Genomic DNA, 72,089 nt, shown 5'->3' on the forward strand with positions numbered 1-72,089 from the left:
TGCTGCTATAAACCGCAGCTGCCATAAAATCGTTTCGCACCACAACGAAATCGAAATTTCTTGCTTTGCTCATTGCCCGTTGCTCAGTGCTAAATGTTGGATTTGATTTTATTTTCGATTTGTTTTTAATTCATCTTCGTATTCGAAGTGGAAATAAACGAAGCTAGAATAAGTCAGCGGTAATAGTAATAGCAGTAAATATGTAAATAGTAGTTTTATATTTTTATCATATAGTTATACTTTAACTTCTTTTTCGATTTATTCACTTCTTACTTCTTACTTCTTACTTCTTACTTCTTACTTCTTACTTCTTACTTCTTACTTCTTACTTCTTACTTCTTACTTCTTACTTCTTACTTCTTACTTCTTACTTCTTACTTCTTACTTCTTACTTCTTACTTCTTACTTCTTACTTCTTACTTCTTACTTCGTACTTCTTACTTCTTACTTCTTACTTCTTACTTCTTACTTCTTACTTCTTACTTCTTACTTCTTAATTCTTACTTCTTACTTCTTACTTCTTACTTCTTACTTCTTACTTCTACTTCTACTAAATCGCTAATCCTGGGAAAAGGATAAACAAATAAATATGAAAAACTCAAATTGACAGTTTGCATCGAGCTCTCAAGTGTGTGTGTGTGTGCACATGTGTGTTCTTCTGTGTGTGTGTGTGTGTTTTTAATTGAAAAATTCTGAAATGGCATAATTGTGAGACAGCGCCCTCTGCCGACTAGCAAGAGCAACAGCAACAACAGCAAGGCAAGCGGCGCAATTAAGCGAGATTTGCAGGCGAAAACTGAAGAGAAATGGGAAAATGGGAAATGCAAATGAAAATGAAATATATATATATATTGAAAAGAAAGACTTGAGATACATTTTCTTTGACTTTTGCATTTGTCTAAGCCCCTCCAGTTGCCTCGTGCCTGGTCAACAAAACGCCGCGTAAACAGAAAGTGAAAAGCTTTCAGACCTAAGCCCCGGACCCCAGCACCCTACGTACCTACCACCCCATCTCCCTCCCTACCCCCTTCCTCCTTTCGTAGACGCTTTTGAAGTGCTGCAGCTGCTCATTTAGGCGCAATGGCTGCCTGGCCACAAAGAAGACAACCCCATAATTCTATGTAGCACCCCTCTCCACCCCCTACCCCTACCCCTACCCCTACCAGCCGATGCCCCAAACTCTTGGAGCGCCTTTCATGTAGCAATTCATTTGGTTTTCGAGATTAATTTTGAATTAAGCGCGTTTTGAATTCCATTTAAATGTTGCTTTTGCATATTTCAATGCGAAATAATTGGAAAAAAGAGCGCTTAATGCGACTAATGCTTAATGAGCTAAGGGCTGCACTGGATGCTTAGCCATCTATCTCGTGTGTGTGTGTGTGTGTGTGTGTGTGTGTGTGTGTGTGTGTGTGTTGGCCACTGTCTAAGATTGTAAAATATGCTTTTTATCTCGATGAATGTGAAGGTGATTATGATGAGCGGGGAGAGTTTTCTGCATTTAAATGGCCCCGGGCCAAGGCTGAGCCTGGCGAGGATTACGAGCGATACGAAGATTGCCTTGATAATTATGAAAGTAAACAGAGCCGAGCGTTAGCCAAGGCAAATATCTGCAAGCCTAGCAGCTGTAAGCCGGCCGGCTACGACTTTTGATTAGACTGTACTCGAATTGCCTATAAAGCGATAGAGCTATACGAGCTGACAATGCTTGACATCATGTTAAAGTGCTTGTCAACTGACGTGCTTGTGGAAGTAGCTGAACAGCCAAGCGCCTGTCAAAGTGCCTGATAACTATGTCCAATTAACAGGTGCTTAGATACCTGGGGGAACTACGAGTATGTCTAACATCATGTTAAGGTGCTTGTCACAAGGAAACCACTGAAAGTTCAATTGATTATACTGAACAGTTAGTTAAATTTCAAACTGCATATATACCATGTACTTTAACATGAGGCTAAAGCACAGCTAATAGAGAAGAGAAATGTGAAGAGAAGTGTGAGAGCTGAAAATGTAGTCCAAGAATGGATTGAGAACTGATCTGAAATGGTATATATACATATATGATATGGTATATATTGTATGATATGTACAGACCAGTTGTATAGTATATATCAGAGATTATAAGGTTCAACTAAATTATTAAATTATACCAAGAAATTCTGAGGGAAAATGAATCACCTATAAGAACAATTTGAGTCTTATTTATAGCTCCTCCCTTCTCAAACTGCTAATTTCTATGTATATAGCTTCTTCGGCATACTATATAAACATCTGCTCTTATATATATATACATAATATTTGAAGATATTTAAAAATATGTTTTGCTTTTTGTTTGACTTTTTTTTTGGAGCTTAAGGAAACTTGAAAAGTTTTGTTGATGAATGTGAGCAACCCCTTTGATGCAATCAGTAAGTGCTACCCCTAAGCAGTAAGAAATCACAGAATAACAACCGAATTACAATCAATGGGGGGTGCCAGAGGGGCAGCGGCTAGAGCGGGGACAGGGGAGCGGGGGTAGCACAAAAAGAAAACGAAACACAAGTGGAAGAGAAGCAGGAGCTGAAAGTAAAGCAGCAGAAGCAACAGCAGAAGTTGACCAATTATATAAACCACTTAAGTTACAGCGAAGCGGTCCAAGTCAAGCGAAGCACCACCAGCGAGACACACGCACACACACACACACACGCACACAGAAAGGCCAGCAGCAGCGAAACAAAACTGAAAACGAAAACACGTCAATGCGATAATTATTAATAATTATCCACTCGTCCTTCTTCTGGCTGAGTCGTTTTGTGGCCTGTGTGGCTCCACTCCCAAAACCCTAAACCCCACAACCTCAACGCACACCCTTACTTCCTCAACTCCCTCTCTGCCCTTGCCATCCCCTGTGCCGAGTCGAGGCCACTTGGCGCTGGCTGCGGCTGTGGCTGGTGCTGATTTCTCACTGAGTGGCGTGTTGCAACAAAAGGCCGTCGTCTACAATGTTGTTGTTGTTGTTGTTGTTGCTGTTGTTGTTGCTGTTGTTGTTGCTGTTGTTGTTGCTGTTGTGGACTGTGCTTGCTAATGGACGAGCAAAAACTAAATTATGGCCAAAATGGTGTTGGCTTTTCTGGCTGCCTGCCACTTATATGCCACTCACACACACTCACACACACACACACACACACACTCAGCACACATACACACTCGCTTGTCGCCCATTTTTTGGGAGGCTCGGAACGTGTGCATGAAACATGTAATTATGAAATTAACGATTGCCAAGTGGCTCAAAGCAAATGTTGCCGCGTTCTCTCTGCAGCAGGGGGCGTGGCAAGTGGCAAGTGGCAAGTAAGGCACGAAGTGAGACACAAAGTGCAACGTAACTAAATAGTTGGCAGAGTTCTTTGTTATGCAACGCAAGCGAGGCTTCACTGTGGCTGCACACTTTGTGTCAGAGCTGAAGACTGTAGATGGAATGATTGACAAACTGAATGAGTGATTGACTAATGTATTGACTGACTCACTGACTGATGGACTGGTGATTGAACAGCACATTGATTGACTCTGCGGCAATGAGACTTTGAGAGTTGCAAGACTACACTGCTTACATTATGATTGACTGAGTGCCTGATGATTGACTGATGGACGGCTGACTGGTCATCTAACTATTGAAGAATCAACAGAATGGCTAGCCAGTAGACTGAATGATTGACTGCCCGACTGAAAGACTACTGCTTGATTGACTATTTGATTGATTGGCTGTTTAGTATCTGACTGAAGCTATAGCTGATAGATAGATTGGCAAATGATTCACTAATTGATTGACAGACTGAATACTGATTGTCAAGTGCATGATTGACAGCTTGATTTACGATTGATTACATGTTTAATTGAATGATTTAATGAATGAAGATTATCAGATTGAATGAATATTCAGTTGATTGATTATTATTGACTAACTTATTGACTGACTGCTTGACAGATTGAAACACTGACCACTAATTGACAGTAGAATAACTGACTGATTGAAGTATGATTGATAAGCACTCAGAGGTATGATTGACTAAGCTGAATGTGGAACTAACTTATCTGGCTTGATTGATTGAATCAATGTTCAACTGATTGACAATCTAACTGCTTGACTGACTATATATGCTGATTGACTGACTGATCATAGCCACAACTAGTCATAACTGATAATTAGCCAGACAAATGATTGAACCCATGAACTGACATGACATACGATGATTCACTGAGTCTGTGCCCAACAGACTGAATAATGATTGATGATCTGATTGACTGCTGCTTAGCTAATATAAGCCAACAAACCAGCTGACTGACCTTCCCTTCGGCCAGGACTGAATGCATTTGGATAACGAAAGCTGAAACGTATTCCACTCAGGCAGATGTTAATTAACACCTTGTGGCATCTGTCTGAGTGCCTTCAGCCACATGTCGAGTGCCAGCCCCAATTGTGGATTGCGCCTTTTGTCCATTAGCCGAATGACAAAACGCCTTTCGGACAAGATTGCGCCCATTAGGCGAGCGGAGCAAACCAGACGAGAAATGCAAAACAAAAACCGAAACCAAAACCAAAATCAAAATCAAAATCAAAATATAAAAAAACTTGCAAACAAAGGCGAATTGTGCTGAACGCCTTTTATGGCTTGGCAACAACAAAAGCTGGCATCGCATTGTCGCATCGTCGCATTGCCAATAAAAGTAATCGAAATGCGGCCAAGTTGAAAATAGACCTACATGTGGCTGGCTAATATGTGAGCGAAGCCAAAAACCAAAACCGAAACCGAAACTGAAGCGGGTCTCCAAATGCGATTGCGATTGCGATTGCCGTTGCCGTTGCCGTTGCACTCGGTGTCCCCGGGGAGCCAAAGGCGCACGATGTGAGCAAAAACAATTGCAAAATGGATCCGAAATTGTGCAGATGTGAAGCGAGCGCAGCGAGTGGAGTTAATTAGTTGGCCAATGCTGTACGAATGGGCTTTTAGACTAATGAGCGCACCGAGGGACAGGGCAGTGGCAATCGATCGAAAAGGAGAGAGAGAGAGAGAGCAGTCTGAGTGGAAGGCAAAAGAGAGAGAGAGAGAGTAGAAGGAGTGAATGCATATGGTCGAATGGATCAAGATGCAAAGAAAACTATCAACTCATAGAGAAATCTCATTGAGTTCCGAGCGGAGAAAGGTAAGAGAACTGCAAGCTGAGAATGACGAACAATAGGAAGCAGAAAAAGGAGTATGGGATGGAATGGAGAGAAAGAGAAGTGAAAGAATACAAAAATAGATAGATAAATAGAATATATGGGCAGACAAAGCAATCGATAAAGCCACAAAGATGTAGTAAAAGAGAGAGAGGGAGACAAAGAGAAAGATGAAGAGAGAGATAGAGAAAGAAAAAGAGAAGAAAGAAAAAGAGTGATAAAGGGAGATAAATAGAGGATGGGAGAGAGATATAGAGAGAGAAAGAGTGTGAGGAAGAGTGCGAGAAAAAGACAAAGAGCTGTTCTCCATCTGAAAGAGAGACAGAGAAGAAAAGACAAAATCAATAAAAGGGACAGAAGGAAATTGAGAGAAAAAGCTGAGTGAAAGGACTGTGACAGATAGTAAAATAGATGCAAAGAAAGTGAGGTAGAAAGAAAGAGGCAGAGAGTAGAAAATAAGATAAAAATAGAAAAAGAGAGAAGCGCAAAAAAGAAAGATATACAGAAAGTAATGGTGAGCAAAATAAGAAGATATTGATATTATCAATATAAATATTATAATAATATACAAATATTATAATATAAACAAAAATGAAGACAGACAGAGAGAGAGAGAGAGAGAGAGAGGTTGAAACAGACTCAAATACGTGCTCAAGACATTCATTAAAAAAGTTGGAATTTGTTGAAAGTTTTATTCTTAGTTTCTAGTCGAATGCGCATTGGACCAAAGTCGGGCAATTAGTGAAAGACTCGAGTGGCGAGAATTTCAGCCAGTCAGAGAGTCAATTAGCGTAAAGTTGAGAGTCAAGAGCTGAGAGAGTTTGTGTGCGTGCGGATTGGATGTGGGCGAGTGCAACGCCCAAAAGGCGGATCAAAGGATCAATCGAATGTGAATGTGAGTGTGAATGTGAATATTATGAGAAGCAATGAAAATTTCAATACCAATTTCAAATTCAATTCCAATTGGAATTCCATTTCCAATTTGCATTGGCGCAAACAACACATACGCGAGCATTTATCCGTAGCCCATTCCTAAGCAGGCGGCTCAAGTGTGCCAAATGCGATAAAACTTTTTAAATGCATTTCAAGTGGATGCCGAACATCAAACAAAACAACAGAGCAACACGAACAACAACAACAACAATAACAGCAAAGAACAGCAAACAACAACAACAACAACAAAAAGGCAGCGAGTAGCGAAAAGGACGAGGCAAAAGGCTTTTAGACCACAGTCCTATGAAGTGGGCCCAACTCTCTGAATCTGCATACACACATATATATATATACATATATATATATGTATGTATTATAAATAGTCACATACACAAGAGAGAGAGAGAGAGGGAGAGAGAGAGAGAGAGAGTGGGATGGAGAGGTCCGCGCAAGTGGCATTTGTGATTTATGCGACGTCTCTTTGAGGCTGAAGTGCAGATTACATTATAAATATGAAATAATACGAGTCGGCGCACAGGTCCTTGAGGACATGCCAAACGGAAATTGAAATTCGTAATACAACAACAACAACAACAACAACAATAAACGAAGGAATATCGCCAAGAGATTAGGAAAAAGCGTTAGGCAAAGCACAACAATTGCAGTTGATTGCCTAAATCAAAGCAGAAGAACAAAAAGTTGCAAACTTTTTGATTAGAAAGCACTTGAAGATGAATATCGAAAGAATGATAGAAAGACAGATATGAACTAAAAACGATATTGAACTGTAGAGAACAAGACATAAAAGATATTCAAATTGAGATAGAATCGAAAATTAATAGAAACAGAAATGTAACTTAAGATACGAAGAAGAATATGCAAATAAGAAGAAGCAGTATAAGCAATTATTACCTAAACAGAACTTTTGAAAATCGCAGAGAAGAGTAAGTACATAAAAGTTAATGGAAATATAAGTATATATACATATATATAAAAATTGTATTGATTGTATATTTATATCTGCATATAGAAATTAAAGAAATATATAACAAATATATATATATGATACAGATATGGTTAACCTCTCTTTAATTTTCATATATTCAAATGAGATTGTGATTTCATATACTTAATTAGCAAAAAAAAAAAAGAGACAACAAATAAGGGAAATTAATTTAAGCAGAACAACGCAGCGTATGATTAATGCAATTAATGCAATTGCTAAATGCAAACGCTTGAAACTTTGCACAAGCTCAAATAGCGCACAACGAGCGAAAGCGAGAGAGAGTGAGAGAGAGTGAGAGAGACGTGTCAAAGTGCGCTAATTAAACGCTGCTACTGGCTACATAAACGCCAGTTGCTGAGCGTGAGTGTGAGTGTGAGAGAGAGCGGGGTAGTGTGAGTGGCAGGAGGTGGGGGCGGAGCGTAGCTAGACGTAACTCTAGCCTAATTGCAAGCCAAGCAGTTAATGGCAATTGCATATTGATTATGCAATTGTTATGCAATGCGACTAATTAATCACAACGAAATGGCTGTGAAGAGACATAGAGGAGAGGAGAATGAGGGAGAGGGAGCGTAACAGCTAATCGATATGGCTAGGCGAAAGCTGCCAAGCGCTTAATTAACATGGCCAACTTTCGGCAAGTGTGAAAGAGAAGGCGCGAGGCGACGAGGAGTAGGAGTGACACAGTGGCGCATTGGGAGAGTGGGAGCGAGACAACGGGAAAGGCAAGCATTGGATGCCAAGCAGGAGTGGGAAAACAACTGGAAAGGCAATTTAGAAGCAAGGCGAAAGCAAACTTTTTGGAACAAAAAAGAAAAGAACAAAACAAAAGGCAACGGAATACACAGAGCGAAAAAATTAGATGTAATAATTGAGTATGAAATCAAATGGTAATCTAATCAAAGTTTATATCATTACGTAGGAATTATGAAATATGATATGTTTCATATACATACGTATATGAATGCTTATATATGTATGTAAATATATTTATTATAGATCGCTGTGTCAACTTTCTGTTCACAAACAAAGCGATCCTAAATAAAAATCATTGCTTCCTCCTTTCATAAATAAATAAAATATTTGCTTTCCGACTGTATATTTAGATCTACCAGGTACTCCACATAATTTTTAATTAAGGGTCTACTTCCAAGTTTTCTGTGGAATTTCAGAAATTCAATCGAAACTATTTTACTGCCTGTTGCTGTTCAGTAGTGACCCAATAACCTGGTTAAAGATCGTTTGATCACTCAAGCAGTCACATTTCGCCGTTAGATAAACAGATAAACAGAAATGCCAGCAATTCGATGGGGCGGCATTTATCGTGCATCGAATTGCATAAACAATCGGCCGGCCAAATCGCCGACTGCGAATTGTTTAAATAATTTTGTGAACAGTGACTGCTAAGCAATGGCGCACAAGTGACCGTCCGTACTGCAAGTCGGCCAATATTATAAACAGAAACAAAAATTCCAAAAAAAAGTAAATAAAATCACGTAAAAAGACAGGCACACGCAGGCACGCATTGTCACACACACACACAGACAGACACACACGCATGGAGGCCGGTGCAGTGCGGCCCGCCAAATTGGCGGCGCAAAACAAACTAAAATTTCATTTAGCAAAGGCCGCGCAATCGTCGCATAATTAACACACACACACACACACACACGCACACGCTCGGCTCACACGTATAGTATGAACAGTGTACGTGTGCACGCTTCCAGGCTAGAGCGCGATAGCAAGCGGCGACATGAGTGAGTGTGTGCGAGATAGCAAGCGTTTGTGCTGCTCGCATTACCCCTACAATTGGAACGGCTGCATGCCTCGGTGCAGGCGTGAGTGAAACAGCTATCGCAGTAACTATGCTGCCATCTCGTTTTCGCGCAAAGATGGCGTAGCAAACGACAGCAGAGGCAGCAGCACTCGCAGCATTCAGCCAGCGACACCCTCAGTCGACACTTGGCAAGCAGCGACGAAGCAATTGAAGCTACCCTGAGCGACGGCAAAACAAGAAGTACGCAAAGGCGTGTGTGTTGTTCAACGTGCGTTGGCGTTGACGTCGCAGCTGGCGCTGGCAGCGGCAGCGACAGCGCCGTTGACGTTGACGTGACGCTTTTGCTCGCGTGCAGCGCGCGCTTTGGTTTCAGTTCGTTTTCGTACGTTGTGCACGCCGAACGCAAACGGTCAGCGCCCACACACAACCAGAACAACAAGACACAGGCGACAGACAACGACGACGTCCACGTCCAGTTAAACGCACACATTCACATTCACATTCGCATTCGCGTACCACAGCCATCTAAGCAAAGCTCTCTGCTGCTCTGGCGTTGTTGTTCTTGTGTGTGTTGTCGCGACTTGTGTTATCCCAAAGAAAAGAACAGTTAAGTTTCCCATACACACGCACGCACGAGCTAACTACTTTTCGAGCTCGAATCGAATTGGATTGTATTGGATTGGAAACATTTTGAACATCTTCGCGCATTCAGTGTGTGCTTATTATATTTTTTTGTCGTTTTTTTGTCGCCGCACATGTCGTGTGTGTGAAAGTGTGTGTGCTTGCGCGCGTGCATGTGTGTATGCTGTCATATTTTTTTTGGTGTTTGTCGATGCGAGTGAGTTATGTTAACCGTTAACCGTAAGCCGTTAGCTGAACAAGTGCAATAAACCGTAAACAGAGCAAAACTTTTTACCGACGGCAAAATGCAAGCGACCAAATTGCGAACCCCCTTTGCCATACAGGAGATCCTCGGCCTGGGCGTCGGTGTCGGTGTCGGCGTCGGTGCCTACCAGCAGCAACAGCAGCAACAACAACAGCAGCAGCAACAACAGCAGCAACAGCAACAACAGCAGCAGCACCAACCACAACAATCATCGCAGGCAGCTGCCGCTGCCACGCCCAGCGCCATTGAGGCGCCCCTCTCGCCAGCCGCCACGCCCCCACCGCGGAACGCCAACACGCCGCAACAGTCAGCCGTGAGCAGCGGCCAACCGCTGGAGCAGCCCTCGCGAGATTCGCGATCCATTTCGCCAGATGTGACGCGTTTATCAGCGGCCGCTGCAGCTGCCGCCGCCGCCGCTGCCGCCCACTGCCAACTGCCCGTATTCAATCCGGCGAATTTCTATGCAGCCGCCGGCTATGCCGCTGCCGCCGATCCGGCTAATGCAGCTGCCGCCCATCACCATCACATGACGACGTTGGCAGCGGCCGCCTATCTGCGCGGCTTCCTGCCGCCCGGCTTCAGCACGCATCACGAATTTCGCGGACACTTTCAGCAGCATTTCGGCGCCCAGTTTGCAGGTAAGTGACTGAACGAGTGAGCGAGAGGGCAACAGTGGCAGTTGCAGTTAGTTATAAGTGACAGAGAGTCAGTCCTACACTCGAGCTAATTGAAATGAAAGCACCACAAGAAGAAGAACGAAGAACAAAAAGCTTTGTTTTAGGCAAGTGCGAGAGGGAGAGGGAACGGTTGAGGGAGCGTGAACGAACACAACGAAAGCAACCAACTGAACGGGACACTCTCTTTTTGTCTTTAGGCGCAACTAATAAGCTTGAATTCGCCACAGCGAAAAAAAGGGGTTGCCAGACCGCGTTTGTTCGCCTCGCTGGGCAGGCAAAATTAAAACAATAAAACGACAAATTAAACACGGCACGGTGCAGGGCGGGTGCGGGGAAAGGGGGCTGTTGGTTCAGGTGCTATGCGGTAGGCAGTTAGGGTTAAGGCAGAAGCTTATTAATAACACACCGACAAACAGTCACACACACACACACACACACACACACACACGTGTTGAGTGGCTCATCAGGAGAAGTGTGAAATCTTGCACTTCAATCGATAAACGCGCTGCCAATGTATGCGTGTGTGTGTATTTGTGTGTGTGCAGAGCTAATTAAGTGCATAATTATGCAAGCTCAATTACATTCCAATTGGAATCAAATGCAACTATCCAATTGTTTACCAATAAAGCTTCCAGTACGCATTTTTTCCAAAGAAAAAGGCATGCAAAAATGTTATTTGATAAATGTGTAAAAAAAAGTAATTGAAGCGCTTATTAAATATTTAGCATGCATTTTTTATTGCGTGTCACAGAGTTTTTGCTAGGTTTATTGCTATTTACATTTATTTATTTCTTTGTATGCAAATTTATAATCACATTATGTCTATTTTGATAGACTGATATTATTATAGGAATAATGTTATTATTGTTTGATATTAGAAAGAAATATGGATAGATAGATCAATAGATATATAATTCAAATAATGAATTTCATTATTTTCGTCAGTAGAGAGCTAACGGTTTTTCTTAGAATATAATTTTCTAAAACCCTTGGAGACTTACATATTTTTGAGTCAAAGACACTTTAGGATCATTATTCATTTGTATTTATTTTTTCCACCGTCTTAAGGTATAGCAGATTTATAATATATATTCATTTATATGTTATATAAAATGATATATTTTTTAGTTTTCTTATTTCATTTATTTCTTGCTTGGGGAAATATATTTTATATATAATAATGCAAATGGAGGATAGCCAAAAATTTTTTACTCTGCCTTAACTTAAAACAGAAATGTTTTTTTATCTATTGAAATTTTATTAAAAGCAAATAATTGTAATACAGTTAATCTTTTAATAATAAACGGCTTTAAGTATTTTATTTTTCTTAAAAACTATTTTGATATATCTTTAAAATACTAGATAATTGCTAGATGACAGATTGTTGACTAAAGCTTCAAATAATATGCATTTACTTGGTAATTAAAAGTTGCGAATATATTATATATTAAAATAATAAATTTGTTTGTCAATTACAAGAAAATTATCTTCTTATGCAGTCAATTTCTTCTGTATAGTGAATAGTATAAATTTTATAACAAATACATTTATTTTATAGATGCAAGTAAAAATATGCATAAAAATGAATTGAAAATTTTGAATTGAAAATTGAAATCTATTAAGGTAACCTCATTATTGCAAATGCAATGCATTAGCCTCATATTGAATCCTGAAAATAATAGCCCATTTTGTTAGCCAAGAAATGAAATTATGCTCGCTCTATAACAAAATAAAATAAATATAAGAAATTTTAATTTAAATCATTAAACCTATAACACTGTATTATTAATATATTTTATAGTTATTATTGTTATGAATTATTTTTATTCATAATCATTATAATTAATACCAGAATAGCTCAGACTAAGGCAAGCTTAACATTCTCCCTGCGCGATTCGTAGCCCTTTTCACTTATAGCTATCTCTCTCTCTCTTTCTCCCTCGCTACCTCTACAATTACGTGTTTAGTATCTCTATTATAAACAGTTAGTCTCTTCCTCTCTCCCCCTCTCCCTCAAATTCTCACACCCGTTCTCATGGGTTGTTAACTTTAATTTTGGGCTATCTTTGCCGTCATTCTCTATTTCTATCTAATTTGCTATTCAATTTTATAAAGTTCACCTTTTTTTTTGGGCCATATCATTTGTTAGTTTATTTGCTCACGCCCACACACACACTCACACTCACGCACACTTCTATATACTTGCACACTCATTTATTTGAATTGCCTTTGACCGCAGCTACCTCACACACACACAAACACACACACACACACACATCGAGGCACATTTAATTTGTTAAGTTTTCACACTTTACAACTGTTTTGCTGCTTCCCTCGATGCTGTTGTTGTTGTTGACCTTTCCGCAGTTGGCTTGCAGCGCCTGCTGCTACAGCTATTTGCTCTCGGGTCACATTTTCAGTGTTTGCACAACACAGTTTCGCTCAGTGTAGTTGTGTTGCCAACGCTGCGAGCCAAGCTGAGCTGCAAGAAGCAGAAGATGCAGGAGACGGAGTAAGCAAAAAAAAAAGGCAAAAGTCTTGTCCTATTTCTATGGCTGGCACAATGGGCAGCAGCAGGAGTAGGAGCAGCAGCAGGAGCAGGAGCAGGAGCAGCCGCTAGTTGTGTACAAAATAAATCGAGTCGAGTGGCAAGCCGCAGCAGCGGCAGCAGCAGCAGCAGCAGCAGGCCGCATCTAAAGGCAGCCAAAGGAGCTGTGGCTTTGGCATATCCTTTAACTGTAAAATTGCCACTTTCCACTTTCTACTTTCCACTTTCAACTGACTGCTGGCTGCTCGCTGCTGTCTGTCACGTTGTTATCCTTAATTTGAGTGGCCATTGAGCAGGACGCAGCTCGATGCCAGCGGCACAATATGGAGCATACTTTGCAGCAGCAGCAGCAGCAGGAGTAGCAGCAGCAGCAGCAGTAGCAGCAGCAGCAGCAGCAGTAGCAGCAGCAGCAGGAGTAGCAGCAGCAGCAGCTGTTGTCGTTTTTCTTCTGCTTCTGCTTATTTTAATAAATATTTACTTGAAAGTCATGCCAGTGCGAGACCCCTACAACAACTATATCTATATCTATATATATATCCTGTAGCTGTCTCTCTCTCTCTCACTCTCTCTCTCTGTGTGTGTAGCCTGCGTGTGTCCTTTGCTGCGTCAATGTTGTTCTTTTCTGCTTTCCTTCACACTTGTGCCTGGGCACCTTGGCCTCTTCACCTGAGGATCGCTGTCAGCAGCTGCCGCTGCCACTGCTGCTGTTTATGTAATGGCCGCAACTATTTTTCACACATTTGTGCTTGGCCAAGACGACAAACAGCTTGAGAAAAAGTATACAAAAAAAAAAAAAAAAGAAGAAAACGAACGAAAAAAAAAGGGCAATAGGCAATGGCTAACTGGCTAACACACTCGACTCGTTGTCGTTGTCATTGTTGTTGTTGCTGTTGTTGCTGCTGTTGTTGGTCTTTGTTTTGCCTGAGTCAGTTTCTTTTTTCTTTTTCAGGCTTAAATTGTAAGTGGATTTGGCTTAATGGCCCATAATTGCGCCCTAATTGGTTCTGTAATTGGGCTTTTTTCCCGATCGCAAATGTAGTGTATATAAATGTAGATATATATATATTTATGCATATGTGTATGACTGTATATATGTATATATAGTATACAATTAGAAGCGCCTAAACATGTGCTCTGGCCTTTCTAATCGTTTGTTCAATTAAACGAATAAATGACTTATACATCTATTTATCGGCCTAACTATAGAAATCTCTACAAATAGATCTATAATTCCCTAATTCATGCAATGCATATTCTAATTGAGATCAAATAATCTGTTTACTTATCAATCTGTATATTTATAAGTCCATAAATCATCAATCATCTACCTATCTATCCATTTATCTAGCTACCTTTCGCCTATCTATTTGTCGAGCTTTTCATCCACTCATACATTCCCTCCATCTATCCATATCTATCTATCGTTCTTTCTCTCTATCTATAAATCCAACTATTTACCATCCATTTATATATTATATATATATTCTTACTACTTTTACTATATCTCCTATCTCTCTATCCATACACCTATCGATCCTATCTGTCTATTTACCATCTATTTATATATTTTATATATATCCTTTCTACTCCTTAGCACTTTTCTATCCACCTATATATCTCTTATCTCTCTATCCATATATCTGCCCATCTTTCAATATATATATCAATCATATATTCAACTCTCTATTATAGCTATTCATTTTTTATTTATTTTTTTCGACTACATATAAACTCTTTTTTTCATAGCACTCACCCACTTTTGGCAAAATCTCCATTAGCTTAATTAATAAAATTATTAAATTAAGAAAATCTTGTTGTACTTATGAAATATCTTGTTCTCAATCTCTCTATCTTTGCCTTTTGCTACACTCTTCAGATTTCTTACCTTTTGCTTCTCCTCTTTTTGTCCTTTTGCAATTATGTTTTAGCATCTGCCACGCGTGTTCACAACATAAAAAAAAAAAAAAAAACAACACAAAAGCGAACCGCACAAAAAATCAATCGCACCAATTTTGCAAAAAGAAAAAAAGAAAAGAAAATTGGGAAAATACTGAAAGGAAAACCTCAAAAATCTTAAATGAAAATGTTGCGATAAGCATCGGGTGGTAAAAGGGCGGAGATATTTGTGATATTATCGTCCAGCCGCACTTCCGAAACACACAGTGAGAGAGAGAGAGCGGGAGAGAGAGAGAGAGAGAGGGAGAGAGTAGAGTATATTAGAAACTAGTGCGCATTTCCTGCCAGCTTGGAGAAAGGTAATTCGATAGTTTTTCGCACATTTGTTGGGAAAATTGGTATAGAAAATTGCTATATCAAGTGTTAATTATGTGACAATGAGTTGCCCAAACTAGAGACAGAGAGAGAGAGAGAGAGAGTAATACAGAAAGAAAGAGAGAGAACGAGAGACCGAGGTTAAGAGGCAACATTTGGTATTTTGATAATAATTTGTTTTTAATTGGAAAACTGCAAGTTCAGTTTTCATGAAAAACCGGACCAAAGCAAACAACCGAAACGTAAACAAACTCGGGAAAAATGAGAATGAGGCACACAAAAAAAAAAAAAAAAAATGAAGCGAAGAGAATTTCCCCGAAACCGGGGAACTCAACTGCTGCATAAACAGTTGCAGTTGCCTCGGCTGTGGCAATTGGAATTGAAATTGGAATTGGGCATCGGGAGGAGCAGTGGCCGAGGCAGAGGCAGAGGCCAGAGAGCGAAAGAAAGAGCCCGAAACAAATTGATGACAACAAGTGGCAAGCGTCCTCGAGTGCGACTACGTTTCAGACTTTTACCCAACAATTGCCTGCCTCGCTGCCGGCAGCGCTGCATGATCAGCCAAAGGTTGCAGCCACTTCAGCTGCAGATTCGTCGTCGTCATTTTTTTCTAGGAAGCACTCAGTGCTCAGTGCCCAGTGCTGCTCGTTGCGGAGCGTGTAAACAGCTCGCGCTGGCAACTCGTTGGCCTAGGCCAGGCTAGGCTCGACTCGACTCGACTCAACTCGGCTTGGCTCGGCTCGGCTCTCTCTAAGTGGCTTTGTTCCCAAGCCTAAGCCTAAGCCTCGACGGCCCAGACTCGATGAAAGCCTCGAGATGATTTCTGCATGATTTGCATTTAAAAGCCTTGTAGCAAACAGTCTTAGAGCCCTGATCCCAGAGCTGCAGCTCCACGAGTGCCGGGCTTTTTGGGAAAGTGCCCAAACTTGAGTCCAAGCTGCGCTTTGGCATTGCCTCGCATCGCCAATGGGCGCCACTTGATGCAACAGGCTAACTGCAACAGCGAAGACGGCGAAAGAAGGCGAAAGACCTGGCCGAAACGAGTTTTCGCCACTTTTTGCATCCCAGCGAAAAATGAGGGCAATTAATGCAGTCGAAGCGGAGGAGACGAAGCGCAAATAGAAGAAGGCACTGAACAAGTTACACTTGCTTCAAGAGCTGAATCAATATGAAGGCAAAGGAAAAACTAAGCTGAAAAGCAACACATATGAATCATTCGAGTGAATTGAATGAATATGAATATCGACTCATAGGCAAGGGGAGACATGAATATGTTAGAAATGAAGCGTATGAGTGAATATATTCAAATGAATCGAGAGCAGTTAGCTGACAAACAACAAATATGAATCATTGAAGTGAATCGAATGTGAGTAAGAGCAGAGCACTGAAATGAATAGAGAAGAGCTCTAGGCACGGCATAGGCAAGGGGAGAGATGTCAACAAATATGAATCATTAAAGTGAATCAGATGTGAATATTAAACTGAAATGAATATAGACTCATAGGCAAGGGGATTGATGAAACTTTTTGAAATGATGCGAATGAGTGAATATATTCAAATGAATCGAAAGCAGCTACAGACTCGACATGTAAAGTGGGAAGAAATTTGAGAGCTTCGATAGATGAGAATGTTCAATGAATTGAAAGTATTCAGATCAGAAAGCAAAAAAAGTGCTGGACAATTTTATAGAAAAGATTCTTAAAAACAATTAAATGCGTTTGTCAATGCTTTGAAATGAAATGTACTCAAATGTATTCAGATAATTCACTCCCTATATTCACAGCAATGCTAAAAGTGTTAGATGATAGATAATATGCGAACAGTATTGAATACTTCTCTAGGGAATGCCCACGAAGAGCAAACACCTATATATTTAACTATATATATATATTAGTATTACATATGTACATATATACATCAGCTATTTACATATGTAGTAGATACATAGTAGTATGTAGTGGATAAAAATGTGAGTAGTATGTAATCTAGTAACATAGATCAAATTTCGTACAAGCAGCACTACGATTTCAATAAACGTGAGAGAGAATGGCTCAAAAATGGTAAAAAACAAATAAATTTCCATCGAAAGTAAACTGATATGTCCGCAATTTTCATCTTTACCTTAAATGTTATTTCATGCTAAGTTTCCCTCTTCCTTTCCTTTTACTACTATTTCCATGAGCTTAACTCCATATATTAAATATGAAGTAAAAGTCGTAAGGAAAATGACTTTTGAGTCTTAATCACGCATTAATCACGCATTAACCACGCATCTACCGCAAGTTCTTATTTTCGCAATTACCACGACTAATTTGGCGTATGATAATCGAGTCACCAAAATCTTGTGCTTCGAGTGGCTGGCCCGAGTCCGGGTGAGGACGAGGCAGGGACTCGCCGGGACTTGCAGCGTGTTGCGTGCGCAAATTGAATATTAAACAAGTTAATCTATTTTTGGGAACATTATTTTATTTGTGCGGCCGAGTAACTGGCGAGAGCAGCGTGCTGCAGAGCAACGAGTCGAGTGGAGTCGAGTCGAGTCGAAGAGGCAGCGAGTCGAGCTCGAGTCCTGGGCAAAGGCGAGGCGTTGCCTTTTAAAAAGCGTTTGACTTTTTATTAATTTCCCTGTTGACAGCAATTTGCAACGCTACACGAATTTGTTACCACCAAGCACACACATGCAGTGTGCAAAAAAGGGGCGGGGGGCGTAACTGGGTCTGAGCATGTAACTGTTAACTGGTAACTGGGCCTTGGCTCTGAATGTTATGCGAAACGAAACGGCCGAAAAACTTCCGCATGTGTTGATGGGTTAATAAATATTTGAGCACACACACACACACACACACACACATACAGTCACAGCTGACACATTAAACTGTGTGTGTGTGTTTGTGTATTTTTATATTTACCGCTATTTCCGTGCCACCATTTGCAGTGTTGTAAAACGTTGCGCGCCCCCAAAGTGGACAAAGACCACAAAAGGGTTGTTGCTTGCTTAACTCACTCCACTCCATTCAGCCTCGCCCTCTTTCCTCTCTCTCTCTCTCTCTCTCTCTCTATCTCTCTATTGCTATGTTGCAAGTTAGTTGCCCCGTTTGAATGGGGATCACGTTTGTTGTTTTTTCAACGAATTGCCAAAGGGGATGGGCAAGCAGTTTTATGGCCAAATGAATTTTACACAAGCAACAAATACAGAGAATTTTTGGCCTGGTTTGTGATTCCTGGCTCTGAATGCTAAAAGCCGAAGAAAATGGCCCGTACGTTGTACGTTTAATAGCCGAACATTTATTGATACAAATAGATTACGTGGCAGCTCATTTGCTATTCATTTCAATGCTGGCTAAAGTAATGCTATCGTTAATCGTTTTATCGACCCATAACTTTTGTTCCATATCATTGTGCTAATGATATCGTTAAGACAGTAATCGAAACGTAGATCAAATTCAATGCTGATACAGAAAATAAAACTAATTAATCGATCAAAGTATCGATAAATGATTATTTTGTCAATTTGTAAGCAATTTTCATGCCAAACAGTAAGAACATCTTATATATTGATTAATCGACTACTATTTTTCATTAAATAACTAAACCTATCGATTTCCTGCAATATAATAATATAATCGATAAACGATAACTTACAAATCTACAGTTTTCTGCTGTTGTATCGATAAGTGCGGCTCACATTGTTTGCACCAGCTTCACGGCGCCTTTTCAGCTCTGCCACGCCCACTTCACACTCAGCCCCGCAACAACAACAACAACAACAACGACAACGAGACAACTGAAAGCGAAATAAAGTCTAATTATAATAAAGAAAAAATGAAAATAAAAGGGAAATTGGAAAATGAGAAAATTGTTTTTCCTTTTTCGCGCTCGCTAAGCACCTGCCGCGACAACAGCCATCTCGCTCTGACGCACCGTCTCTCCCTCTCCCTCCCTCTCTCTCTCTCTCTCCCTCTCGTTGTCTCTGTCTCTTTCTCTCCCACTTCCTCAAGCGCCCGAGTGCAAATAAATAATTGAATAGGCAAAAGAATGCAAAAGTAAAGAAAAATGTGCAGCAACAACAACGAGCAAAGGCAGCCGCAGATTAGGCTGCACGAGCAGAGCCCAGAGGGACGGCTGCGGCGCGGACGGGGGGTGGGACGCATTGAGAGGCAGAAAAGCTCACTAACTACCCAATTATTTCATTTAAGCTTCACTGCCTCGCAGTCGACGTCGCTGTCGACGTCGCCGTCGCTGAGCGGCGCAAAGCAAATCGCAAAATGGTTGAAGAAATGCGAGCAAAACGAAAGCGCATAAAAACTCGAATACAATACAAAAAGCAATAGCAACAACAACAACAACAACTAGCTGCCAAGCCTGGTCAAGTGGTTGAGCGAGCAGGGCTCGAGGGGTGGCCTGGGGTGGGCTAGGGGCTGTTTGTTAGCTGTAAGCAAATTTAAGCACAGCAGAAAATCAATGGCAAGCAAAAATCTTTGTGCAGGCAACAACCAAACAACAACAACAACGAAGGCAACAACAACGACAATGGCAAAAAGTGAAATTGGAAAATAAGCGTAACACAAAACCCCAGGAAAAGTGTAGCTCGCGGCCCCATAAAGACGAACCAGCAGCAGCAGCAACAACAGCAACAGCAAACAGTTGTCTGATTGTTGCCATTTATATTGTTGTTGTTGTTGTTGTTGTTGTTGTTAGCTGAGTGGCAGCAACAATGGGGATTGGCAAATGCCATGCGAATGATATTTTATACCGAACTGTCTGTTTTGTATCGCTGCAAAAAGGATGCTCCAGCGGCAGTCTGGCAACGCCGCGACAGACTTTGAACAGCATCTGCCTATTCATACGTAGCTAAACAATACATATTTGCTTCTTAGGGACTATGATTAACTAGATTCACATTGTGTTCTGTTTTCTTTCTCCATTCGAGTGTCGAGTGTTTGAGTGAAGGTGTGTTTTAATGAGGCTGTGTGGCAACCCTACTTTGCATCAATTGTCTTGTCTCCCTAAGGGGAAATGCAAACAATTGTTTCCTAGGCGAATTAGTGATTGGATAAGATGAAGGACAAATGGGAGAGAGAGGGGGATAGGGAAATAGAGAGAGAGAGAGAGAGAGAAATGGACATAAATATTATGCAAATATGGCAACTCAGGCAAATCAAACTGTTAATATTTACTATGGACTTGCTCATCGTCTTTCGTCTGGAAGTTACTTATATCATTCAGCACTTCAAACTGGTGCAGCCTAAAGAGTGTGCGACAACCCTAAACATTTCTCTGAAAGTTAATAGAGAGTAGACAAATGATGTATGTACCTTAAAGCATATCAAATACTCTCTTGTACTCTTTCCTGCCAATGAGTGAAAGTTCAGCTAGTTTGGCAACTCTGGAACTTCTTACGGAAGCATATTTCTTACTTACAATGCAACATTTTGCAATATATGGCAACTCTATCTAATCGAAAGCATAAGAGACAACTGAAAAACAACCTGGAAATGGAAATGAACTTTTCTTTGACTAGAAGAAAATCCGCTCCAAGGGAAAATATCAACCCAGTAAATAGGAAAAGCCTTAACTTTTCTTTTACTAGAAGGAAAGCTTCAACTTTTCTTCAACTAGAAGAGAATCAGCCCCAAGCAACAATATCATTTCAGTCTAAACTTACTTCCTGAAAAGTGTTGAAAATGTCAAATTAAACAAGTATGGCAACCCTGTCAGGGCGCTGCCAAAAATAAAACAAAAACCGTCTAGCTGCCAACTATCTTAAAATAATCCCCCATTTAAATTTAGCCCTTACAAATGGCCAGCAGCAAAAAGTTCTCTCTGTATTACTTTTTTTTCTTTCTTCTGCTTCTTCTTCCTGTCAGCTTCCCCAAAAAGTTGCCAAAAAAGCAAATTTCATTTCACCCAACGCTGTCTCTTGCCCCCTTTCCTCTCTCTCTCTCTCTGTCTCTCTCTCTCTTGCTGGCCGAGTCTTACGGTGTTCGCCCGCCATCTTGGAAAAAACAACGGGAATATCAGCCCAACGCCCACCTCCAACCGCCCGCCGCTTTTTCGTATTTATTACAAGCGCAAAAAAAAAAAAAAACAAGAAAAAGCACACACACACACACAGACAGAGAGCGCGCAAATTGAGTTAACGAGCTAACAGCAGGGGGGCGGCCATGCCCCTGCCCCAGCTCGAAGACCCGAAAATTGTCTCCGGCCAACCCCAAAAGCAGAGAACCACCCAACCACACAGCCAGCCACCCACTCGCACGCACACGCAAGCAACCCCCAAGCAGTAACAACTAAAAAACTTAACCACCCGCCAGACGCACAGACTGACTACATATATAGAAACCCCATCCCCCATCTCAAGCCAAGCTAACAACCCCCCAACCCCCCAACCCCCAGCCACTCCACAATTCGTTGCCGTTGCCGTTGCCTTTGCCCACTTTGTCGTTGTTGCCACTTTGCTTCTTCAACTTATTTACGTCTCCATTACAAATAATTGCGCGTCATATTGGCTCAGCTATGCTTGTGAAAGCACAGCCCCTGCCACTGCCCCTACCCCCGCAGCCCACGCCTAGCTAAGAAATACGCCAAGCCAAGAACTGGTGCTGGAGCTGCTACAAATGTGGCCCCATTTTTCGCCTAGATAGCAGCTTGGCAACGCCCACGCACACACACACACACACACCTCTTCCCGTCAACCCCTAGCACTACCCCTACTAAATGTAAGTAGTAAATACGCTCGAGTATTATTAACGTAAATGCAAAATTGCCAATTTCGAGTGTATTTCCTGTCAACAGAAATTTCCTTCTACCACTTTGCAGCACCGTTCGCCGTCATTCTCCCTCCCGCCTCCCTAAGCCAGCCCTAGCCACCCCCTCAAGGTATTCAGCGATATAAAATTAAAAGCAAAAATATCCTCGCTGAGCATTGCCAAGTGAAATTCGCGCTTTTATTTTATTTTCTTGCTTTGGCTCTGACTCTACCTCCCGTCGAGTTTGGTCTAGTTTACGTTTTTCTTTTCTTTTTTTCGTTTCTTTTTCTTTTATTTGGGGGGGTTTGTGGCACCCGCGCGGCCCATTTGTTAAATCGCGTTGTCTACGCAACACTCCTCCCCAGCCACGCCCACCCGCGAGCGCCAAGCAGCGCCTTTCTGGTCGTGGCTTTTATTAATATGTCTGGCAATTTCAATTTGACTTTATTGGTAATTTTACATTTCGTCGTCGTCGTCGTCGTCGTCATCTCTAAACGAGTCGCAACTAGGCGCAACTTTGTGGCACATTGCCAGCTTAGCTAAGCTGCCGTCTGAAGTGGCTGTACAATGGGGTGTACAGACGGTGTGCTGGGGGTGTGGGCCTCGCTTTCCGCCTGACTGACAAATGCGAGTAGCAAGGCCAATAACAAAATAACAAGCGAATGTGCTGGCTTAGCTAGCTACTCTTAAGTGTAATTGAGTAGTGAGCGACAGATTCTATACATTGAGTGCTAAGCATACAAAATTGCCAATATCGATAATTATCGATAGGCAATTGGACTGAATGGTAAGAATCTTTGAATGTGAAATATGAACAAATGAGCAATAGATTGTATATATATATTTATATATATAACATAATCAATTTATCGATATGTATCGATATACGGATAAGAAATGAGGCTGAGCATAGCATTGTGTGTATTGCGTAGGTATCGATGAGGGTATGTAAATTGTTATCGGTATGCATCCAAAATGCAAAGTTTGATTGATCGATAAATATCGATAGCAAGCATTTATTACAATGAGTAACACAATTAAAGCAGTAAAGAAAAGACTTTGCATCAATCTTGTTCACTTTATGAATTATTAATCGAAATCGATAATATGCTAGATTTAGATAGTTATAGATAGCAATAGGAAATTTACTTGGATATAACGTTTAGTAATCATAGAAATTTTTGAGCTTCCATATAAACATTTAAATTAATGCGATGTCAAGGATTCGCTCGTAAAACAGATCTATCAACTCTATGCTTGACACTTAAGGAAGCAATTATCGATACAATTTAAGAGTAAATAGTTTCCTAAGAATGCCACACATACAGCCCCAACCCCAACACTCCATCCTGCCGCTCCCCCCTCCCCCAAAACAAATTGGCAAATTATCCCATTATAGACGCCCATGGGTCAGGCAGTTAATGTAAATTCATAAAGTAGGGAGAAAGATATCGATAACCGAGTAGAACAAAGCCAGCTACGGCAGCAGGAAAATTGCTTAATTGAACATTTAATTAACGCACAAAGGAGCCACTGAAGTGGCCAAAACTGGACAGGACGAACTGGCAGGAATGCACAGAGAGAGAGAGAGAGAGAGTGAGAGAGAGGGAGGCAGGAGACGGACTGTCTGCAGCTAGGTATAGATTACAATCGTTGAGCGAAAAAGATGCGAACTTCAATATCAAATTAATTTAGGCGGAAAATGAAAATGGAAATGAAAATGAAGTGAAAGGAAAGCCAACAAAGCAGTAAATGCACAGGAAGAGAAAGAGAGAGAGGTATAGATTGTGAGTGGGAGAGGGGCAAAAGCCGCAAGGGGATACCGCAAAAAAATATCGCATGACAGAAAATCAAGCAACTCATGGCGCCGATTCATTGAGCAAACGGCAGACCGAACAACAGCAGCAGCAACAGCAGCAAATTGAATTAGTCGCCCAGAGGGAGAGAGAGAGAGAGAGAGACAGCTGCAGAATGCGAGAGAACGAGCGGGAGGGAGCGAGCGGACGGGACAGGTCGCGAACAAGACTCAACAAGGCGAACAGCAGCCGACATCGATAGCTGACCAAAGTGGCTAACCGTGCAAAGCAGACCCTCCTCAACTAGGCTGGTCTCGCGTCTGTGCTGGTCACACACACACACACACACACACATAGACATGGACACACATGCACACCCTCCATGCCATGCTCAACAAGTGGGCGGAGGCATTATTATTGCTCAGCTATTTATAAGTATGTGTGTGTGTGTGTGTGTGTGTGTGTGTGTGCGTGTGTGCGGGGCCAACAACAACTGGACATTGGGCAGCTGTCGTTTAGCTAATTGTTAATTGATGTGTGTCTAATTGTGCCCGCCAAAGTAGCCAGGCAATAAAAAACAATCACAGCCGCCTGACAACAGCAACAACAGCAGCTACAATAGCAACAAGCAACAACAACAGCAACAACAACATTGACTACAACTGAGCAAAGTTCTCGCAGCCTCGAGGCCCCCCTTGAGCGCTAGACAAACTATTTTATTTAATTTTTTTTATTTTTTTTGCCTCATTTTTTTTAAAGCCTTGTGTAGCTTATTATAATATTTTTAGTAAAGTTGTGCTTTAATGGAGAATATATATATATATATATTTGCATATATGATCTTCTGAGCTGAACTACTTGAACCTAATGAAATTTCGCTTACAATTTGGCTATCTATATATTTACTGAAACTGTTTCGGAATGCTATAATATATAGCAGCTATTGAGTCGATATAGTTGTTTTTAAGTGAAATGAGCTACTGATACGAGCTAAAAACTCCAATATGTATATCTAGTATAATATATAGAATTTATAAAACGTAGACTTTGCCAGGATTTAGCTCTATATCTCAGATACATCAGCTGGAAGAAAAATCTGTATAATCCTTTAAAGCCAAACTACATAGCTAACAGTTTAGTGAGATTATGAATCTATACAAGCTAGAGAATATTGCCAACAGCTGAGATGAGTGATCATCTAGACTGATCTAGACTGTTCTAGGTCCTAGTCTCAAGTCTCAAGTCTGAAGCTTAAATTCTCTAGTCTTTAGCCTCTAATCTCTAGTCTCTAGTCTCTAGACTCTAGTGTCTAGTGTCTAGAGTCTAGTCTCTAGTCTCTAGTCTCTAGTCTCTAGTCTCTAGTCTCTAGTCTCTAGTCTCTAGTCTCTAGTCTCTAGTCTCTAGTCTCTAGTCTCTAGTCTCTAGTCTCTAGTCTCTAGTCTTTAGTCTCTAGTCTCTAGTCTCTAGTCTCTAGTCTCTAGTCTCTAGTCTCTAGTCTCTAGTCTCTAGTCTCTAGTCTCTAGTCTCTAGTCTCTAGTCTCTAGTCTCTAGTCTCTAGTCTCTAGTCTCTAGTCTCTAGTCTCTAGTCTCTAGTCTCTAGTCTCTAGTCTCTAGTCTCTAGTCTCTAGTCTCTAGTCTCTAGTCTCTAGTCTCTAGTCTCTAGTCTCTAGTCTCTAGTCTCTAGTCTCTAGTCTCTAGTCTCTAGTCTCTAGTCTCTAGTCTCTAGTCTCTAGTCTCTAGTCTCTAGTCTCTAGTCTCTAGTCTCTAGTCTCTAGTCTCTAGTCTCTAGTCTCTAGTCTCTAGTCTCTAGTCTCTAGTCTCTAGTCTCTAGTCTCTAGTCTCTAGTCTCTAGTCTCTAGACCCATAGCTAATAATCAATAGATATCTCTTCTACATCTATATCTATATAAGGCTTAGTAATTTAAGAACTTTAAGATATTATTAGAATCATTTCAATTGTTGGCCAAAGTTTAGTTGAGATAAGTCGCCAGCAATTGAGTCGAGTGGCCCGGAAACTAATTTCGCTGATGGTGAAAAGTGAGACCAACATTGCCAGAGAGCATGTGTATGTGTGTGTGTGTCGATGTATGTATATATGTTATCACAATAGAACGCCCCGTGCGACACGCCTAAGCCGATTCCCGTTTAATTTGAGACCTAAAACGAAAGAAAGACGAAAAAAGGGCTAAACCACTTAACACCCTAACACCCTAATTGTCAAAACAAAGCGCACACGAAACACAACACACATTGAGAGCGATAGAGCGATAGAGAGAGAGAGAGAGAGAGAGAGGGAGGGAGTGAGAGTGGAGCGAAAGAGAAAACATGAAACCATCTTGATGATTCGCTAGACCCGATTGCAGTTGCGCCCTTAGCGTTTCCCTTGAGCAGCATGAAAAGCCAAAAACAAAACTGGCTAAAGAAAATATTTTGTGGCAACATTTTCTAAGAAGCCCAACAAGAGAGCTAGAGCAGGGGGGAGCGGGAGAGGGAGAGGCAAAAGGACACGAGGACGTGCGCTTAACCCTTCGCTGACATTTGAATAAATCCTGGCAACTTGTCAAAATCTGCGCGCCTTTGAATGAGAGGCAAGCGAGCATGGAACAATTTTCCAGCTGTCGCATATCGTGTGCAAAAAATCTAGCTGCCAAGGAATAGTCTCCAGATACACACACACACACACACACGCACACACACACACATAGTTTCTCTTTCATTTTTCTATTGAAGCCAGGATGAGCGCTCGTATGCTCGTATGACATGCTCTATTGTCAAGCATTTAAAGGAAATGGGATTGGCATTGGCATTGGCATTAGCATTGGCATTGCCATTGCCATTGCCATTGGCGTGTTTATTGTGGCTTGTGAATTGCGATTGTGTGATTAAACATGTGTTCGGAATGTCTTCTAGCTGCATGCAATCTATCTTACTTATCGCTAACTCTTTGCTTCTCTTCTGCTTCTTCCTCTTGCACTTCTCTTGCAGAACAAGCGGCCGCACGTGGTCAGGAGTATGCCAACAGCTTGGCCAATGCCAGCGGCGATGAGCAGTCGCCTAGTAAATCGAATGCTGCTGCTGTTGCTGCCGTCGAGCTGTCCGCGGGTCACAGCAATGGCCAGGCGAATGGCAATAGCAGCGCTAGCAGCAGCAACAACAACAACAATAGCAGCAGCAGCAGCAACAACAACAACAACAGCAATGCTGCCATAGCTAGCTCCGCTTCGAGCGCCACATCCTCCTCCACCACATCGAATGCGCTGCAGCAGCAGCAGCAGCAGCAACAGCAGCAGCAGCAACAGCAGCAGCAGCAGCAGCCGCATCATCATGCCGCTTTGGCCGCCCATCAGCATGCGGCAGCGGCTGCAGCAGCGGCACACCATCATGCCGCTGCCGCAGCGGCCGCTCATCATGCGCATCACGCTCATGCGGCGCATCATGTGCACGCCCACGCCCACGTACATGGGCATGGCCATGGCCACGGTCATGTGCATCACGGGCATGAGGCAGCCTTCCTGGGCGCCGCAGCTGGCGCGGCGGCCAATCCGAATGGCCTGCTCGCTGGCCATGGCGGCGGCGACGTGCTCGTCGGCCCCGGCGGCAGCGGACCCGGCGGCAAGAAGAAGAACAAGCGACGACACGGACGCACCATATTCACCAGCAGCCAGCTGGAGGAGCTGGAGAAGGCCTTCAAGGAGGCCCACTATCCGGATGTCAGTGCACGGGAGCTGCTGTCCATGAAAACGGGACTGGCCGAGGATCGTATACAGGTGAGAGAGCTGGGCAGGTAGCATGTAGCACGTAGCACGTTGCAGCTGCAGTGCGGCACGTGGCACGTGTGATTGGCGCCAATGGCGTTCGATTTGATGGGCGCTCGTAAAATTCTGGTTCTAGTTCTGGTTTCTGTGCTGTTATTCATTTTACGGCCGGAGACACGGCTGTGAGCAATCAGAGGCAGCTGCTGCTTCGATTTGTTGCCAGTGTGGCAACAGTGAGACGAGCGCGTGAGTGAGAGAGAGGAGAGAGAGAGAGAGAGAGAGAGAGAGAGAGAGAGGGAGAGAGCGGGACACATAATGAGGCACACTGATTACATAATTACGAGTGCACACACACTCGCGCGAACAATTCGAAATGAAGTAAGAAAACGTGGCCATCGGCACCCGTCGACACTCCAAATGCATCAAAAGTATTCGCAAATTGGAAAAATGCGACAGCGATCGAGCGAAGTGCGAACGAACAGAAACCCCACAACTTCAGGCTCCTTGCAACACTTTCACTTTGCAACACTTGCGATGAGCTTGCAACGCGAGTAATTGCGGCTCGGCAGCCTCTTCAAAAGGGTTGCTTGAAAGGCAGTTAAGAATCTTGTATATATGCATATACATATGTTTGTAAATAGGGAGAGAGAGGAAGAGGGGGAGAGCCATTCAAGATTGTCCATATCCATATACAAAAGTACTCAAGGCACACTCTTCTCAGAAGAGTTTTACTTTCAAATGTATATAGTATTACGAATCTACATTCCAATTCGAATAGAATTTAATTACAGACTGCAGATTCTATAAAGATAATCCACACATGTTTGCCCACAAAGATAATCTACATACATATCATATCAGAAATAATCTCTATATGCACATCTTAATTCTATTTAGAAGCCTTTACAGAACTTATGAAGTAAATTACTCGATTGTGGTTCAGTTATAAGAATATCAAGTCATATTCAATAGCCAAAATATATTAATGAAAAAGAATAATAATAATAATGATAATGAAATAAAACTAAAATTAAAATAATAGAAATAAATAATAATATGATAATAATAATAATAATACAAATCTCTTTATTAGTTTAAGTTCTAATCTAAAGTTGCATGCCATCTCCCTCTCTCTCGCGCTCGTCCTGCCTTCTCCACATACATTTTGGGCCCCTTGATAAGCCGCAAGATGGCGCCAAGCGAGGCGACTTCGTTAAGTTAGAGGGGGGGTAATGGTAGCTGTTGCTGCTGCTGCGGCTGCGGCTGCTTGTGAGGCCCACTTAAGGGGCGAGGCAAACTTGGGGGCTGGGCGGGCGAACAGGGCAATGATAAAAGAAGTGACAGAGGAAAAGCAGGAGAAGGAGGGGGACGCATGCAGCACTCAGCAGCAGCAGCAGAAGCATCAAATGAAAGCCCAACAAGTCAGTGGCCAAATGGCTGACGTTCACTTTTTCGCCTGTAGAGTGAGTGCATTGCTTTGTGTGTGTCAGTGTGTGTGTGTGTGTGCCTGTGTTTGTATGCGCAAATCAAATTAACAAGCACAATTGGCTTAAAAAATAATACGTAATACGCGCGCAAGTAACATGAAGCACATACACACACACATGCACACTCACTCACACACACATACGCACTTCAATTAAGTGCAAATATGGCGCAGTCTGCGCACAGCTTGAAAAAAAAAAGCGTTCGGGAATGGCAACGGGAGATTGTTGAGTGACTGCCGCTGCAAGCACAATGTGTGCGAGCGAGGAGAGTGAGGGAGAGAGAGAGCCGAAAGATAGGAAGAGCGAGAGAGAGGGGATTTTTGGGTCTTTGGCACTCAGCGGCGAGGCAATCATTAGCAACAGCGCGACGACACGACGACAAGAGCCAAGGATACGAATGCGAAATGCGACTGACGATGAGTGCAATTTTGAAGGGGCTGCTGTGACGGCGAGGCGGGAGGGAGGCGCGGCTCACAATGTCGACAATGGCAGCCATGCAAATACATGCAGACAACTGCAGCAGCAACAACAGCAACAACAACAAATCGAAGCCACCATTAAAAGTTCGCTTCGCTTTCGCGGCGTTCGTTCTCGTTCTCGTTCTTGTTGTCGTTGTGGATTGTTTTTGTTTTTTTGCCTGCCGTTTTTAATTGCATTCCATTTTGTATGTGCGTTCCGCTGCCACTCTCACTATGCGTGTGTGCATTTTCGCCCCTGTGCTTGTTCTCGTTGTTGCTGTTGCTGTTGCTGTTGTTTTCTTTTTCTGCCTTTCTGTGTCGCTGTCAGCTTATTTTTGCACATAGCTGTAAAAAAGCAAGAAGCATGGCCGAGCGAAGCATGCTTTCTCGCTCGCCCGCATGCAATCTCTCGCCTCTCTCATTGCTCTCTCGCACTCAGCCTCTCTCTGTCTGGCCCACGTTTCGGCAATGGCCGGCTGGCCTCTGCCTGTGTGTAACGGGAATTAACGAAATTTGCGCGCTGTCAAAAGTGAACGAAACTGACAGGCGACAATAGTGGCGAGAATGTTTTTAGCTAACTGCCGCTAATGAGCTTTGCAGCGTCGATTAGCCACTTTGTCGGGTGCAGCGCTCAGTTCGGCTGCGCCTCGCTCGTCGCCTGCTCACTCGCCTAGTGTCAGCGTGTGTGTACGAAATGGATGGCACGACAAGGATGGCAGATGCATGACACCACATCATTGTTTCACACACACACACACACACACGCACACATACTCTGCAATTGGCTCTCAGGCTCAGTGACTCAGTTCCGTTCGACTGCTCCATTTGTGCCGTTGCTGGCTGGTTGGCTAGCTGACTGGCTGGCTCATTGTTTCTTTTTGCTAATTTCAACACGCTCTCGTCCACAGTTTTAAGTACACTTTAGCAGAAGCGTATGAAAAACATTAAAACCAAAACCAAAAAAAAAAAAAAAAAAAAAATACAACAATGCAAACAAATTGCAAATGCATTAAAGCCGCAAATTGCATTCAGCCATGCACTCAACCGCCTGTTGCAATTGCCCAGCTGAGGCACAATGAGGCAACTCTCAAAACAAATCGCTCAAGCACCAACAATTTCGCCTACTCTAATACACACACACACACACGCACACTGAGAAGCACGCACTTCTTGTAGCTCTATTGATTAAGAAAAGAGCTGTTCAAGCAGTTATCGATCTGTTGTGATCGATAAGAGAGCAAAGCTCGCTCTCTCATTTCACATTTGCATTGGCTTTCCCTTCATTTGGCTGCTGCTGCTGCTGGCTTTCCATAACCAAATGCTGTCGCCCCTTTCCAATCAAAAGTGTTACAAATGTTTTACATTTCATTATAATTTTTGTATTTTCTTTTCTTTTTATTTTTTGCTCCTATTTCTGCTGTTGTTGTAGATTTTTTGCATAATTTGCAGTGCTCAGCCGCGTTTGCACATTAATTATACACTTTACACTGTCCGTCCCGTAATTTTTGCATTTTCGCTGCGTTTTTAATGAGCTGTTAATACACACCCTCTCGCACATACACTGCGCGAAATAGTGTGTGCTAAAAATGATTATGCATAATTATGTAATTAACATTTAAACAAAGGAGGTTATGGCTGTGAAACAAAAGCATTACACAAATGGCTATTTGCATTCCCTTATTTGTTGTCCCTCTCAGTTAGCGCGACTAACAGATACTGCGTAATTGCTTCGAATATGTGAAATATGTTTATAGACAAGATTCGAAATATATATGTAGGCTATAATTGCACAAAAAGTGTGTGAAACTCTCTTGAAGTATGCATATGCATATATACATGTGCATAAATTACAGGATATTACAAATAGTTTAATACAATTAATTCAATCAGTAAATAGAATAGTTTAAGTAAAGCTCATTTCCATTCATTTCCTTTGCCCCTGCCCAGTTTCATTTCAAGCGACCCCAGCTGCGCCCTTTACAGGGTATCTCATTGCATGGCAAAACTAACAGATGATTAAATAAAAAGCTTGCCGCACTTGTTAGCATTTGTCCCAATCCCAAACGCATTATATCATTACCAATCGACCAACCCCGCCCCCCGCCCAGTTCTCCTTTTTTTTACATTGTGGCAACACAAAAACAAGTTGCACGAACTAGGCGCATTTTAAAAAGACATTTATCAACGCATTAGCCACACTGATTGAGTTCCACCCCGCCCACAGGCAGAGGGCGGCGGGCGGTGGGGTTGGTTGGCTGGGCTCAGTTTGGGTTCGGTTTGGTGTTAAGTGTTGTCAACTCAAGCAGATTTAATTTGCCATGTTTGTCGCTGCTGCCCGAACTCTCAAGTGCAGCCGGCAAACACGGCTAAACAACTGTAAATGCAAATGTTGACATCACACCAACAGCAACAACAACAACAACAACAGCAACAACAACAACTGTAGCAATTGAAATAGGAATACCCTCGCTTTTGGTTAGACAGCGAGCCGCGTGGCAGGCGGATTTAATGCGACCGCCGTCGACTTCTATTTTTATGGTCCACAGAGAATTGCAGCAGGACACAGACAGAGAGAGGGGGCTGGAGGGGGATGGAGAGAGAGAGAGAGAGAGTGTGTACAAGAGTTAGAGCGTTGCTATCTACCCTGGGAAAGCTTGAACATTTCACAACAGAAGATTAAGTTGTCCCAAGGGGCACACACACACACAGCTCACACATACACACACACACACGCCCACTTTACAAGTTGTCTGTGAAAATTGAAAATTGACCGTTTAACAGCAGCAAAGCAAAACGAAAGCAAAGCTGCTTGCAACATTTCGTGGCACTAATAAGTACTTGAGCAGGAGCAGCAGCAGCAGCAGGAGCAGAGTGAATAAAATCAGCGCGTGTTACTGCTGGTGCCACGCCCCAGCGAGGGCTGAGCGAGCTGCTGCGTGACAAGTGGCAGCGGCTCAGACTCAGGCTGGAGGCCTCGTTACAGTTGCGCGCAAACAAACAACAAAATAGACACTGCCACGCCCCCTGCCCCCTACCCCTCTAACTACCCAGCCGCCTCCCCTGGCAGCCCTTGAGAGCTAATAGATGTTGTTCTAGTTGTTGTTACATTTAATTTAATTAGTTTTGGCTGCTTTGCTGCACTTTAGTCAGCGAGCGAGCGAGTTGTAGTTGAGTGCCTCATTGTATGTATGTGTGTGTGTGTGTGTGTGTGTGTATATATAAAGTATATACATATATATCAGCATTTGTGAGAGCGGCTTAGCTCTTGCTATTTATGCTTAATTATCGCATTTGCGCTAATGAAATTTTTGCTATTTGTTTGGCTAAGAGTTGGGCTAATCCCAGAAAGGATTGGCTGGGAATGATTGAAGGACAGACTGACTGATTGATTGAGTCAAAGTTGGATAGGTAACCAACGGACTGAACTGCTCTAATGGTTATTATTGATTTGCCATAGACTGACTAATTGACTGATTGACTGACTGTGATTGATAGACTACCAGAACAATTGATTGAGGGACTCTGATTGATGTTCTACAAGATTGCTTAAGTGACTTTAATTGGTTGACTACTTAACTGTTTCAATGTGATTGATGAACTACTCTCTACTGATTGACTGTGATTGAAATGCCTTGTGGTTAGGTAATGACTGATTAAACAGCTTATTGACTTATGATTTGAGCTGAGCATCGACACTTGTTACTGACTGATTAATAGATTGATTGACTGGCTGAAAGATTGAAGTACTCACTGATTGACTGACTTCATAATCAATTGATTGGCTGACTGTGATTGATATGCTGCTAGATGGATGAGTTGACTATGCGTAACTGTTAAACGGCCTAATTGTTTGGATGACTGGTTGACTGACTGTGATTGAGCTACTATGTGGTTGACCGACTGAATTGATTGACAAACTGTATGTAATTGACGAGCTAAATGACTAGCAAATTAAATACATGACTGATTGATTGACAGTGATTGACTAGCTAATTGATTAACTCACACTGATTGATGCATGATTGACCGATTGACTGATGGATTGACTAATTGACTAGCTAGTTCATTGACAGACTGATTAACTGACTGAAAGTCTTTATCAGACAAACCAAATAATTGATCGATTGATTGACTGATTGACGCATTAACTTAAAATCCATTCTCAGCCGTGGCTCTTAACCTAGCTCATACCTAAATCAACTCGATAAATCTCGTATGTTTCAAGCTATAGTCTTGCATCTCTTTCACACACTGGAGAATCCGCTTGCTAATAAATTCTCTTTGCTCTTCTCTCTCTGGTTATTGCAGGTGTGGTACCAGAACCGTCGGGCCAAGTGGCGCAAGACCGAGAAGTGCTGGGGCCACAGCACAAAGATGGCCGAGTATGGGCTGTACGGGGCGATGGTGAGGCACTCGCTGCCGCTGCCGGAGACAATCATCAAGTCGGCCAAGGAGGACGAGTCCGTGGCGCCCTGGCTGCTGGGCATGCACAAGAAGTCGCTGGAGGCCGCCGAGCTGCTGAAGAGCGACGAGAGCGACAGGGAGACGCCCACCTCGGATGATACGAACACCTCCTACTCGGCGGGCAGCACCCACAACTCGCCCATCTCCAGCTTCTCGATATCGCGTCTGCTGTTCGATGCGCCGCCGCCGCCGTCAGCGGGCGGCAACAAGCAGTCGAAGCACGCCCATGCCCACGCCCATGCGGCCGCTGCCCATGCGCACGCCCATGCCCACGCACACGCCCACATCGCAGCGGCGAACGCGGCTGCAGCGGCCGCCGCCGCGGCCCACCAGCACCACGGCGATGCGGCAGCCGCTGCCGCCGCCGCAGCAGCAATGCACGCGGGCATGCACCATCACCATCATCACCATGGGCAGGCGGCAGCGGCCGCCGCAGCAGCCACTGGGCAGCAGCACCACCCATACAACCAGCAGCAGCATCTGCACCATCTGCAGCAGCTGCAGCAGCAGCAGCAGCAACAGCAGCAGCAACAGCAGCAGCAGCAACAGCAGCAACAGCAGCAGCAGCTGGCTGAGCAGCAGCAGCAGCAGCAGCAGGCGGCGGTGGTGCAGCATGCGATGCATATGCACCACCATGGCACCGCTGGCTATGCCGAGGCGGCTGTGGCGGCGGCTGCTGCTGCGGCCGTTGCTGCTGCCGCGAACGCTCGCAATGCGGCGGCCGCTGCTGCTGTTGCTGCCGTTGCTGTGGCCGAGTCGGAGCCGGACGAGGAGATCGACGAGGACGAGGACATGGAGAAGGACTGCGACGCGGATGTCGATGCGGATGTGGATGCGGAGGCTGACAACGATGCGGATGTCGATGGGGATGCGGACGCCGATGGCGAAATCGACATCTGCGACGACGAGGACGAGGCGCAGACGCTGGCGCATCAGCAGCTGCTGCTCAAGGTCAAGCAGGAGCACCTGAGCGGCGGTGGCGGCGGCGGCGGCGCGGTGGGCGGGGCAGGTGGCATCGAGGGCGGCAGCAGATGAAATATGTACATCGATGTCTTGTTCTAAAGCGAGAAACGGCGAGAGAGAAAGCGAAAAAGGGAGAAGGAGAAGGAGAGGGAGAGCGAGAGCGAGAAATATTTATTGAGCAGCAGGAGGAGGAGCAGGAGCAGACGGCAATGTTAATTTTCTAAGCATAAATCTAAATAATTTAATTAAATCTATATATATACATATGTATATCGATATATTTAACTCGATAACAAATTTTTTTCATATACCTAAGAAACGCAACAACTAAAAAAAAAATTAAAAACAAAAAAAGACAAAATAATAAAAAAAAAATACATTCATCTAACAAATACACATAAAAATATTATTAATAAATTTAATTTTTTTTTTTTTGACATCATGTAAATATTAAATTATTCAAAAAAAAAAAAAAAAAGGAATCGAAAAAGAAAAAGCAAAAAAGTAAATTTAAGCAAAAGTTACACATAAAAGAGAGAAAAAACAAAAACAAAAATATGCTAAATGTGATTTAATTTAGTTTTCGAATCGATTGCAAATGCACCAGACGCAGGCGTGGCAAGGGCGGAAGAGGAGGAGGAAGAACAAATCAAGGCTTTTTATTATTTAAGCAAAAACGAAAAGAAAACGAAATCTTTTTTTTTTTTTTTTTTTGCACAAAATTAGTATTAAAGTAAATAATATTATTATTATTATTATTATTATTTTTTTGTAATTATTAAAATGTGTCCAAAATGTAAAATGTAGTTCAGAGAAATTAAAACTCAAATTAAATGAAATTAAATTGAATCAAATTAGAATCGATCATCGATCAACGCATTTTTCATTGCACCCAAAGGCGAATCGAGTGAACTCAGCGCGAGTCCTGAGTCGAATTGAAAATATGTGTATGTATGTATGGTGTGTATGTATGTATGGTGTGTATGCATGTATGTATATATGAATACATATATATGGGATACGTCAATAAGCAACGCATAGTTACATGTTTTTGCTGCAAGAAATGTCAGCATTTACGATTTATCGATTATATCGATATACTACTGCTTCTGCCTACTTCAAATGGTGTCGATAATTATTAATGTATACACCACTATCTGCATCTTCCTTAATTCATATTTATCGATCGATAGTTATCGATATCTAAACTAGTTTTTCTTTTCCTCTATTTGCATTTTGTATTATTGTCGATCTCTAAGCCTAGTTAAATATATTCATAAAATTGTATTTTGTGTCCTCACGAATATTAATCTTTAGCGATTTTTAAACTTATCGATCAATCTGATTCATCTTCGAAAATCGTCGGCTTATGGATTCTACAATAATGTTAAATAGTTAAAATTTAGACTTCACAAATTCTTCGCTCATCTCTTGAAATATTTCAAAACAGTTCTTTCAGCTATTCCGTGAGTGTGAAAGAAATTGAGAAAAACACATCCATTAAATTAATACCATATATCATTTGATTCAGAGACTGAATCAGGCAACAGAGAAACGGAAATCGGAAAACCAAATTAGCCGAATGTTGCATTCTTATCTTTTTTATCAATTAAAAACAGTAACAACAAGCAAACACATCAAATATAAATGATAAATATATATATGAAAGTTTGAAGAAAATAAATGAAATTTAATTAAACACATAAAAATTAGTTTTATTTCATGGAGAACAGAACAAACACCCAGTAAATGCACAGTAAAAATGGCTAAAATATGCTGAGCGCTTACAAGCATGTGGCGGACAAATACGTCGCATGATATTTGTATTATTGTTTTGACATTTCCTATACTCTATTATTATTATTTTTCAAACATAAATTTGAATTTTGCATTTGAATTTGGTGTTTGGCGCGGGTATAACAGTTTTACAGCGCCATCTATGTGTTAGCTTGCTTTAGAAAAGCTGGCAGCACTGGGCACATTTGGCATTTATAAGACATAGATGGCGCTCTAAGGGCAAACATACAAAGTGACGCACAGCTGTCGCCAGTTGTGCCTCATTAATAAACAAACTAGTCAATTTAACTTATCTGTAATTATTTTGATAATAAAAATGGACTGATTTGCTGTAAAAAATTAAAAAAAAAAATAATGAAACAAAATACTACATAAATTAAAATATTTGATAATGAACCATTTGACTTGTGTACGCTGGGGTTCGAACCACAACCTCAAACAGCATTTGTTGAATGAGCTACTGCAGTTGTTGCCTCAAACCTGAAGCTGACTTTGGTGCTGAACGTTAGACTGCGTGTATAGTGCCAATGTCATATTTATACAGACATGTTAGCGCGGCTGTATAGCTTCGAGTTCAAATCCCACCCGAGTTTTGTTGTGAGATGTTTGGGGCTATGAGAGAGTATAGACTGTTAAGGTGTATGTTTAGCGAAGAGTTGTGTTTACACTTCTATCATATTCCTCTCCTCTTCCTTCGCCAATTCACACTCTCCACCACCCCACACTACTTTGCTTAACCCCATCGCCACGCGCCGTTTGTTCATCAATTGCAAAATGAGCGTGCCAGTGTATACAAATATACATTGTAAGGGGGATATTAAGAGTTTCTTCTCCGCAGGAAGCCGGTAAATGTCGTTGAATTTCATTTCTAGACTTCCGGTGCCAAAAGTCTGAGAAACAATTTTAAAATCTTTTTCGATTTTTTTTTTAATTTTATTTGTTTTATTAATGTTATTAATAGTTTAAAATATATAATAATATATTAATTAATTCAAATATATTTTTATAAATTTGTATTTCATACTATTTATTATTATTATTTATTTATTTATTTTTTATGTAAAATGAAACTTTTATCTTTAATGATTATATAATAATTTCGAAATTGTTGGAAATTAGTAAGTAAGACGCTAAATATATATATATATATATATATATTTTTTTATTTATTTATCTTTTTTTTTTTTAAATATGTATGCACATACATTTTTCCTCTTATGTTTTTTTTTTTTTTTTTTTTTTTTTTTTTTTTTTTTAATGAAAATTCATTCCTATTCATATTGTTAAATCTTTATTATTATAATGTTTTTGAAATATACATGCATTTTCATGTATTTATTTTCATACGTTTGCCAGACGAGAGTTGCGATGGGCGAAAGCAGCCTTGAATGCGAAAAGACTGCGGCGATAAGTAAGTAAAAACAAATTAAGAATTAAAAATTAAAAAATTAAATAAAAAAAGCGAATGTCATTTCCATTTGTTGACTTTGGCAAAACGAGGCATAAATCAAACAAGTAAGAAGACTCTAGTCGAGACTGCTCGACTAGGAGATACCCTGAACCCTCTAATCTGATATTCTAATCAGTCTGCACTTATTTTCGGCACTCATACATACACACGCACGTAGTAGAACGCGCTCTGCTAACTGCGCAGTAAGCAGCGACTGCGCTTGGGCTGCGCTGCAGTGTGGGCAACATTATAAGAATTTATTTGTTGAATAATTTAATTTCTAGACGTACAATCTTAATGAAAGTTTCAGAGCGTAATCATATGGTAAAAATGTGTGCACATTCTAAAGCACACGTCTCTAGTACTTAAAATACGCCATTTACAAAGGTGAGGGTGAGGGGGTGAATATAGGGGTGGGAGGTAAATTACATCAAAAATCGAAATTATATTAAATACATATAAGTCTACATATAAAATTTGGAAGCTCTAGCTCTAAAGGTGTAGGAGATATAATTAAATAACTAGCTTTCGATAAGGTTTTTAATCGATAATAAAATATCGGGAGTAGTTATCGATATATAAAGAAAAACTTGATATGCGCGTGATATACACGAACCTAGGAAAAAAAATTTCAAGTCTCTAGCTATTATATCTTCTGAGATCGACGCGTTCATACATACGGACGGACGGACGGACGGACGGACGGACGGACGGACGGACGGACGGACGGACGGACGGACGGACGGACGGACGGACAGACAGACGGACAGGGCCAAATCGACTCAGCTCGTCGCCCTGATCAAGAATATATATACTTTGTGGGGTGTGCCACGCCTCCTTCTGCCTGTTACATACTTTTAACAAAACCATTATACCCTGATTTCCCATTTTCAATGGGTTCAGGGTATAAAAACGATGGGACGTGGGATACTTCCGTGCTGCTGACGCACTATACAAACATATATTTATAAAGAGCGAGGGAGAGGCGGGGCAGGGAAGGCTCTCTCGCTCTCTCCTGTGACACAGATGCGTGCGTGCGCCAAGAGTCAAGTGCGTGGGCCTGGACCCCTTTGGCCAGCTGCCAATTCGAGAGAGAGAGAGAAAGACAGTGCGGCGAGGGAGCTGGGCGAGGCAGGGTGTCTGTCTGTCTGCGGCCGTGTGTCGCTAATCTGTGCGGCATTATAAATTGAACCGATCTGGTTGCGTGCCATAATTTATACGCCACTTTGGAGGGCAAGGGCAAAGCAAGTGAAAAACAATACGCGACAACGAACTTGAAATATTTCATAATTGGTTTGAAATCGAAATGAAAACATTTCACAAACACTCACTGCGTACATACATATATGATATATGATATGATGTATATAAATTTAGATATTTTTATAGAATAGATCCAGCATATGTTAACTGAAGTCTTATACTTTTGATTTACAGCCTTGGAAATGCGTTTGGTTTGATAACCAAATAAAAAAGCTCTGTACAAACTCTTATATAAGCTGTTATATACATATGTATGTATGATATGCACAAATTCTTATATGAGATCTTCGGCACATGTGTAGTAGAGTTAGGTCAGATCCATCATATGTTAGCTGAAGTCTTATACTTTTGATTTACAGCCTTGGAAATGCGTTTGGGTTGATCACCAAATAAAAGAGCTCTGTACAAACTCTTATATAAGCTGTTGTATACATATGTATGTATGATATGCACAAACTCTTATATAAGATCTTCGGCACATGTGTAGTAGAGTTAGGTCAGTGTCTTAATATAACAGCCACATTATGCGTGCTTTAGTCAAGTTTCAAGCCATTGCAGAGTGCAGCTTGTGTGCAGAATCAGCTCATACTGTTATTTACAGAATTTTATACATAGAAGACAGTGCTGGGAAAAAGATCGATCTAGCAAACGATATATCGATGTTTCATATCCATCGAAAATATCGATGTAGAAAACTTCGATACTTGATATATCGCCATCACTATACCATTAATTCCCCATCACTTGAATTAAAAGCGTGGGATAAGACTGTCAGGTAATTTGCAAATTATTTTAACAATATAATTCAAATACTAACGTAACCCACTTTTCATTTAGGATTTTGGTGTTGGTAGTGTTGTAGAGAAATGGATAAGTTTTTAAACAGCAAGGACAATGGCGAAGGTAAATATTATTTTACTGCTTATGTCAGCCACACACGTGGTCTGCAGCTTTTGCGTTTTAAAATAATGTAACAAACACGCATTTGTTTGTAGATTGCGACGCGGATAAGGAAAATGGAGAGGCTTGTCTCAAGCCGCAGCAAGTAGATATGCTGCTCTTCATAAACAAAAATGATTGGACGAAGTAAATGATCTTATTAAATAATATAATCTTTGTTACATAGTTTAGTTTAGTTTATATGAAACGTTTTTTAATTTTAATAAGAAATTCATCTTTTGTTTTTTATATGAAAACTTTTTTTTTAATTTTGGGAGCTAAAATATGTTTATGAAAATATCGATACATCGATCTGAGACCCATACATAATATCGAAATATCGATCTACGTAAAGATCGATCTTTTCCCAGCACTAATAGAAGACCCAGCAAGCATTTTTGCGTTTAACAGAGCATAAGTTAGTCTTAAAAGACTCGCGCGATGATTGAAAACAGTCATATGTGCGCTTATTTTCTGATCATAAAAGACTGTTCTGTCGGGAGAAAATGGTACCCTACCCGCGACTCTTCTTGATGAGTCGCTTATGACTCTTATTTTTAATCATAAAATAGTCTTCCACGAGTCATCTTTTAATCATAAAAGTGTCTTCCACGAATCATCTTTTAATCAAAAAAGAGTCTTCCACGAGTCATAATTTAATCATTTTTTGACTCATATTCGATTGAAATTTTCAATAATTTGCAATGAAAAGAATTTTTTTCTTGATATAAATTTAATTTAATATATATATATTTTCTTAAAAAATAACAGCAAAAAAAAAGTTAATTGATACAAAACAAAATATAGAAATTCAAAACAAAAAATAACAAAAATAGTAACAGAAATAGAAAGTATGTTTTATATTATTCTAAGCGCCTACGCTTTGCCAGTTTGTCATTGGCATGGACAAAATGCTTTTGTAGCACCGTATTTAAATCCTTATCCGTGCATGTAAATTTTTCATTAGCAATATCTAAATGGGAAAATATTAATTAATAAAAAATATTATAAATATTTTCCAAAATAATGCATACTTTTTATTACGGCTATAATGTAACACCTTTCTGCTGATGGTTTAATTTTGGTCCCCTTCCAGCTGTATTCGGAAGCTACCTTGTCCGAAAAAACTTTTTTGATCGCAGCTCTAACAAAATAATAGTTTATAAGCTTCTCTTTTGGCCACTCGACGTAATTGTTTGACTGACATAATCACCTTTTTATTTGTATTTGATATAATTGATATAATTTATTTGTATACACTTCGCACTTGCACTTCACTTGCACTTTCACGCTCGAATGACAAAATTTGCACATTTCGGCTTGTGCTTAAGAAAAAGTACCGTTTAACTTAGATATAAGCTTAGATAAGAATCGATTTTCGATCAGCCAAGCGAGCAGAATATGATTGCATAGGAACAAAGCAAAACCAAGCAATGATCATATTTTAATCACCTGCATGCTCATTTGGCGATTGCTTTTCATTTCGTTTTTGTATTTTAAAGTAATCATACTTTGAGCATATGGATGGGTCATTTATGAGTCTTCTTTCGATCGCCCGGGAGATTAGTCGTTTTTTAATCGTCAAGGGGACTCAAAGAAGACTCATCAAGACGATTTCTGTTAAAACAGTCTTCCAAATGCTTGCTGGGGAGCCACACATTTGCATTTGCATTTGATGTTAATATAACATCAGCTTATACACCCACAGAATGCGCAGCTTAGTCAAGCTTTCAACCACTGTGGATTGGGGAGAGAGACCATTTATCAGTAAATTTTAGCATTTAATTAATATATGTGTAATTTTATATGAGAGCTTTGCATACGCTGTCTCATGACAGCCACTTATACTTGTGCATATTATATGTGCTATGTTAATAAAAAATAATTGTTATATTTATGCGCTGCTTAGTCAAGTTTCAAACCACCAAACGCAGCCCTTAGCTTCAGCTTTTGTTAGAGCAGAAACACCATGCAAACATTGGGTCAGTCAGCAAAAACGCTCTTATAAGTCTACATAGTATGTTGGGAGGGGGAATAGAAATAAACAGAGCAGTCAATCAGCAGACAGACGGCAGAAGACTCTTAAGAGTACATATGCATAAGTTTATCTTATAAGACTGTCTTATAATTATGTGCTCCTTAGTAGTCAGGTTTCCAACCAATTCATAAATTTAGAATGCGTGTGTGTATAGGGAGAGGAAAGAGTGATTCAAACTACATATAAGGTTTGTATTACACTATCTTAGTTCAGCCTTAGCCTTAGTTCAGTTTCCAAACAGATTATAACTTCAGCTTGTTTATGGGTCAATCGGGCATATCTGCGCACGCATGCCCGTTCGACTGACATAAATGTTAATTGTTTAGGCAAAATCATGTCACTAATTCGTTCGGAATAACACAGCTCCCAGTTCAATTCGCAGCGGGGCGTCGAGAGTTGGAAAAATCTCGAACATGTGTTGAACACAATTGCGCTATTCGAATTGCCTAAAAATAAAATGCGATTTGAGCCATCAACGCTCGACACTTGCAACGACTGGTGCGGCTGCTGCTGCTGTTGCTGCTGCTGCAGGCTGACTAATGCGCCGAAATGTGAGAAAAATCGCTTTTTTCTTAAAAAGAAATGAAAACATTTTAGAGAAGAGCAAAAATGAAATGAAAAATGCGCGGCACATGCCGCTTATTCACGCCAAATAGTACAAGAAACCGCTCATAAAAATAAAAGCCAAAAATTCATCGAAAATCGAAAAAAAAAAAAAATCAAAAGCAAAAACCAAAAACCAAAAAACCAAAAACCGAGCAAAATCGACAAAATGCCCCGCAAAGTGTCAAAAAATGCGTCAAGATCAAAGCGAGCTACAAATTTCACCGCCAGTTGGCAAATGCAACGATAAATTGGCTACACACACACACACACACACGCGCACACCATATATCTATGCTCATTCATGTTTGGGAAAGGAGTATATTGGTTTTGTGCAATGTCCATATTGCTCTCCGTCCGTCTGTCCTTCCGTCTATATGTCTCATTTCGCAGCTATTGAGGCTAGACACTAGCAATTGAGAACATATACTCGTGTATACCCTAGAATTATCAAGTGTCAAGCCTATCCCGATGCCACTGGGGGAGACTTGAAATTCGAAATTTAAAATTTGGCTCGACAGCCCGAAGGCCTTAAAGATATGGCGGGTATATGTATGCATGTAGGCGTGGCAACTCGGTAAAGGGATCTGGCTGACACTTGAATGGGTATGCTGCAGTCGGTAACACCCAACCTATTTCACATATGCTTGCTACTACGCTCACATTTTCATGCTCAGGCTCCTCGCTTGGGTCTTTGCTCTTTGAGGCCAAGCAAGCAAATCAATAATTTCATACGATTTTCACTCTTATTATTATCTATATTTAATTTACCTATTTATTTTTTACATTTTATTTTCAGTGCCGTCGAGTCATTCGTTAATTCATTTGATTTCCATACTCGTTAATTCGTAGAATTTCTTTGCACGCAATTAATGTTTTGCCTCCTATAAATTATAAAATGTAATTTTGTTATCTAAACATCATCAACAATTATAATTCCCTGGTTGATTCAAAATTTTGCTTTGAGCAACGTTCAATGAAATTGTCGACAAATTTGCAATATTTTTTAACTCTTAAGAAATTTGAGTCATTTCATTTTACTTATTTTATTTATTTATTTTTTAATTTTAATTTTTATTTAATATTATTATGTAACTTTTTTCATAATATTTATTATATTTTCTACTTACATTTTTTAATATTTTTAATTTTTATTTAAAATTTTATATATTTTTTCATAAAATGTATTTATTCTCTTCTTTTCATTTATATGTATAATATTTTATTATTTAATTTTTTATTTTATTAACTTAAATAATAATATAATATTTATGCATTTAAAAAGAAATAAATAAAAATAGTACAAGATAAAATTATAAATTATATTATAATAAAAAAATTAATTGCAAAAAGAAGACAAACAGAAATCCGTTTTAAATAAATTGTGACAATGTTGCATGGAGATGGTTAGGATATTTTGAATTCGTCTTTAATATTCATGTTATTTGTTTCGATTTTTTCTTTTTCGGTTCTCTTACAAATTTGCAATTTGTGTTTGTGCAAGAAATCTTTGCTGCCTGCTGTTGCCATATGTCCGATGCAGAAGCACACACACACACACACACGCAAGCTTCCTTCAAAAGTGAAATGCTTTCGCCGCACCTCCCACCAGCCCCACACACACACACCCACGTGGTAAGCTGTTGTCTTTGTACGTTTGCCTTGGCACTTGACGCTCCAATGCACACACACACACACACACACACACAGAGCTGGCAAGTGCATTGGCTAAGGACACTTGAGACGTGTGGCAGGGGAGGGATGTGTGTGGTGTATGGTACTGGGTGTGAGGTGTGGGGGGCTTCGATCTGCCCGTCAAGGAGTCATTTAATGCATTTAAATGGGCTCGATTATCGAGCAATTTGAAGGAAATGCCGCCATATGGCATCTGACATCTGTCAGCTGTCAGTTCGCATCGGGTGGCAACGCTGCGCCCATTGAACCTGTCCATCCATCAGCACCGCTCTCGACAACTCTGTCACACAAATGCCATATTTCTAGGGTATTACAAGCCAAGTTTTTGTAAACCCAAATTCTGAATTTTTTCGCTATTGAATTTATTTTGGCATTTCGGCTAGCTCACTGTAATTATCGCGGGACAGAAATTGGTAAATGGAATTAAGAAACCAATGCAAATGTTCTGGTCGAGCATGCAGGACTAGCATATGCCCTAAACAATTAAATATATACATATATTAATATTTCGTATTATTATGAAATTAATTCTAAATTTAATATTAAAAATAAATAAACAATAAAAATAAATAACAAAATAAAAATATTACAAAATTGCAGAAAAAAAAAATAAATCCGTCCCCGCCTGCATCTGAACCCGAGCACTCAAGCACCGCGATCAACATCTCTGCCATTCCGCCACTGTTTAGCCACTGTTAAGTGTTAAGCTACAACAGCAGCTGAAATGTAAACTCAATTCTATTTATAGAATTCCAAAAACAAAGTGTTCCCATTTGAATGCATCTGTGTAGGTGAGAGTAAATGTGAGTACGCGCTTAGCGATGGGATAATGTAAAGGCGTCACAGCTTTGGCAGCTTTGCAGCGAATTGACCAAACAGTTTCTATTATACCTTCGGTATTTCCTAACGGATTTCAATGAAATTTTCTACATTGATTCCAAATTATCCGTTGCACATGTGTACATGCTCAAAAATATCAGTCTTTTCTCAAATATTCATCATATCTGCTACTGCAGTGCAATTGAGCTTAAAATTTGGTACCTTTAGCTTCAAAAACGTACAAAATATACTCAGAGAGCTAAAGTTTGATAATGTTTGTAATCGATCTATTTCATTTTTACCCCATTATGCCCGGCATACCCGTTTAAAAATGCGTGTAGGGTATGAGAATGAAATAAAAATATAATGAAACAATAATCAAAACATTTTAAGCGCCGCTCAAGGCTGACCAGTCAAGTCAAAAGGGGGTTCAAGTGGGCTGAGGAGCACTGGTAATTGTGGGCGTGCCGGGTGGGTGGGTGGGTGGCTGGCTGCTTGGTTATGGCTGGCAGACAAATGCGCTACAATGACCATAACTGGAGTCCGAGCTACACGAACAGACAACAACAAAAGCAAAGCCAACAGCAACAACATCGCAACGAGCGCAACAAATTAAACAATAATAAAAAGCTGCCTGGGTCAGGGCAAACTCTCGGGCTAGGGCGGGAGGCGGCTGTCCACGGAGGGGCCGTCTCTGGAGGCTAGGGGCTCTCAGAGACAAAACTAAACAAATGACAGGCAACAAATTGTAGAGCATCGTCATTTGTTTTGTGCTCTGTCTGTTGTTCTCGTTGTACCCTGTAAATCAAATATCTGCCATGGGGTGTGCACGACGTGTGCCTATGTATGTAACAGAACAGGTGGCTTAAGATCTAGATTTGTATTTATATAAATCTCTCGATTCACATATGTAGATTGAATGGGTATATAGCTTATGGCATACCCTATACTGACTTATGTGACTGCTTCTATGCAGTTCATTATATGTCTGGACAATGTGCAGGGTATCTGTGTATCGAGCATGCCTTATTTAGAGCACTGCTCGTGATGCTGGCACTCATTGTTGCTGTTGTTGTTGCTGTTGTTGCTCTCGCTATAGTTTTGATTAATTAATTTCCTGACTAATTCCTGCACAATTCGCGACTCGCTGGAGCCGCAAATGTGCCAAAAAAAAAAAAAAGTTTAGAGAGAAGAGACCAGCAGATATGGCATATTCTATAGGCGAAAGCGAGACGGAGCGAAAAAGCGCGAGAGAATCGCGAATAAATTGCAAAATGTTTTCTATGGCGATTCGCATTTTTAGCTTTTTGGCATTTTGCGTTTCACGAAATTCACAGCAAAAAGCAATTTTTTTTCATTATATTTATATATACATACATATATCTATTTTTTTTTTCTGAGCTCTAAGTAACTTCATTAGTGGCCATAAAAAAATCTGGAATGCGTGGGGTGGGCTAATGCGTAAAGGTTATTAACAATCATGTGCTTCCAGCAAGAGGTTGGAGGTGGGCGGTGGTCAAGGGGGAGGCGTGGCATCTAACAAAAGTGAGAGCGCTTGACGAAACTCATGTGTGAAAGACGTATCAATAGCTTACGTTGTTTGTTTTGTAGAGCAATCCGCTAATCACTAGGCTACATATTATTAGAGAGCAAATACATTTCAGTGAGAGAGAGGGGGATGGATGAAGGCGAAGCGGAACGGGAAGGCTGCATAGAGATATAGATGTTTGTATGGCAAAGTTAAGTAACAATGTGCTTAAAGTCTTCCAACTGATCAAGGTAAAGCTTAATCAGTCAATCAGTCAGTCAGTCAATTAGTAATCAGAATAAAGAATAAATATGGTAGCTGAAACGACACTCACATACATTTATTTCCACGGGATCGTAGCAGATATCTATCGAGAGAACTGTCGAGAGATCTGTGAAGAGCTCAAATGAGAGATCTATATAGAAATACATAAGAAGATATCTATTGAGAGATCTATAAAGAGATCTATTGAGAGAACTGTGAAGAGATTCATAGAGAAATTTTTGAAGAGATTTATCGAAAGATCGAGAGTAATAGAACTCAGTCGATGGATCTGTGTAGACTTGCGCCAAAAGATTTATCAAGTAGTCTATAAAAAAAAAATCTATGGATGGATCTATCAAGAGATCAGTTGAGAATTCTAATAAGAATGACATCAAGAGATACATCTTTTACTTATATCGATGCACAACCGAGATTTGTCAACCAAATAATGAAACTATCCAACAATAACACTATTAAAATATCTGACAACAGGTCAGAGATCTCCATAAAGAGTACTATGAAAATAAGAATCGTAAGATCTATCGGTATATTTATCAATAGATCTATCAATAGACCCATTGCAGTTCACATCTAGCTAATTGAGTCAGCTGCAGCTGGTGTAACCTCAGCGAGAGCACACTTAGCATAAGGTGACTAATGCGGCGAGCATGCGAGAGCATTAGCATTAACATTGCCATTAGCATCGGCCATTGGGCAAAAGAGAGGCAGTCGCAGTCGCTGTCGCAGTCGCAGTCGCAGTCGCAGAGTGGCTCGGGCCAAGCGCGCGACGCTGCCAGACTGATTGGCTGGAGATTCAGCGGCTATTAATAGCTGCCAGCTAAATGGGCGCGGGCCAAGGCAGTGGAGAGGTGCTTGGGGAGGGCGCATGCATGGATAGAGCCCCGTGTGGCCCCATCGATAGAGTCGACAATAGTTGCATAGATGGCGGGAATAGCTATTTATTTATATATCTATTCTTGTTTTTTCATTTGGCTGTTGTAATTGAAATGGCAATTGGCTGTCGCACTAACTGAAAGATCAAACAAGTGTGCACACACACATACACCAACGAGAGACAGTCAGACAGTCAGTCGGACAGACTGATAGAGGCAGCTAGCGAGTGCTTCTATAAATATTTGTCCAACTAACCGGCTGTCATGGATATTATTGACGACGCGGCGTTGACTCATGCGCAAATAACTTGGCTTGTTAGAAATTCAAAGCTGTTCGCCTCTAAACGCGAACCGCACCCCCTTCGCCCCTCACAAAAGCCCCTGTCGCACCTTCACATAACCTCCAGTGGGCAAGCGCCCCCTCCCTTCGCTCCTGGCCCACGCTTCGAAGGCTTGGAGTAACATGAAACCTGCGTCAGTTTTCGGCTGCCCCTCGACCAGGCACTGTGCTCACTGCGCAGGGGTAGGGCCAGCGACGGGGGCCGAGGATGCAGGGGTCTGTCGCCGGCCAGGGACCATTCACATGCAAATGAGCTTAATCAAAAACAGAGCTGCCAACTGTTGAACGGCTTTTAGCCAAGACCAGGCCACAGCACACGAAAGCAGCGAGGCTGGAGGGCAGCGGCTGACGGCTCCAAGGGGGCCATTCGCTCGGGGCGTGGCGGGGTGCTAATGAAAAAAGCAAAACAGTTTAATCACAAAACATTTGCATTTGCATATAAATTATCATTCGTTTTTGTTGCCTTTCAACAATTTCTATGTGCACAGCAAAAACAAGACCCAAAGCCCAAAACCCAAAAAATAAAAATAAATTAAGAAAAAAAAAAAAAAAAAAAAAAACAAAAACAATAATAATCAGCTTAGATTTTTATTTGTTGAAAAAATTGATTTTTTATTTTGTACACTGCCAAAAATTTTTTTTTTTTTTTTTCTTTAATTTGCGCACAAAATTCACAAAAACAAAAGTCGCAGCTCATTTGCATCGCCTTTAAGGCAAACTTCCGAGGCGTGGGCGTTGCAGAAGCTCGAAATACATGAATACATATGTATGTGTCTCTGTCTATATATATGTTTATACACACGTAGCTTTATGTATCTACTTAAATTTCACCTAAGCAAACGTGTTTGTGCATTAGTTGGCGTGAAAGTTTCTAGATTTTGTTTCAATATACGTAAAGACTTGATGAATTGAAGCGCAGACTCTAAATGTGGGCTTAGCGGGCATTATAAGACACTCTTATACGCTTTGACTTATACAAACGGATGAGAATTAGGTGTACTTAAATATATTAGTATAAATTAAACAATATATATATTTATACATTTATTATAAGACACTCTTATACGCTTTGACTTATACAAACAGATGAGTGCTTAGTAGTACTTATATTAGTATAAATCATAAAATATATATACATATATATACCTATGTATTTACGTATATTCCTTGTATTTCCACATATATTCTAGAATTTAAAATTCTTTTTGTGCTAAATTCAAATTTTATTAGGATTATTGTCCTACTCTGCGATTCTCATGAATACAAATTTAACAAATTTGTTTTGCATGTGTGAATATACATACATATGTATGAATATGGAAATGTATGAATGTTTGAATGTATGAATGAATGTATATATGTATTTATGACTACAAATATGCATGAGTGTACATATATATTTATTCATGGATAATCTCTTTTCTACATATTAACAGAAACAACTCAAATGCAGTCAAACTTGTCTTTTGCTATAAAACCCTACTATGCGATTCTCATAAATTTCAACATTTATTACTGGTTGATGTAAATGTGTGTGTGTGTATATACACACATATAATATGATATTATATGATATGCAATGTAACTGACATGCAAAGTTATTAGCTTTATGCAGAGTTAATTTTCTGTTTCGATGCTGTCCTTCTCTGTGATTCTCAGTTATTACTAAATATATGATTTATAGTCTTACTTATCATTTTTACGCCTCTCTCTGTCTCTATCTCTCTCTCTCTCTCTCTCTCTCTCTCTCTCTATCTCTATCTCTATCCCGACCCTCTAATACTGTTCAGAATCCAATGAACTTATGATAATTTCGGCGTCTTGTCCAGTATTAATATACTGCCCATTTTATACTGCTCCCATAAAGATGGCTTATCCCATAAATGGATTGTAAAATCGGCAGATAAACAGAAGTTCTGCATGCCTTTATCGATCTAGACTTCGAGTCGATCGTTTATCGCGCATACGACGCGTTTGACCAACGCTGATATGACGCGGCATGGAAAATGCCCAAACAAACGGAACTATTATTAAAAAAGATCATGATTTAATGCGAATGCAATCTAATCAACATGGACTTTCGCACGCAGTCCCCCGTCCCTTGAATAGGGCCCATTCGAGCGGTGCGATTGTCAACGAGTGAATCGCAAATATGTAGAGGCCCAATTGCCATTGGCCGGCGATAAGCCGTGCCACAGCCAATGCTGTGAGCCCGATAGCCGAACAGTGCAAAGTGAGGGCGCTGTGGCGGTAAAGGGGAGAGCGGGTGAGTCGCTACAATAGGGCTTTAGAGGGATCTGTTTGGGTGGGCACTTGGCCAGTTTATCGCACTGTTATTATTAGCAATTACAAGTTTTTATTTGCCAACGGCGCCGACATTGATTTCCGTTATCTCCACATGGGGCGCTTTTAATTTATTGCCCCCAAGTAGTGCTGGCGATCGCGAGCAAGTATCTTGAATTTATTAGTTAATTGAATTAAGTAATTATGGCTATTTTCAACAAATGACTTCACAACATCGTTAGCCGAGCGCCAGCCACAAGTCGCATGAAGCTCGTCGATCGCTCCGCTTGACCGATCGCTGTCAATCCCATTGGCCAACTAGCATTTGCGGTGGGTGGAGCCAACTGATCGCTGTGACTCAGTCCATAGTAACTCTCATGCATCGATAAAACGTAGTTGATCCTACAAATAAATCACTGACATGATCTGACTCACAGATCCATAAATATGCTCAGCTAGATCAGCGTATCAGCGTGCTACGATCTGCTTTTGTTATTATTAATATTATGTTTGTGCCGATCACGAAACTAGATCATTATTAATATTATATTCTGTTTTGCAGTCAAATGCTTTTGCTGATCACAAAACTAGATTATGCGCAGTTTTTTTCCTTTCGGAGTGATCTATCAAAGACATTTATGTTATGTCTTGATCACTGCCATTATTATATGATCTTTTTTTTTTTTTTTTAGCAAGCTTTAATACTACTAATAAAAATGTTATTAGTTGAGCAAAATCTTCAAAATTCAACAAATCAAAACTTCAAAATTATATGACGATTCACCTTTACTACCAAGATTTGATTTGCTAAATTGCGCATTTCCTAAAAAATGTCATCCTTGAAGTTCTTTAATCATTGGTCTTAGAGGATGCTAGCACCAGATGCAGATCCTTGATATATTATGATCATTTTATCATCATTTAAGGTTGATTTACATTGCATAAAGATCCTTGCCTTTCGTAGTATTCGATTCCACCATGAACTAGTTTGCACACAGAGCTGACTCAGTGCAATTGCAGAGTTTATCTAGCGCAATTGATGTGGACCCTGACTTCATGTGCTATAGGCAATCTCAGACTCATCAAGCTGTCAGCCTTGTAAGCATTTATCTAGTCATAAGACGTCATTTACATATCTCTTAGTCAACACTCTGGAAGTAGGTTGCTCAAGAAGCTGGGCAAAGTTGTCATAATTGAATCGAATCGATACGTGTAAGGTAATGGAGACAAGAAATTCTATAGGGACACCTTTAGAAACCCCTCCGTATTCATATCCATATGTAAGCTATAGGTATTTTCTAAGTAAAAGATCTATCTACATACTCAACTACAACTATCTGGCAAATATTCAAGTACTATATTACGAGTATATTAAGGCTGCTCAGGTATCGTTTAGAAATTTAGATATTATCTTTTTAATGAGTGTATTTCAGCTATTTATCTCTTAAAGCCAGTTTTTCTAAGAACATTACGATTTGTATCTTTGAAATAAAACAAAGCTTTGGCATCTATCTCTAACATAATCAAGGTACATTTTAACAATCAAATGATGAAGTATTCTTAAAGTCATATACCAAATGATAGACATTATCGTTTAGCTGCCTAATCAATCTATCTGTAGATGCTCATTCGTCGTTTAAATGTTATAGTATCTCTAGGATACTAAAGTAGCTTCAAGTGGGGTGCAGCTTGAAGATTAAAGAGTCTCAAGTATCTTTTATCTTAGTATCTTTGTTGGCAACACAGAACAATGCAATTGGTATATCATTGTTCATATGAAAAGAGTCAAGTATCTTTGGGCCATGTTCAATTTATGTTTTAGTTAACTATGTATGTATCTTTGGGCTGACATTTTTCCCTTAAAGTAGATATAAATGTATCTTTGAGTTACTCTAGTATTTGATACTTAACTATCTCAGAGCAACTCAAATACTTATCTATCTATATATTTCAGAAACTATAATAGCGATATCATGCATCTTGCTGTCTGTAGTTTCTTAAAGATACAAATGTATCTCTAAGTGCAGCGTGTATCTTTCAGTTGCAAAATTAGCCACAAGTGAACTCAAGTCAAGGATTTGGCCTCTCTATCTTTATCCCAATCTTGTATATATTAGTTGTCTTACACTTTTAGAAATTACTTCGAATAACATATCAAGTATCCTTCGGTTGCCTTAGCATCTGTACTACTTACATCGGCATCCTTTAATTAAACTAAATTAATCTATCCAACCTGAAACGAAGCTTCATATTACATAAATCCTTTTAGCAACACCAATTTATGGCCTTATTGTTGCTGTCTAATTGACTCAGCTGCTTTCTCTCTCGCCCCCTCCGCGCGAGTCCCCCATTCTCTATCCCTCTCTCTCGCTCTGTTTATGGGGAACTGCATGCCCTGTCATTCAATGTTGCCAGCGTTGTCGTTGCTGTTGTCGTTGTTGTTGTTGTTGTTGTTGCAGTGCACACAAAATGTAATCTTTATTTAATTTAAAGTTCACTTATAGGTTGAGGATATGATTCATTTTAATTGAGAACATTCCAGAGCATTTTCAGAACTGCTGCAACAACAGCAACAACTGAAACAACAACTGGCTGTGGCTCACTTGACCAAAAGGGGGTCGATTGTGATTGAAGCAATGAATCGAAGCAAATTACATATATAGATAGTGTAGCAAGACTATCTGATTGAGGTTTATACTAGAATAAACAATTTATATAGAAAATGTAGTATACATTAAAGAAATATACATATAGAAAATCAGAAAACTCTATAGATAATCTAGTTAGCTCACTAATCAAATTGGAAGCCTTTGGTATTTCTAAAATATTCATTCAAAAATAAAACTAAGACTTGACAGAGCTGTCAAGTCATATTTAAGACATTCACAGATTGTGTTCACTTTAAAAACCTCTCGAAATTGCTTAAGTCTATGCTGTGCCCCGTCTTGGACTACGCCTCTGGCCGCGTGGCACTTCAAGCCTTATCAGCTGCTACAAGCACAGCACACAGAAGCGCGTACGTATTAAATGCACACACACACACACACATACGCACATACATACTATATGGATGTGTGTGCGAATATCAAACGAGCCGATCGGCTTGGACGTTTCGTGAAAAAAATATGTGAGCTTGGGTAGAGCGGGTAGAGCGGATAGAGCGGGTAGAGCGGGTGTGGGTCGGCAGGAGTTGCTTGGCTTTTAAGTGGCATCCCACGCATTTGTTGACGCCATTAGCCACATGCCGAGGGCCAAATCACATACGCAAATATGCAATAGACCAGGCCCAGTCTCGGACCCACTCCCACTCCCACTCCCTCTTCCTCTTCCTCTGCCTCTGTCTCTCCCTATCCCTTTAACGTTTGAGCAACCCTCGCAAATCGTCAAGCAATAAAAACGAAAAGGAAAAGTTTTCTTTCATTTTCATTTTGGTTTCTTCCTTTCGGTTCACCTTTAATAAAAAGGCGTGTGGATGTGGAATGGATGTCCTGTGCCGTCCTTCGAGTGTTTGAATTAATTGCGTAGCGCACGCCCGGCTGGCGACCTCCCCCTCCCAGGCCCAGTCTCCCGACCTGCCAGCACCCCCTATCTAGCGTCCTCTCTCTCTCTCGCTCTCTCTCACTCTCTCGCTCTCTTTAGAGCAACGCCTGTCCATTGCCAACTACCTACGCTCCACACAATAAATGATTTTATGTCCTAGTCCAGCGCTGGCGTCGCCGCTGGCACATCCGTCCCGTTGGCCTGTGCGCCCTAGTCCCGAGTCCTTGCCATCCACACAGAGTGCTCGGCGTTCGTTGAAACGCGTGTTGCTTTTCGAGTACATAAAACTGGCGCCACAAGTCTGCACACAAAATGGCGGCCCACTTGGCCGGGATGGGGAGCAATACAGCCAGAGCCAGAGCCACAGTCAGAGCCAGCGCTTAGGCAGCTCCTGCTGCTCCTGCTAACCCATCGGCCCGGCCCGTGCCGACCCGTCTCGCCCTGCCACGCAACCGCCTGCCGCTTTATTATACAATCGTAATTTCGTATCGTAAAAGCGGGAGGCAAAAAAATGTCGAAGAAAGTTTTCGTGTTGCGTGCAGGACCTCAGTCGCTGCCCATGCCCATTCCCGCCTTCGTCTCCACCTACTCTCTCCCTTTCTCTCTCTCTCTCTCTCCCCCCCTCGACTTGCGCCCAGCAGAGACGGCCCAGGGTTTTTGGGGAGGCAAAGCAGAGACTTGTTAAACATTCGATACGAACAGATTGAACGATTCGAGGCGTTAATCAACAGCGTTTAGATTCATTAAATATATACGTAGCTGTATGGCAAGGATTCGTTTAACGCTTCAGCTGAAAGCATTGAAAATGCGGGTGAGTTCCAGCAGAAATGGAAAGGCCAGAAGCTCCAAGCAGAGCCAACATATTGTACCATATTTTAAGATCATTTGGAGCGCATGCAGATGGAAGTAGCCGAAAGCAAGGATCAATCAGAGAGAATGTAGAAGTAAAGAGTATTTGACAGTGATGGGAGGGCGAAAGAGGCGAAATCCTAGAGCAACAAACAACTAAGAGCAACGAGTAATGAATGCTAGAAAGTAACGAAATAACGGCTGGGTAAGTAAGTAAGATCGATTAGTAGCTGAGTGAACACTCACCTAAAGTACCGAGTAGCTAAGAGTAACGAGTGCCGGAAAGCAACCATTCATAAAGAGTAACGAATAGCTAACAATGATTGAGACCATCTAAGAGCAGCGAATAACTAAGGGTACGAAATAGATGAAAGCAACGAGAAACGAGTAGTAAAAAGTAGTGAGTTGGTAATAGCTACGAGCAGTTGAGAGTAGCGAATAAGTAAAAGCAACGAGTGGTGACGAGTAGTAACGAGTAACGAGTAGATGAAAGCAAGGAGTAGTAAAGAGTAGCGAGTAGGTAAAACCTACGACTAGTCTGAACAGAGTAGCGAGAAGGAAAAAGCAACGAGTAGTAACGAGTAACGACTAGCGATAGATGAAAGCCATGACTAGTTGAGAGTTGCGAGTAGGTAAACGGTACGAGCTACAAGCCACAAGAGTAGCGAGATTGCCTATCGAATCAAGCGAGCTCTATTTATAACTAACGAGTAACTAATTGAAACAAGTAACTCCACCACAATCTAACGAATATTTCACTTAACTTAAGTAAAGTAAGATTTCGTTCACTTTAAGATTAGCTGACGGCTAACTCTGGCTCAACTGCTACGAAAATATAACGAATAGAGCATAGATTCAAAGTTAGTATGCCTATAACTCTGCTATGATTGCAGTTAATGTGTATGAAGTCAGTAATGTTAGCGAGTAGAGCAATGTTCCATTATACATAATGTATAACCCTTATACCCATATAAGTATATAGCTGTCCCAGCACATATAAAGTCACTAATTCGAGCTTCATTTGAATGCTTAATGCAAGCTTAAAGAGTCGATAGTAAATTGCTTCATTTTCCGAATGATACAGCGCATTTGCCTAGGCACCTTCGGCTCAGCTGTTTCATTTGTTTTTGGGCAATGAACTCGACTATTATAAGTGCTTTACTTGGGAACGAGTTAACCCCTAACAAAGTTCAACTCAGAGAGAGAGAGAGAAGAAGAGAAATAGAGAGAGAGCTGAGAAAGTGCGATTGCCAAAAAAAAAAAGAAAATAAAAAAGAAAAGAAAAGAATGAAGGGAAATGGGTCACTAGTTGCAGCTTGTCTTGTTGTTTCAATTGTTGTGGCTGTTGTTGCTGTTGTTGTTTGTCTGTTGGGCTTCGTGGCGCTTAAATTGTAATTGTAGTTTATACAGGGCGACTGACTGACTGGCTGACTGCTTGGCTGTTCGACTGTTTGACATGCGCCCTTGGCGGCTCCTCTGGCGTCTGACTCGATATATTTTTGCTGGCGCCTTCGTGTTATTGATCCAGTTGAAGTAACACACACACACACACACACACACACACACACACACACACACACACACACACACACACACACACACACACACACACACACACACACACACACACACACACACACACACACACACACACACACACACACACACACACACACACACACAGAGAGAGTAGAGCTAGCTGTGTGTGCAAGGCCGGAAGCTTTTTAGTTGCGTATTGCTATCCGTTTGTCTGTCCGTCCGTTTGTCCGTCTGTCCACAGCCAATGGTGTTTGCATAGCACAGCGATTCGTAGCGCTGCAGCGGCAGTTGCAATTGCATTAGCAACTTTTGACTCTTCCGCTGCTGAATGGCGGCTTCAAACATATAAAGCAGCTGGCAACAGCAGCGATAGGACCGCAGCAGCTATCGAGCAGCGCTGGTTATGAATGGAAATGCTCAATGATTACAATTTGTTGCTGCAACTGCGGCTGATATCTGCACCATCGAAAACCACCGCAGAGCCACAACTGCACAAGTAGCTCTTATCGCTGCGACACCACTTTGCGCTTGAAGTAGGTGAAAAAAAGGAAGGAGCAAGAACGGCGCGTGTGAGAAGGTAGTGTAGAGGGTAGCTCCCACTCGTTGACTTCTAATTGCAAATGTCGGTGACGCCTTGAGGAAGCTAGAGAGTAGTTAGGCTGACGTAAGAGCTAGCAGAAGAAATTAATCAGAAGAGAAGCATCGTCACATCAAGCACCGAGTGAATGCAACGAGTGAGCAGTCTTAGTAGCTGGTAGAGCTATAGCAGCTTTTGAAATGTGGTGAGAACCCAAGAGAAGCTTGTCAAAAACAGAAGAGAATGAAGTAGCTTAAAGACAGTTACAGAAGGAAAGTTAAACAGAAGTAAATTTAGGAAAGTTTGACAGAAAAATAGCCTAAGTGGGTAAAGTATGGGGGCGACTGGGCTTGGAAATATACCTAGAAGTTGAGAGTGAGTAAAGCAAAAATTGGAAAGTGTAGCGATTAGTTAGAACTAGCGAGTAAGCTAATTAAGTACTGATAGCAAGTAGAGCTCAGGAATATCTAAGGGTAGAGCTAACGACTGACTGCAACCTTATAAGCCCAAGAAATGTATGGCGAGAGAAAGAGAGAGATAGCGAGAGCGAGTGAGAGCGAGAGCGAGAGATGACAAGAATTGTCGAGAGATGACGAAAAAGAGACAGGAAGATAGAGAAACATAGATGGGAGGCAACGATAGTGAGAGATACCGAGTGAGACTGACATGACGAACGTGACTAGAAATTAGTAACTAGATAAATATAGAGTTATTTTAGGCTATTGATATTGTAACGAGTAGCAAGTAATCAAGAGTTGATAGTAGTCAAGACTATAGAGCGATCCAGAGTAAAAGGTAGTCAAGCTAACTGATCAAGATTAATCAATATTAGTATGCAGTAAAGAGTGGCAAAGAGTAACTAGTGCCTTAAGAGCGATGACTAATCAAGATTAGCGTAAAATTAGGAGGTCAAATTAGCTGAGCTCAAATCTCTCAGCTCAGCTAGCAGCCCATAGACTATAGAAAAGAAGGCGTTTCGATTGCCTGGGTAAGTGAAATGAATCTCTCGAGTAAATATAGCTCATGAGTTAAATATATATGTATATATATGAAAGTGCATGTCATTATAATACTGCCTACTGTTTCGCAGAATCGACAAGCTCATTTGATTAAAGCGTTTGCTTGTGCTTAGGTCAGAGCATTTCCCATGCACTATCTGAGCAGAAGTCGAGCAGTTCTTCTATATATAAATAGATGTTATATATACTATGCAGGCATGCAGTATGCATGGCGTGGCCAGCTGCGCACACATGTCGACAGGTGGCGCTTTGAGCTGAGCATTTGGCACGGGGCGACTCAACATTGTATGGCGGGTCACAGCAATTTCCTGGCCATTCCTAATAGATATTCTATACATAGTTCGGCATAGTCATTTCGCATAGCTTTCGAACAATTTTGAAATTTTATGGCTTTGCATGTGCCATAAAAACGTCGCGTGCATCTTTTGCATGGCCACCATAAAGATGGGCGAGTGGGTGTGTGTGTGTGTTGGGAGTAGGGTGTAGAGCGAATACAATTTTCAATTTCACTTACAATGTGGCACAATGTGTGCGTGTGTGTGTGTGTGTGTGTGCGTGGCACACAACGGGGGGCAGAGATCTGAGATATCACAGCAGATAACCTTTGAACTGGCCTCAGCTTTGCCTATGCTGGCTTAGCTGTTAACGCGTCGTATACGCGATATTTGTTGCATAACAAATGGCTTGATCGGATGATTGGACGCATTGACAAGCTAATCGGGGTGATTAATGCCTTTGCCACCTTAGAATTTGATTTGACCATTCTAGCAGCAGCATACATATATACATATACATATACATTTATACATATGTATATATATACTGAGACAGGTTGACCGTCGGCCGTGTCATTTAACCCGGGCCAACCCGCTGCGAGTCATTTGACAAGCAAATTTGGCCCCGCAGCCAGGCCTCGTTTATCGTTTGTCGTTTGTCGTTTGTCGCTTGTCTCTTGTCTCCCTTTCAATGTGTTAATCTATCGAACATAGCTTTTCAATTTCTACAGCTGGCCAGCTAGCAGATCGACTCCCAATGTTCGATTGGCATGCGGAAAACAACAAAAGAAACGACAAACAAAAACAAACACCAAACGAAAAACAAGCTAATGTGTGTGCCAACTGATAACAAGTTGTCCAGCTGGAATATACCCTGTGGAAAACGGAAAGTCGTCTTTAAGAGTTTTAGATAGTATGCATATAGTTAACTAGTAGTTACATGATAGATTCAATATCTACGTACTATAATACTAATATAACAGTATTAATCTCAAGTTTGTTTACAGTAGGCATCGCTGATATCATCTATGACATATACAATAAAATTTTACATAGGCTGAAATTGGAATAGCCAAAGGCTGTAACTGTATGAGATTACTTCAATTTCTCTTAAGAAGGCTTACACCAAATTTCAGAGCTCAAACTGCGCTACTTGCCAGGTTCCTCTAGTACGGCATGATATAGAGAGATATAACAAAATTGAAAGTCTTATATTGAGCCTGCTCGCTGTACTTCTTAATATACACCACTTTCTTCGCTGTTAGATTGTAAGTTATTCAGAATTAAACCTTTAGACATGATACTACTACATATTATACATATATGTCTGCATATGATACAAACTGGAATAGCCAATGGCTTGAATATTATAAAATTAGTCCATTTATATAATCTATGATTTATATAATCTAATTTGATCGCTCCAACTGCGCCACTCGCCGAGTTCACATAGTTAGTTAGCTTCTAGTCATAGGAATAGCCCCAAATTTGTCGTTCATTTATATATTAACATTAATCAACACCATTTCAGCAGTGCAATCCGTACAGGGTATTGCCGTGACAAACACTTAAAGTCCAGTAGCTAGCGGGTCAGCAGACAACCGTGACAAAATCACTTAAGCTCTCGATCATAGAAAATAGTCGAAATATGCGAGACATAATGTATGAGAAGAATGACTGTATATACATTGTTTACTTATATATATACATATATATTGGACAAGAATCTGGCATTGTTTTCGAATCGAGCTTCAGCGTGCGGACGGCGCAATTTGGTAGCTGTGCAGATCGCTTGATTCTTTGTGCCATGAACAAGCAACAAATACGTTTCCAATGTAAACAACAAGCTCAGTTCGAGCAGCAGCAACAGCAGCAACAGCAACAACAACGGCAACAATGACAGCGACAACTGTTGACACGGTGATCTGTCAAAAATTTCGGCACTGTCCACAGTGCGCATACGTAATCTGACCCACCTTCACCCCTTGCTCAATAGTTGAACTACGTGTGTGGTTCTCTCTCCTTCTCCCTCTCTCTCTCTTCCTCTCCCACTCACTGTCTGTCCCATTCATTAACTATCCAGCTGGGCGGCACTTGGTTCAGACACTAACCTGGGTTGGGTCACAACATTTGGCATTGAACGCTACATGGCAAACAAATTGGAAACATTCCTATATATAGTCTTAAGCGAGGGCCGATCGAGCCATTGACTAGTTTGTGGAAAATTTTTAGGGCTAAGCCATCTTTATGTGAACTAGCTTGCGACTTGTTGTTGCTCATTTTGTAGGCTTATCAAACATGAAGTGAATTTTATAGAGATCCACTTATACATATACATATGTTTATATTTAGTATTTAGTACTATATATGTATATATGTAGATCACATTTCGCATTTTGATCATTTCGCATGTAGATCAGTTTTAGCTAACCTAAGCGTTTTCTAGATAATTGTTCATTCCAAAGGGAGATGGAGAGACAGAAAAGAAGACTTGACTAGATAAATCTCACCTCAGTAACATTAAATATTTCAGTTTTAGCATGCAAATGTATCTGTCTATTAATAGATAGATATACATACAAACATCTAAATCATTAACTAGTTCAAAGGACGCCGTAGCTCAGATCTTGAGAAGCTTTGAATGGAACTCAAGTTCAGATCTAGTAAAGTTTTGATAAAAGTGCTCCTCTTGTAAAAGCCTAAGATTGTATACTGATTGATCAGTAATGCATAAGCCAACCTATCAATCATATGCAACCATCATATACGAATTCACACTTGAAATAGAATATAAATTGTACAATAGATATAATAAACTGGCTTATCTAAAATAAAATTGAGCTTGGATGTAGTATAAAAAAGAAGTTAGATAGGAAGACTTGAAAATCACTCCATCAATCATATGCAACTAAAGTATGTTCACTCAATATATATAGAAGATTGAGCATCCATGATCAAGATCAGTATCATCGGCATGATCACTTGATCACATAGATAGAATCTGTTCGCTGGTGATCGCTACTTCAATTAGATCACTCGGCATTTCCGGATGCGCTCATGCCCTACAGCGTGGTGAATCGACTGCGCCACTAGTTTTGACCTAAGCGAAGCGAATAGATCTATATGCAAATGCGAATGCAAATTCATGGTAATATATTATTATTATTATTGCATAGTTGTATTTTTTTTCTCTCTCTCTCTCTTTTTTTGCATTTTATGTGACACTATTTCAATTTGTAACTAATTATTGCCCACAAAGTCAAACAGAAACCGAAACAGAAACAGATATACACATATACCGATAGAATATATACCTATAAATATATATGTCTATATATATATAAACATATATATATAGCTGAAAATTTATTGCAGTGAAACGCAGCAAATCGCACGATGGGCAGGGGCGGGGGCAGGGTTGATTTTTGCTCGCTGTCCAACCAGGCGTATGAGTAACAAAAGCTATTAAAAATTATAGTCGCCTATTTAGCGAACGCTTGCATGGGAGCGCAGAGAGCGTGGGGCGAGCGAGTCTCACCATGTGCTGCAGGCAGGGAGGGGGGTGTGAGGGGGAGCGCTGCCACTACTGCCTACTGTTAGGCGCATCAAAGGCGACCCACAAAGCTCATTGATACCCTGTGAGACAACACGAACTCTTAACTGGCTAAACCCATCCAACAGTCAGCAATTACGCTCAACTTATCAGAGAGATACTGTCCCAACTAAATATAACTATATATAAAGGCAAATAAACAGAACTATAAAGTATAACTTGGAATTGTAGAAGTATAAGTATAGTATAAAACAAAAGATTGATAGATTGATTAATAGAGCAGATTATATGACTAAGGAAACAATATATATGTCTAATCTAGTAAATATTGGAAAAATCCAAATTGAAACAATTTTAGTTAAATTGCAAACATTAAAAAAGTATACGTTAATACAAATATTTAAAAAGTCTAGATTTTCTATACAAAATATTTTACATTCTATAGATATTTTTTTATTTTTACTGCTCGCATACTCATATTTAATAATCCCATATTAAATTAACCATAAAAACCTCTTACTATTAACTATCATTGATATTTTTATAAAATTCACAATTTTTCCTTATATTTTATTTATCACCAAATGGCCTTTGTTAGGGTATTTATGATTCGTTGATTAGATAACATTGCATTGTTTGAATTTATTTATTTTTTTTTATGGATTTTGTTAGTTTTGAATGATTAATTTTTATTTGCATGTGCAGTATGCACACACACACACATACAGACACACGCACACACATGTATATGTGCATAAGTGTCAAGCTATTAACAATTACTTGTTGCTGTTGTTGTTGTTGCTGCATTTGTTGTTATTCTTTACATAACACGTTTTTGCATTTCATTAACAGCAAAGTTTTCAGTTGAGCTGCGACGCCAACTGCAACTGCGACTGCGACCACAGCAGCGCCGTCAACAAATAACAAAATAACTTCGAAAACGCCACCTGTTTGTGTGAGTGTGTACGTGTGCATGTGCGTATGCGAGTGTGTTTCACACTGGGAACAGTTTAACAGGCGCACAGCAGACGCTGCTAGCTGCGATGTCCTCCTGCAGCAGCATGTGGGCTGTTTACATTTTGGCACGCTTCGTGCGTCGACAGCGGCAGCGGCAGCGGCAGCGGCATCGGCATCGGCAACGGCAGCGACAACTGCGAACGTCGAAGCTGCACAATTTCAATAATTCCTGCGGTGTCATTGCTTAAGCATTGTTGTTACTGCCGCTGCTGGTGCTGATTTTAATGCTCATTTTATTCCTTTATTAATTCACTATTAGAAGCCGACAGCGACAGCGACAACAACGCCGGCGACATAGAACTTTTTTATATACGTTTTCAGTGTTTTTGTTTTTGTTGTGTGTGTGTGCTTAGTGCTTGTAGCTGCTGCTGCTGCTGCTGTTGCCTTAGTAGTTGTAGTTGCCGTTGTCGTTGCTTGCCGATTGTTGTTATTGCACGCCGTCCGCGGCTATTGGCCAATCAGCGCGGCGATCACGACATCGCCAGCGTATGGCAAAGCGAAACGACGTGATGCGATGGCTAAAAATAGATTCTGTACATTCACTTGACGAGCCCGAACCCCCAGCCGAATCCATCGTCGTCGTCGTGCTGCCAAACGACGGCCTTGGAACACTGGAAACGGAATGTGAGCAAAGCAAATTGTGCTCTGCCCTGCCGCTCTGCCGGTGTCAGACTGAGCGCCTAGCTGCTGCAGTGCCAATTTCTCCACCTTCATCTCTCGCTCACTCTCACAACATTTGTTGTTGCCAGTGCTGCAGTTACTCTTCTTTTAAGTTTCATAGTAAATATGACATTTGTATGTTTGCATATGAGTGTATATATATATATATATATTTTTTTTTTAAATATTTGTTTAACAAATTCGCCACTTTAAAGTGCTTTTAATAAACCAACTAACAGATGACAATTTGCGCAGCGAACGCCGACGCAACTACTATACTATAATGACAATGCTAATAAAACTCTTTTATAGCTCACACACACCGAACTTTGAATGCACTTACATGTGCCAGAATTGCCATCACAATATAGTATATTGTGTGCATACATATGGAGAATTCATATATATATATAATATATGTATGTCGTGTGTTCAATTTGAATGCAACTTATTATATCAAAGCGAAGCTCGCTGCTGCTCAGTATGTTACAAACGCAATGACTTAGTTGAACACTCTGGCGCAATGCTTTTAACGACTGCCCGTCGTCGCGTGAGTGGGACAAACAAGTGCGGGAACAATGAGAACGAAACGGCAGAAGCGAAGCCGAAACGACCAGCCGGTTGGTTGTCTATCGCCGTCGCCCCTGTTGTGAGTCGTTGCGTGCTGCTCTTTTCGCTCTCCAGTCACGAGCAGCGACGCTGCGCTGTGCGCTCTGCGCTTCGTTATTGTTTCATTTTTTGCTGTTCCCACTCGTTTTGTTGTTGTTTTGTTATTCTTCTGTTTTGTGTTTGTTGCTGTTGCCGGCTCTTTGCCGGCTGCTCCCCTGAAAATATACAAGCACACTTAGTATGCGTATGCGAACATAAGTGTGCGTGCGTGTGTGTGTGTGTGCATGTGTGTGTATTTATTTACCCACAATTTTAGCTCTTTGCTGCGCTTTGAGAAATAAATCAAAACATTTGATTGATTGTCGACTGCCCCCAACATTTTACTAACTGGTGTGTGTATGTTGGTGTGTGTGTGTGTATATGTGCGTATGAGTGCTTTAGTAAGCTTGTATTGCTCTTGTCGACGCGCACCCTTCTCAGTCAGTTTCACGTTGGCAGCGGCCCACGAACGGTATCGCCGTCGACGTCGCAGTCCCTGCGTCTGCCGATTTGCCAGCCAGCTGATAAGCGGCTGCGTCTTATCGGAAGTTGGCGACAATTTCGATGTTGTCGCTTCTTTCCCCATCCCCACCCCCACCCCCTTTCCCCATTCCCCCCATTCACAATGTTTGTATATATCGCCTGAACACAATAACTCGCAGAGGAAACCTCTCCAGCCCCCAATAAAGTAAATCATCAAGTCATCTACGCGTCGATGTTAAAGATAACTGAGCGTGCAATGCGCGTCAAAGAAAGTTTTAACTTAACAGACCAGCCACGATTCATTTACACTTACCAACAAAAATCATTCTAAACACACAAAAATGTCTTCATCTTCTGGTTAAAAATTACTTTCAAACACAAAATTGTCGAAGTGTAAATGAAAATTGTCAAATTTTCAATACACCCATATATACAAGCATTCATATGTATATACATACGTATGTACATACATAAAAAGCTATTTGAATTCACTGAGAGAGTTCACTCAGCGTAAAGCTTGCCAAGAACCGAGAGCGAAATTTGCATACTGCCATCTCGCTCTGCCGCACTAAGCATATGGCTCTCACGCAACGAAGCTCTCTAAGATTTCATGTAAATATTTCGTACAAGATATCCAATCAGCATAGTGAGTGAACTTGAGTGTTTTTCCAAGTTCAATTCCAGCAACAACAACTGGAATCCAATAAGATTCCGTCAAAATAAAGCACTCTTGATTTTCTTCAACTGCTTCCGAGCAGCAAGCAGCCCTGGGATGGTCATCGAGTTCTACTGGGGCGAACGCATACACTCACATAATTATGTAAGTACAGTAAGGCTCGTGTCCCATTGGCTAGGCCTAAATGTAACTCTAAGCCGGCTGCGCATGCCCCTTTTTCGAGCTTTGATATTTTTCCCCAACGAAATATTCACATTCGTTTTCAAGGTCAGCGGCGTCGTCGTTGTCGCGTCGCAGTCTGTGCCGCTGTCGCTGCATTTGCAATGCGTATGCAGCGTGGCGCTTGTTTCAATGTCAAATCGTTTCAGCCGAAAAATTACACTGACACGAAACTCAACATTATTGCAGCGAAAACAAAATGTATTATATCGCTGCAAAAAAAAAAAAAATATATATATATACATAAAATAAATGTATAAAATAAAATACTATATAAGCAAATTTTTTATGTTAAATAAAAATTTGTAAATTTTTACTTAATAAAGTCTTTCAAATATCCAATTTGGCAATTTTTTGGAAATTGTACTTTTTGACCACTGTCGATAATAATTGTACTAAAAAAGTAATTTTATGTTTGTATGCTCGTTAGTTGACAGAAATGTGTGTCCATTTATGTGCATATCTACTTGACAAGTATACTATATATATGTACATAGACATATGTAAACATATATGGATATATATGTATATACATACATATTTTATATTTTAAGTATGTACGTACAGTGGACTCTAATAGCTTTTGATCCAATATAAACCCAACAACCCGGCCACATTTTGCAACTTTTTATTTCTTTTTGATTCTGTTTTTTTTTTTTCTGCTGTTTATTTTGTATATTTTTGGGTGGTTTTCGATTCCGTGGCGTTCCCACTCGAGCATTTGAGGCTTGGCCAGTGGCGTCGTTGCCACGGTGGTTGTGGGGCCCGTCCAGCCCACGCAGCTGTTGTTGGCAGCGACGCCGTCACTGGGTCGATGTTTGCGGGCTGCGTTTGTTTATTTGTTTGCCGTGCGTTGGCTGTTTCGTTTCCAGCGTTCCGCATCGGCAGTCGGTCGAACTGTCGCCTCGTCGCAATTTAGTGCTTTGCGTGTACCAGACTTGAACGCAACGCCGCCCGCTGCCTTCACAGCACGTCGCCCACCACCAACCAGCTCAAACCATACAAGAAAACCCGAACAGACACATACGAACGAACGAACGTGCGAGCGAGCGAGCGTGCGAGCGGTCGGATAGCCGACGAGGTTCTTATTAGATTTTTTATAGTGGCTGCTATTGTTGTTGCTCCGAGCTTAGAACGAACGCCAGCAGCAGCAAAGGCAAAGGCAAAGGCAACAGCAACGGCAACAGCAACGGCAACGGCAATAATAATAACAAAAACAATAATAAAAACAACAGCAAAATCAACAACAACAAACGGGCGGCCGCGCCTTTGCATTTGACTTTAGCGCGCTTCGCAGTCGGCGACGTTGGCGTTTCTCGTTTCGTTTCGTTTTGTTCTTTTGCCTCTCGCATTAGAACGCGCGCTGCCATCGTCGCTGCCGGCGTCGCTGCTACAGTGCTTGTCGACGTCGACGTCGACGGTCGTATTGGGCTTAAGCGAATTTCAAATTCGCCTGAACTTTTATTCAACGTGTTGGTTTCGTCGCGTGAGCAACTCTGAAACTGAAAACAAGAAACAAAATTCTATCTATCTGTACAAAAAACCAAAACAACAACAACAACAAACGAAGAACAAACATTTATTAAGAGTCCCCGAAAATAAAAACATTGAATATACCAATACCAGCAACTCTACCCGTAACCGTATCTGTTAATCGTTAACCGTTAACCGTTAACCGTTCGTTAACCGCAATCGTAACCATAACCGTAACCGTGTAGCCGTAACCGTAATCGTAGTCTTAGTTTGATATCCCATTCGCGTCTATATCGTGTGTTCCGTAGCTGTTTCGAAAATATATATTTAATTTTTTTTTTGTCGGATTCCACTTCCAACAGTTACAGAGAGCTATATATAGATGCTGTATCTGTTCAAATAAGAGAAAAACCGATTTATAAGTATATATACCTACATATATTGTTATATATCCGCCTGGATCGTATAGATCGTACAATATTTTTTTTGAAGTGTTATAAACCACCAAGTGCTACCAAAAATGCCTTACTACAGCGTTACGCTTTAGTGTCACAAGTGCTACTTATCGTTAAATGCGAGCGACCAGTGTTGGTTAACATCACGCATACACACACGCATCAACAGACAATCAACGTTAGCCAACACTCGCAGTTCAGTTCTGCTTCATCAATCTCGACCACAAGTTCTACGTCTTCGCCATCATCATCCGGCTCTTCAGCTGCATTAACAGGTGAGCACTACGACCTAGGTTTATCCTCTCTCTCTCCCTCTGTATTCCTTTTCCTCTCTACTTAAACGTCTATACAGTTCCATGTGAGTCTACGTGACTCTACTCACACGCTGGCACATTTATCGCAATGCGCTCGCCCCGCCCGGGTAAATAACAGCCCCCGCCCGCCGCTTGCCGCCCCCGCCCCACCCCCTAAATTAGTGGGGCCAGTCCAATCCATATACTGATTATGATTCGCTTGCGATAGTTATGTTTGAGCTTTTGCGGTTGCGGGAAACTCCCCGATTGCACCGTCCATCCGATCCGATCCGATCCGATCCGATCCGCTCGCACTGCAATTCGGATGGCTGCATCGAGCCCCGATTCCATTAGGAACGAACTTACACCAGCTTAGCGGACTTAGCTGCGACACTCAATCGCTTGGTGTGAATCTATTCGCATCGTGTCTTTTATTGCCTTTGCGAACTTCATTAGAATGCACAGCGTTGTCAGCTAGCGATTCATCACTCTGCTCTAAGAGCTCAACTAAGATACATTCTGATGCGAATATATTATTGGGTGAAGCGTCATCACAGTATCACAGCATTTGAATTTTGCCTTTAGCTCTTCTCTTTTTGAAAGTCGTTTGACTAGCGTAGCATCTCAGCAATCACAGTTAATTGGTATCTTAAAAATGTTCAATTCTTGTTTCATCAAAGCAATCCAGGTATCACAGTAGTCGAATCTTACCTAGACGACTTTCCTCAACAGTTAACCCATTGCTAGGAAATCAGCATTTTCATCACAGCAATCACACTATGGATAGTATCACAGTATTCGAATCATGTTATCATATAACTCATAACTGTTACTTAACAGCTTAGCTACTTTTTTGATCTATCTATGCATTATTCATAATTGTTTGTTAATTATTCGAGTCACATTACAAAGATAACAGCATTCCCTAACACTCTCCCTCTCTTTCTCTCTTTGTCTCTGTCTCATTCGCTGATATTACTCACTTGCCTCACATATGCTTGCCACTCATCAAGAGTCTTTCGAGCACATTGCATATATTGCATATGAATCATGTGGATCATCGTGGACTTCACAATCCTCACAGATTCCCAATTGAATCTAATTGGAATTGCGATTAGCATTGCTGAAAGTCCAACCGAAGCCAAAGTCTTTACAGTCTAATCAGAAGCGCGTTTGATTCCTTGCTTAATATATATATTTATTAATAATATAAATATGTATGTATATGTATTTTATTAGATTTTACTATACTATATGTTTTCTTGCTCTTCTTCTTGCGCGTGGAATTCTGCAATCGCATCTGAACGAAATGGGGCCACATGGAAGCTGTTGCATATATGTTTGCTTCTTCTTCTACTTCTTACTCTTCTTTTGCCCTGCTCCATATATTATTTATATATATATATATATATTTATAAAGAATCCATTCTTGAAATTCTTTTCATTTTGCATATGGGCCACGCGGAATTTTGCCAATTTCCACTTGCTTCAGCTGCCACTGCTTCTTCTTCTTCTTCTTATTGTGTGTGCGTGTGTATGTGTGTGTGTGTGTGTGTGTGTGGAGCTAGCGATGTTGCCTGTCGCAATTATCTGCGGCTCGTGCCATTGCAAAGGGCACAAACACACACACACACACACACACACAGCTAGTCTGGCCTGCTGCCTTGCCAAGGCAGCGCACACACACACACACACACACTCACTCATACATATGCATATATATGTATACATATATATCAGGTTAACAGGTGTTTTGGCTCTTTGCGCACTTCTTGTCCGTTTTGGCTTTGGCTTTGGCTTTCAACGCCTGTTGCCTTCGCTTGCCACGCCTCTCTTTTGGCCAGCAGCTGCACATCATTTTCTTCTCTTTCCCCCAGCCTCTTTCACTCAATTGAATTTATTCATTAATTTATTAAGCAATTTTTGCGAACAAAAACAAAAAGGAAAAAAATATTAAGAAGGAAAATGCAACGCATTTTCCTTTAGCCAAAAATCAACCCCTTGGCGTGGACCTCAACCACCCCTGCAGCTCGAAATAGATAAATACTGCAAGCGCTTAAGTCTATTGCGACCCAAAATAAAAGAGGGTTACTTGCGACGAAATTTCAAAAAAAAAAAAAAAAAAAAAAAACATATAAAAAAATAACAGAGAAGAAGAAGCAGAAGTAGAAGTAGAAGAAAAGCTGAGCGCTGCGCATTTTATCGCCAAAGATTTATGCGAGCGAATGCGGAAAATGTCAATGGAAAATAGCCGCAAGGCCCAGCCAGCCAGCACCCTTCCCCTTGCCTATGTGCCGCACCCCCTTGAGCCCATTTCTTTGGCTGTTGTCAACATGCGTGCCTGGGGGTTGCTGGGAGGGGTGGGCGGGGAACGGGGCGGCGTTCGTCTGTGTCGATTGTTAAGGGTGTTCATATATGCGCCTAAAAACATAAATTTTATGAACATGTGAGAATTGTACTCAATGTATGTAGTTGAGCCACTCAGTTGGGGCTACACACACAGGCATACATGTGTGTGTGTGTGTGTGTGGTGTGTGTGTGTGTGTGCTTGTAATGAATGATTTCCATTGTTGGCAGCTCGCTCAAGCTCAAGCCGAAGACGCAGTAGTTGCTCTTACTACCCAACACACACACACACATGTGCGTGTGTGCATGTGCGTCTAATGTTCCAAAAACAAAACAAAAAAAGTTTCAAGAAAACTGCGGCGTCACATTGCAGAGACCCTCCTCAGTTAAGAGCAGGCCAAGCCCGGACAGGCCAGAGCAGAGCAGAGCAGAGCAGACCAGTCCAATCCATCCACACAAGAATTTTGATTCACTCGCAATAGAACATATTTGTTTCTGTTTTCCCTGCTAGTTGGTACATAGTATATTCCACTTTCCAGTTTTCATTTTCCATTTGCCTCTGACATGCCCAATTCCAATCTCAATTCCACTTCCATTGGCCCCGTCCAAGCGTTTGACTCTTTAGACTTGAGTCCGACATGTGTTTCATTTCGATGTAAGCAACTTTTTAGAACTTATAAACACACATATATATAAATATATATATATACATATATCATATATATATATATTTGTATATATCCCATAAAGCTAACGCCCAAAATGGCCTTTTGAGTACATGCTACAAATTATACAATATACATATATGTATATAACCTATGTCAAGCGTATGTATGTAGTCCGCATTAATGACTCCCGATCCCCATTCCCATCTCTCTGCCAGCCCTGACCACCCGCCCGCCCCTTCCTAACCCGACTGTAGTTGGCCTGAAGTTTACAGCCTTGACAGGCGCGCAATTTGACGAGTTGAAGCCGACCAAAAAGAACATTTCGACTTTGCGACAGTGTTGCCACCCGTCCAAAAGCATCGTAAAACATGTAGTAAAAACTTTTGTGCCAAACGCAGCAAGGGTGAACTGGCAAATACCCTAGCTGAGCAGAATCAGTGGGTATATTATCAGCAATAGGCAATGCTTGCAATGACCATGATGATAATGATAATGATGATGATGATGATGATAGTGATGATGATAATGCTAATGCAAAAGTTAACGCTAATAATATTGCTAATACTTATGCCAATGCTGAAGTTCATGGTAGATAATGCTAATGGTAATGCTAATACTAATGGTAACGCTAATACTAATGCTAATGCTGATGCTAAAATGTGTTACTTATGGTAATGCTGATGCTAATGCTAATGATAGTCATAATGCCAAAATATTTGATAATACTTATGCTAATTCTAAGACTTTATTGATCATGATAATGATATTCATAAACATAATCCTAATCATATTCACAATCAGAATCACAATCTTAATCATAATCACTATTATAATTACAATCCATATTATAATCATAATCATAATGATACGAATGATGATGATGAATGATAATGATTATGAAGATGAAACAGTAAAGAAAATCATGTGGGCAA

The 72,089-nt window shown here is 40.9% G+C and overlaps 1 protein-coding gene and 3 long non-coding RNA genes across 5 annotated transcripts in view; 3 read left to right on the forward strand and 1 right to left on the reverse strand.

Moving 5' to 3' along the window:
• The first annotated feature begins 9,088 nt into the window (after positions 1–9,088).
• LOC6585232 (homeobox protein vnd) lies at positions 9,089–35,206 on the forward strand. Its single transcript, XM_032732657.2, has 3 exons — positions 9,089–10,428; positions 26,814–27,595; positions 33,837–35,206. Exons 1-3 carry the CDS (start codon positions 9,831–9,833, stop codon positions 35,025–35,027), a joined length of 2,571 nt encoding a protein of 856 aa, XP_032588548.2. The 5' UTR covers positions 9,089–9,830; the 3' UTR covers positions 35,028–35,206.
• A 4,931-nt stretch (positions 35,207–40,137) lies between these two features.
• On the forward strand, positions 40,138–40,586 carry LOC116804556. Its single transcript, XR_004364547.2, has 3 exons — positions 40,138–40,240; positions 40,303–40,368; positions 40,461–40,586. It is a non-coding gene; the product is annotated as an uncharacterized LOC116804556 (long non-coding RNA).
• A 612-nt stretch (positions 40,587–41,198) lies between these two features.
• On the reverse strand, positions 41,199–41,876 carry LOC116804557. 2 transcript variants are annotated; one of them, XR_004364549.2, is made up of 3 exons: positions 41,618–41,876; positions 41,439–41,548; positions 41,199–41,377 (listed from the first exon to the last, which is right to left on the reverse strand). It is a non-coding gene; the product is annotated as an uncharacterized LOC116804557 (long non-coding RNA). The 2 variants fall into 2 exon arrangements; XR_006357854.1 differs by having other exon boundaries at positions 41,610–41,876.
• Positions 41,877–67,102: 25,226 nt separating this feature from the next.
• Positions 67,103–72,089, forward strand: part of LOC26528067 — a 44,663-nt gene continuing 39,676 nt past the window's right edge. Inside the window, exon 1 of the long non-coding RNA XR_001449012.3 lies at positions 67,103–68,125. This is a non-coding gene — a long non-coding RNA (uncharacterized LOC26528067). The remainder of the gene's footprint in view (positions 68,126–72,089) is intronic.

This window comes from Drosophila mojavensis, unplaced genomic scaffold (genome assembly GCF_018153725.1).
Source record: "Drosophila mojavensis isolate 15081-1352.22 unplaced genomic scaffold, ASM1815372v1 contig_136, whole genome shotgun sequence".
Classification (NCBI taxonomy): Eukaryota; Metazoa; Arthropoda; class Insecta; order Diptera; family Drosophilidae; genus Drosophila; species Drosophila mojavensis.

Bases quoted from the DNA above. Each gene is read 5' to 3' on its own strand.
- LOC6585232 (XM_032732657.2), top strand. From the start codon at position 9,831: ATGCAAGCGACCAAATTGCGAACCCCCTTTGCCATACAGGAGATCCTC. The intron at 10,429-26,813 runs GTAAGTGACTGA...CTTCTCTTGCAG, and splicing joins TTTCGGCGCCCAGTTTGCAG to AACAAGCGGCCGCACGTGGT. The intron at 27,596-33,836 runs GTGAGAGAGCTG...TGGTTATTGCAG, and splicing joins TGGCCGAGGATCGTATACAG to GTGTGGTACCAGAACCGTCG.